This window comes from Clarias gariepinus, chromosome 2, assembly GCF_024256425.1.
Source record: "Clarias gariepinus isolate MV-2021 ecotype Netherlands chromosome 2, CGAR_prim_01v2, whole genome shotgun sequence".
NCBI classification, from domain to species: Eukaryota; Metazoa; Chordata; class Actinopteri; order Siluriformes; family Clariidae; genus Clarias; species Clarias gariepinus.
Window position 1 is genome coordinate 50,941,626 of NC_071101.1, and position 72,089 is coordinate 51,013,714.

The 72,089-nt window shown below is 40.8% G+C and overlaps 3 protein-coding genes across 3 annotated transcripts; all 3 read left to right on the forward strand.

Moving 5' to 3' along the window:
• The first annotated feature begins 13,415 nt into the window (after positions 1-13,415).
• Positions 13,416-14,417, forward strand: LOC128541599 (trace amine-associated receptor 13c-like). The gene has a single exon (XM_053512099.1). The coding sequence runs from the start codon at positions 13,416-13,418 to the stop codon at positions 14,415-14,417; it is 1,002 nt and encodes a 333-aa protein (XP_053368074.1).
• A 7,987-nt stretch (positions 14,418-22,404) lies between these two features.
• LOC128518016 (trace amine-associated receptor 13c-like) lies at positions 22,405-23,403 on the forward strand. Its single transcript, XM_053491136.1, has one exon. It carries the CDS (start codon positions 22,411-22,413, stop codon positions 23,401-23,403), a length of 993 nt encoding a protein of 330 aa, XP_053347111.1. The 5' UTR covers positions 22,405-22,410.
• Positions 23,404-41,250: 17,847 nt separating this feature from the next.
• Positions 41,251-42,255, forward strand: LOC128541609 (trace amine-associated receptor 13c-like). The gene has a single exon (XM_053512109.1). The coding sequence runs from the start codon at positions 41,251-41,253 to the stop codon at positions 42,253-42,255; it is 1,005 nt and encodes a 334-aa protein (XP_053368084.1).
• Positions 42,256-72,089: the final 29,834 nt, after the last annotated feature.

Below are 72,089 nucleotides of genomic sequence, written 5' to 3' on the forward strand. Positions count from 1 at the left end.
GGGTGCGCTATTCTGAATTGTTTTCGGTGAACTTGAGCGCGTCAGAAAATTACCCGAAACTCCGTGTATACTCACCTCACAGACGTGAAAAAATATAAACTTATAGAAAGCAAAATGTCAGCTTTTAAACTTATGAAAAACTAATTTTAGATTATGTAATTCGTATAAAAAGTGAATTATATGCACATTCACTGCTGCGGTGACGACGAGAATACAGGATTGCCTTCATCACTACAGCCGAAACCAAAGAAATCACTAATTTATCTATGAATTATTAAAATGGTCAGAGTCAGTCTCCTTGTTGTTTTTCCACTGGCACATTTTTTAACTTTAGGCGTGCGGCTGAGCACTGATTAGACTACGTAGGAAGTTAAAGAGGAGGATCACGATATGTCACAACGTGCCCCTGTGATGGGCATACGCCCAAATCTACTATTGCTCCTCGCTCACTCCGTAGGCTCCTTAGATAGGTGGCACCCCTTTCTGCAGGTTTGCAATGGGACGGAGCCACCTATGCGGGCCAGCTGGTGATAATTAACGATAATAGGATCTCGGGTTGCTCCGCATTATAAAAGCAAGGTGCAGAGTTTAGTCCGGGGTCCGGGGTCCGGACTAAATGATGCGATGATGCAGTGGAGCAGGAAAGAGTGGCATGCAAGTGGGGCGTTGTGACGTGCCCCAGGGACTTTAAACAAGGACACTGGAATTCCGCCCTTTGATCCCCACGCTCCTGCAGTGCCTTCACTCCGTGTTCTGTTCTGCTACTCCGCCCGCCGCCACCTTTCGCCAACCGTGTGCCAGCTAGCCAGCATGGCACTCCCCCCCGGACCTTCACGTGCACTTTATCCCTTCCCCTTTCTTTCTGCCTCCCTCCTTTAACTCTTTCCTTCCCTATTTTACCTAAAAAAAAATATCCTTTTTCCTGTAAGACCTCTCTTCGTGTTCGTGCTTTATGGTGCGGCCCATGCAAATAGGGTCAAACCCATTACAGATACCAAATTAAAATCCCAAGCCCAAACCTCATTTAAATTAAATTAACAAATATTATAAGTAAACAACAATAGCCTACGTTTAGAAAACACTTAAAAATTCTTTCCGAGGCTACAATGTGTGTTATGCGCTGAGCACTGGGAGATTTCCTGAAGCTTAAATTTCCGAAAACTACACTTGTGACAATAACAGTAATATTTCAAACATTTTGCAGGCTGTCGTTTTTGAAAAAAACAGAAAATAAACCAGTTATTGGGTCAAAATAACCCAACCAGGTGTTTATGTAAATGACTCACTACATCCCATTTGACCCAACATAAGCAACCCAACAATGTGTTTAAAGTACCCGAAATAACCCAGAATTTTGACCCAGCATAAATCACCCAACGAACAGAAACAACACAGCATTTTTAGTGCATCACTTATTTCTATATTTAAAGTTTGATGTATTTTTAAATGTATTTAAAAAATGATAAACAGATACAAACAAAGATTATATATCAGTTTATTCTTTGTACAAATAAAATTATCAGCTAGTGAACTTCATCGTCTGTCTACACAACATTTAAACAATGTTTGTTTTTTTGACTCATCATTATACAATAAATATCAATAGCTCTGGTTCAGATTTTTTGTTTTTGTTGTATAAAGTTCTCAGATGGGAAAATTACAATCTCTGTAGTATTTTTTTCAATACAATATATTGTTAAGACTTTATGACTTAATTCTATTTAAAACTGCTGCAAGTGAAAAATGTCACTTTGCGCCACCCGGCGGTTATTTTACAAATGACTTTAAAATGCAACTGATTTATTTTGGCTGCCGTCGTTTTCCCATGGCTGTGAGCGCGACAGTGATTCTGGTTGTCTACCTACTGTACACCAACACATAGCCCCTGTTAAAAATAATTAACTCTTCACTTAGCAGTGAGTTTGTTCCAAAATGTTTTAAGTTAGCAGTTATTAAACCACTAATTAAGAAACCCGAACGCAACCCTTGTCAAATTACAGGCCAATATCAAAACTCCCCTTTATCTCTAAGATTCTGGAAAAGAAAGTAGTGCAGCAGCTATGTTCATATCTACATAGAAATAGCATACATGAACTTGTATCAGTCAGGATTTAGGCCTCATCACAGCACAGACACAGCACTTGTTAACACTGCATGAAAAGAGCTGTATACGCTGATAAACGCGCGTGCAGATATGAGCAGATTTATCAATAAAACTACAGACATGAAATGAAACAAACAAATATATATGTTACTCACTGAATACAACAGTGTATTTGTATGTTCCGGTGTTTATCCAGTAAACCCATAGATGAACACGATGATTTAAGAATTTTATTTAACACGAATATATATGGCATTATATAGTGGCATTTTAATTCAAATCCAACATTTTAATGTTATTGATCGGTGCACATTCTGTAATATTCTATTGTCATTCATACCGCTTTTTTTTTCGAGCCTTTAAGCATTCGGTAGTTAGTAAGTAAGGAAGAAAGCAAATGAAATATAAATGTATAAACAGCTTTAAATGGTACTTCAGCGTAGTCAAAGTACCCTAGCATGAGTTTATATATATATATATATATATATATATATATATATATATAGGCATGGGTGACTAAAGGTCGGAGACTTGTAGTAGAGACTTATAGTAGACAGCTGCGTGATTTGCAGAAAAGCAAGGGCAAAGAGGTGCCAGCAAGTTATGGGTGATCTTCCTTCTGAAAGAACAAAACCAGCCGCTCCCTTTGAACCTTTGGGAATTGTCTTCTGCAGCATGGTGTCCAGAGCTATACACGCTGATGTCGTGAGTGATCAATCTGCTAAAGGCTTCCTACTAGCCTACCAGAGATTTACATCCAAGAAAACTGTGGTCTGACCCAGGCTTAATTTTCATTGGGGCCAAACCTGCTCTTGAAGAACGTCTCGGGTTACTTTGCTGTAACCCTGTTCCCTAAAAAGGCAGGAACGAGATGCTGCGTGAAAACGCTATGGGACAATCTTTTCATGTTGCCGGTTGTGAAGCATGTGTGTATCAAACACGCCAAATTTTAGCCCATATAACTTCGGTAGGGTGACATCATCTGATTAGACGCACCTGCAGGTTATAAATACAGGTGAACCACAAACATTCCTCAGATTGATTTATCTGAACGGACATCCGGTCACTAGGTAGTGCGGCATTGGGACGCAGCATCTCGTTCCCGCCTTTTCAGGGAACAGGGTTACAGCAAAGTAACCCAAGACATTCCCTTTCAAAGGCTACACTCGATGCTGCGTGAAAACGCTATGGGAACGAGAGTACCAACGTCACCGCACTGCAAGTGTCTGGACCCCTAAGTTGTGTAGCGTCTTCCCACAAGGCCGAGAGGTCTCAGAACTACGTCTGGGAAGCTGACTCGAGGAAACCCTCTGCGTCACACACTTGCTGCAGGGGAATACTTCTTGCTAGTGCAATAGATGAGGCGATCACTTTGGTTGAATGAGCCCTGATTCCTAGAGGTGAAGTGAGCCCACGTGCCTCATAGGAGAGAGCAATAGCATCTCTCACCCAGTGTAGTGGCGGCCGCCCCCCGGTTGCGGCCCCAAACATGTAAACTTGCTCTTGACTTACGCCACTGGCTAATGCGGTGGATGTAAATCTAAGGAGCACGTACTGGACCGTAAGTGAAGTCTCTTCTGCTCCAAAGCTGTAAAGGCGGAGGACAGAAGGCTTCAAAAAATAATAGGGTGCATGTTGTTAATGGAACTTTCGGGAGATAGCTCAGTGAGGATGCAAAATGACCCTGACTAGCCCAGGGGCAAGTCTAGGCCACAGTAACCCCATCAATCAGGACGTGACAGGCTGAAATAGCAGTTACCTACGTCCTGCGAGTACTAGGGCACAAGCCAACTTTTCCTGCAGAAACTCCAGCACTGAAACAATTCGGCAGTGGACTGGATTTACCTGCTTCATCGTGCACCAAGCTTCAAATACATTCCATTTAAGGGCATAAGCTCTTCTAAGGAGGGAGCCCTAGTACTTAGAATAGTCTTAATTACGCTGGCTGGGAGACCAGCTTGACTTGGTTGGTCCCGTTCAGGGACTGAACGTGAAGGTTCCAAAGCTCAGGCCGGGGATGAAATATCGTCCCCTGTGCCTGAGACAGAAGATCCCACCTCATTGGAATCACCCATGAGCTGTTGAAGAGGGATACTAGAGAACCACACTCTGGTCGGCCAACTGGGCGTTATCGAAAAAGAGGCACAAACGCTGTTGATGGACCTTTGTCAAGACTATCGGGAGCAGAGCTATAAAAAAAAAAATGCATAAAGGCGTAACCTGGGCCACGTACGGGCCAAGGCGTCCAAGCCTAGGGGAGCTGGAAGAGTCAGAGAGTAGTAAAGTGGACATTTGCTGATCTTGCGAGGCAAAGAGGTCCAACTCTGCTACATAAAATTTCTCCCAGATTGACTGACTACTTCAGGGTGGGGTTTTCATTCCCCGGAGATTGACTGGACAGTACACCTTCATATGCCCTGGAATGTAAATTGCCCTGAGGGACAGGAACCTGGTGCGCTAGCTATTAGCGGCGCGAGCACAGTCCGCCCTGGCAATTAATATATGAGACTTCCATAGTGCACTAGGACATGGCAGCCTGGAGGAAGTGTAACCCAGAGTAAAAACTGGGGTCTGAACCACATAGGAAGGGTATGAAGCACCTGGCGCGTAACCTTTATTTGGGGATTGGCCCTAGAGTGAAATCCCCTGGTTCTTAGCCACAACTGAGATGCTATCATGTGCAGAAGGCCATGAGAGCTAAGATCTCTGAAAGTGATGGTCACTTTCTAATCTAGCTTGATTTCCTTAAGGGTGTTGAGAATTAATTCGACACTAGCTGTAGACAGCAGTGCCCGCTTACGATCGAATCCCATGTGGCACCCAATATGTTGTCCTTTGAACAGGAAAGAGCACGCTTTTCATGGCGTTGGGTCTCCAATCCTAAGAAACAAAGATGAGCTAGGACGACATGCTGATGTCAAAGCGCTAGCTACTGAGACTGGGCCAGCCAGTCGTCTATGTAATTCAATATGGATGCCCTGGAGACACAAGAGCCAGAACTACATCCATGCATTTTGTATATGTGCGGGTGAGAGAGCTAGACCAAATGGAAGGACCAGATACTGGTAAGCTTCCCCCCGAAAGCGAACCCCAGGAACCTCCTGTGCGGTGGCAATATTTCTATATGAAAGTAGGCGTCCTTCAATCGATTGTCACAAATCAATCGCTTGGTAGGATTTGAGAGTAATCACTTTGACAGTCAACATTTTGAAGCTGTATTATTCATTTTAGATAGCGGGCAGCCTGACTCACTGTCTGGTTGGGGAACATGTTCCATGGCCCCATTTTCCAGCAACTTCTGTCAGCAGACAAACTGAATCCTGTAGTCTTTGTCTACAGTTTTTAGTACCCAGGGAGATAAGCCTGGCAGTAGCTTGCACGATGCCAGCTTCTCTGAAAGGGGTACAAGTTTTAGTACTTCGACTGCACGGGGGGGTGTTAGTGGATCGGCATCCTAGGATGTAGCAGGATAAAACCGAGGCACTACTATCTTTGGAGATCGGTGCCGTCCGAAACACCAGAGGCGGCGGAAACTGAACACTGACCCCCTGGAGGTGCCCTTGGGGGCATGATCTTAATGAAAAGAGTGCTAAATGCCGCTCCCCGGGGGTCCCCCTGCAGTCCTGAGCGCGTAGGCTATCAGGGATTATTTTTAGCAAAGAAGACAGTGCGGCGATCTAGTCTTTTGGAGACGGTCTGTAAAGGGGCAACGAGACGTACCCTAGTCCTTATTCTTTCTCTTCTTTCTGGGGCATCATGGTGTAGCCTTAAGTTTTTGCATCCACGATATTCGAATAAAACGAAGTCGATGGAACAAAAATATGGGAAGAAAAAGGCTTCCTCCAAGAACGAAATATTTCGTTGTGGAGGTCATCAAAGAATGGGAGAGAGCGGCGTTGTGGCTCCATCTCCTGGCCACCAGACAGGAATCTGTCATGTAATTTTGAGTGTTTTGAGTGAGCTTGCTCTTGTGGCCAATTAATATGCAGTCGTTCGACTGCACGCGTTATAACTTCAAGCAGCTCCTCATATTCTCTCTCCTTTTTAGAGGAGCGTTCTGAAGAAGCTACTTCCATTTCCACAGAAGCAGGAGTGTGAATCTCTTCAACAGACCCACGTGAAGCACCAGATTGCGCTCGTGAAGTGGAAGAAGAGACTTCGGGATCGGGGGAGAGGGCGAGAGAAAGGAGGAGGGGCTCCGGCATGGTACTGAATGGTCCTGGAAAATCCATCCCACAAGTTCTCCTCACAGGAATGGGGCAGCAGAGGCCACTGTTGCTATTGTAAAGCGAGCCCTTCGTAATTTGGGAGGCAATGGTGTTTTCACGTGAGGTGAGTTCCAAGCCTTTCTTTACATGGCAGCCAATCTAGCAAATGAAAGACCCATAGATGCAAGAACGCAGAGTAGAGAGGACTGCATAGAATACGTCACTCCCAACTCTCTTACTCGGAAGGTCAGGACCGAATGGAGACCCAGGAGATTTCAATTTTCATTCAACTTTTGAAGAAGTTGCCAAATTCTGGAAGAAATGGGGTCAGTTAGCAAGACCAAACTTGTTTGTAAGAAGTAAGTGGCACACAAAAGAACGGAACGTTGCTGTGTAGTCTGGCTTGCTGATCAAAATGCACTAAAAAGCCAGTACAAACTAGCCAGAGTGATCAAAGTCAACTCAGACCACAAGGGTGTTGTCAGAGACGCACTGGGTACACTACCCAGTTCCAAACATAAACCCCAACCAAGTGAGCATCACAGACAAGACAGAGAAGGTCATTGAGAAACTGAAAAACAAGATTGCTGCGACCATTCTTTACAAAGATGTTAGACGGCTAGTTGTCTTGGTTCCAGCAGAAGAACAGGCAAAAGAAAAGAAAGTGTGAACTACAGTACTTGGGTTCAAGAACCAGTAGTTCAAGTGGGAGGTGTAAAGTTAAGTAAGTGAAATGGTTGAGCTGGAGTCACTCGACAGGGAACAACTGTGACACAATCAAAGTATGACATCACAGTAGGCATAACCTCACAGTCACTAATGGAGCAAAGATACAGAATCAACATACAAGCACCATTTGTGACAAAGAATCGCCACCTCACAGTATCTACTATGATGTAACTATGATGTAACAGTATAGGGTCTGTGTATAAAAACTTGCGTGTAAGAGATTGCAGTCAGTAACATGTGAGACAGGGCAGCGCATCGGCTGCTGGTCATCTCATGGACACTAATGGTATGTTAATACCGCTCTTTACTTGTACGAAGGACTGATCACTTGAATCTTGAGTTACTTGATTAATTAATTAATTATAGTGCTCATTACAAGAAAAAGAGTAACTTATGTTATGCTGTGATTGTTGTTTAAGTTTTTAAATGTATTCACAAAAAAATGTAATATGATGTCCTTTAAAGGATTAATAGAATAGTATGTGTTAGTTAGTTGTGTTAGGAGTTAAATAATTTTGTTGGTGTATTTGTTAAAATTTTATTGAACTGTTGTGTTTTAGAAGTAGTGATTTAACTGTTATTTATCAGGAATAGTGATGTACCCTTTTTTCTGGTTTTCATTTAAGGTTATCGACCTTGCTCTCTCTTCCTCACTTATGTGAGTCCACTTTGAACAATTGTTGTGTAACCCGCAAAGCTGACAGACACAAGAATTAAAAGTGATTCCAGAGTTGATTCCTGTGTCCCCTGTAGTTGGCTATGGCTTTTTCGAGTTTGAAGCAGAGGCTGATGTGCAAATTCCCAGATAACTCGGCAGCCACTACCAGCTCCACCACCATCATTAAGTTTGTTGATGACACCGTTGTGGTGGGCTTGATCTCTGACTACAATGAGTCGGCCTATCTGAAGGAGATTGGGAATCTGGAGAACTAGTGCCAGAAGAACAACCTCCTTCTAAACATCAGTAAGACAAAGCAGTTGATAGTGGACTTAAGCCCTAAGCAGGAGAGGAAATACCAGACCCCCATCATCAACGGAAGCCCAGTGGAGCTTTAAATACCTCGGTGTTCACATCACACAGGATCTGTCATGGTCCTGTCACATCAACACCGTGGTGAAAAAGGCCTGACAGCGTCTCTACCACCTCAGATGCTTAAGAGACTACAGACTGCCCTCCAAGGTACTCAGGAACTTTTACTCCTGCACCATACATTTACATTTAGGCATTTGGCAAACACTCTTATCCAGAGCGACTTACATTTTTATTTCATTACACATCTAAGCAGTTGAGGGTTAAGGGCTCAAGGGCCCAACAGTGGCAACTTGGTGGTTGTGGGGTTTGAACCTGGGATCTTCCGTACCATAGTCCAATGCCATAGTCCTTAACCACTGAGCTACCCCTGGCCCATAGAGAGCATCCTGATGGGAAACATCTTAACCTGGTTTGGGAACAGCACCATGCAGGACAGATGAGCTCTACAGAGGGTGGTGCGATTAGCTGAGCGCATCTTCTGCACAGAGCTCCCTGACCTGCACTCAATCTACAGCAAGCGGTGCTGGACCAAGGATAGGAAGATTGTGAAGGACCTCAGCCACCCCAGCAGTGGACTGTTCTCTCTGTTGAGGTCAGAAAAGTGATTTCGCTCCCTGAAGACCAACACAGAGAGACTGAGGAGGAGCTTCTTCCCGCAGGCGATATGGTCTCTTAATTAGTACACTACACAGTACTGATCCATTTTGCATATCCACACACATAGTTTTTGCACTCACTGTGGACATTCTGGACATTCACTAACATTAGTGGCCACTGCACAACACATTCGTAGACATTAGTTAAATTACCCAATTACCTTATCACAAGACACTTTAAATATGTCACTTTCAAGCATATTTGCACACCCCTTGGACGTTCTGTTACCCGGATGCACAGGTCACTTTAAACACTTTAATTCCGTTTATATTCAATTTATATTCAACTTCATTCCCACCAACGTCCATAAACTCTATATCTCTGTATTGTACAACCGTTTCTTATTTTTGATATTTTTCATGCATTTTTCATATATGTTCCTTATATTGTATTTTATTTTATTATTTCCTAGTCAAATTTACCTTCTGTTTTCCTTTTCATATTTATTTTCTATACATTGTCCCTATTTTAAGGTCACGGGCAGTTGTCCAAGCATTTCACTGCATATCGTACTGTGTATGTGACAAATAAAATTTGCCGAAGCACTTCATAAAATAATATTTACTTAATATGATAATGTTCATTCATGTCGACACATTTTATCAGATAGCCTACTATCAGGAAATTAAATTAATTTCAAGACCATTTAAACCGAGGCATTGCCATGTCTTTCATTGTTTTGTCCATGTTAAGACATTACAAAAACATTACATTATATAAGAAACTTATTAGGAATTTTAAAACACGAATTTAGGCATCTCCTTTCATCATTATAAAAAATAATATGAAGCACATATACACACATTCATCATGAAAGATCTGTTGTGAAACAAAATAAAATTTATGTTTGCTTCAGCATAGGAAAAAAATATTGTTTTAGGCTAACTACTGTAATTATACACACTTCTTCGTTGTCCTTATCATCATAGCCGAGTGGGGGGATTAGCCATGGTGTGCTCAGCGTCTTGATGCACTTGAGTGCAAGTTTGATGAGCAAAGACTGCAGAAAGAGTTATGGCATGTGCATAAAAGAGCTAAGAGGGCTCAATAATGTGAGCATTGCGGTGGGTTGAACTTTATGTTAGCTAACAATATATCAGTAAATTATATATGGTCAAGTTAGCCTTGGCTACCCATTTTTTTTTACTTGCATTGTTGTAGGTGTTTAGCTTATTTAATAGTTTGTCACATCTGAATTATATGATGTTGTTTAAAAATGTATGTATTAATGCATTTTAAATTCAATGTTACAGAAAGCTCTAAGGAGTCTTCAGAATTCAGAAAACAACGCACATAAATATTATCCACAAACTATAAGAATTTTGATTCTTTACATGCTATTTATGGGGTTTTATGTAATCATTTTAAATGTAATTAATGACACAACTCTATTTCCACACTGAATAAGTTTACTTCATAATCAGGCAGTAATGACATATCTGCTGAAGTAATTAAAGATGACTTTTGCAGATGCAGACCCTAGAGTGTAAAGGGTAAAGAAAAATCAGAAATTGTTATTGTAATTGTTTTTATGTCCCTTTATTTTTGTTCCTCTAATTATTTAAAGTTTTAAATTTGGTACATCTCTTGGTGTTTTTAGGGGTTAACCTGTGATGTTTTGTGCAGTTGCTGCAGTCCAGTAATCTTGAGTGAATTAATTTCCATGGCAACAAATCGCTGTACCATAGAAGGATACCTTAGCAGGATGTATCTGAATTGGTATCTTTTCGGAAGTCTAGCTTGGTGGAATTTGATGTATACACTCCGTGGTACTTGTAGATACTTCCGAAAAAAAATAGTGGTACAGACCCCCAGGGCCATACTCTGAGTTTCTCTGTGAATTTGCAGATTTCCTCTCAAACCTTGTTGTTTCTGTAGACAAAGCGTTAATTGCTGGACACTTTAATATTCATTTTAAGAATCCAGAAGACCATCTGAGAATAGCATTTATGACCATACTGGAGTAGGAGTAAATCTGTGTGTAGTAGGACCCACACGTAAAGCAGGTCACACTTTGGATTTAATATTATTCTTCTGATTAAGTATAAGAAACATAATTACAATTCCACAGTCTGAGACAGCACTTGTTAAAATAGTAAATGACTTCCTATTGGCCTCTGATCAGGGTTGCGTCACTATACTTGGGTAACTCGACCTTAGTGCAGTTTTTGACACTATTGATCATAGTATTCTCCTTCACAGATTAGAAAATGTAGTAGGAATTAAGGGAACAGCCCTCTTGTGGCTCAGATCCTATTTGACTGATCGTTATCAGTTTGTAGATTTAGATGGTGACCATTCCTCATGTTCTCAATTGAAGTTTGGTGTTCCACAGAGTTCAGTTTTAGGCCCACTGCTTTTTTTCCCTTTACATGCTTCCTCTGGGCAACATAATTCATAAACATAGTATTAGTTTTCATTGGTATGCTGATAACACACTTAAACGTTTCAGCAAAACCAGACAAGAAAAAACAGTTTACTAAAGTCGAGCAATGTGTGCAGGACATAAGAAATCATATGTTAATTAATTTCCTTCTGCTTAATCCTGATAAGACAGAAGTTCTAGTCATAGGACCACAAGCAGCTAAAAGTAAGCTTTCTGATCACACTTTCTGTTCCATCTATAGATGTTCTATAGATTCCAGTCGTTCATTTGAAGTTCATGTAAATAATATTACCAAGATAGCATTCTTTCATATCAGAAATATTGCCAAGATAAGGAATATACAGTGGAGCCTTGGATTATATGCATAGTTCGTTCCGGAAGCGGGCTCATTTTCCAAAACACTCGTAAATCAAATTTAATTTTTCCATAAGAAATAATGGGAACTCAAATTATTCGTTCCACAGCAAGGAGCATCGCTAATGACACTCATATGAGCACATACTAACAGAATCACTGCTGTAAAGTAAAACAATCAAACAAACCTGCACTTTACCTTTAAAAAACATCAAAATCGAGCAGTGTTTCTGTGTATGGCAGAGTGTGTGTTTATGCATGTGTGAATCAGAGAGGGGATGTTCGCGCATGTGTGTGCGTGTGTGCAATTTGACACCGTGCCGATTCACACACTCGGTCTGTGTGTGTATGTGTGAAAACCAAAGGGGGGGTGCTTTGCACACACACACACACACTAAAGGCGAGAGAGAGAGAGAGAGAGGGAGAAAAATAGTGAAAAAGTGTGTGAACCGGCACAGTGTCAAATTACGCACACGCACACATAATGCACACACATAAATTAATTAAATAGGGAGAGTATGGATTTTTAACCTCTAACGAGACTTTCTTTTGCTTTACATGCGCGCACACATGTGTTATAAGAAACGGTACACGCGCACTGTACACACACAAAATAAAATATGTTTTACACACACACATGGTCACAGTGTTATAGTAAACAGTACACACATGCACGGATGTTGATTATACCAGTAGGAGACATGCACTAAGACCCAGCAGGGAAGACGATTACCCACAATTCCGCAGTGCAAGAGAGAAAAAAAACATTGGCTCAGTTGTGATCCTGTGACGTTCGGCATCAAAACAAGAAGCGCACACATAATACATGATACTCGGTACCCAGTAGCAGAGCAAGCATTTACATACATTTACATTTAGGCATTTGGCAGACGCTCTTATCCAGAGCGACTTACAAAAAGTGCTTTAATGTTTACAACATTGGATACATACTTACACTGGGTTAACTAGGTTAACTAGAGCAAGCAGTTCGAAAAGATGCGGTCGGCTGGCGTCATGCGGTCCGGAGGAAACATGTGATAGTCTTAGCATTCCTTCCGGCTGAATGGTAGTAGTAGCCTTAATGCCTTAATGGACCACGACTAAACTAGGGAGAAAATTTTTTGGAAAAAATCCGAATTAATAATAATTAAAAAAAAGAAGATACAAGCACATGTTCGTATTACAAACACATGTTCAGTATTGTCCTGGTTAGCTCCTTTATTTAAGGCTATTCTAGTGTCCAGTATAAATCAAATCAAAAGACAAAGTGCCAAAACGAGAGATTGAGAAAATTTGATAAATATATACACATTAAACATAAGCAAAAAAAACATAAACACCAACATTAAATTCACCTTTTATTTTATGAACACTTTATGTGTTTACCAAAGAAGCCAAACCTAATGATGACCTAAGGACTAACATGGTCACAAGAGAATATGTAAGCCCATCACATCCAACAGCTGTTCTTCTTATTTTCACTTTTCCATTGTGCATTAGTGAGCATATGCAGGTCAGGTGAGAAACTGCCATGTGGAAAATATTTGGGGGCTATAATCAACCTTTCTTAGACTAAAGAAGCTATGTGGATGAGCAGTGAAACATATTTAAAAGAAGTCCATCTGACTTGGCTTGACTCGAAACTTTATTTATAACTTTTATCACATTTTGTCTTTATCCACACCAACATCTGTCAGCACAAAGCACAATTTTTTATTCCTTGGTTTCTATTGTTATCTTATGACTTACATGTACAGTACACAATAGGTGTTTTTTTTTTTTATCTGGTAACTGTCTTCCTGTCCTCCCAGTGCATGACATCATATTCATTAAGCTGTCAATCTAAGTTGGGGGATGTGCTTACTTTTTAAACTATAAGAATATCTGAGCTGTCTGAACTACATTTTGTTTGACCATAATGTAGCAGACAGTTTTTCTATTAAAATGCATGTATTGATGAACCTGACAGAGTTTAATCAGTCTGATCGGTGTAAAAATTTCTCCTGTCCAGAGAGATCTGTATCTCCTGCAGTTTATATCTTACTGTACGTGTGTTCAGCTGCTGTGGTTCTGGTAACAGTGTGTGGAAATCTGTTTATCATCATCTCTGTTTTTCACTTCAAGCAGCTTCACACACCGACTAACATGCTCGTGCTCTCTCTGGCAATGACGGATTTCTTCATTGGGGCTTTGTTGATGCCGCCAGTGTTAATCTGGATCACTGAGTCATGTTGGATTTTTGATAAAAGTTACTGCATTATTTCTTTTATAATTGCTTCTGTTCTCACAACCCTGTCTATATATCATATTGCTCTGATTGCTGTGGATCGGTATTTGGCTCTTTCAAACCCATTTCTCTACCCAAACACAATCTCTACCAGGACTATGAGCATTGTGGTTTCCTCCAACTGGTGTGCTTGTCTGGCATATACCACAACAGTTTATTTCAATGGAAGCTTCAAAAGTTCTGTAATATGTCCTGGAGAGTGTCATCTTTTTCTGAATGAGGTTTGGTCTGTAATCGATCTTGTAATAACATTTATATTTCCACTTTCTGTTATAATCATATTCTATACTCTGGTTTTTGTGATTGCTAAGAAACATGCTACTGCTATTAGAGAGCTTAATAATCACACACGGCCTAAAACACAGAAAATCACCTCACACTCAATGAAATCTGAAAGAAAAGCAGCTAAAGTCCTCGGCATTTTAGTGTCTGTGTTTATAATGTGTTTACTTCCATATTATAGTTACAGTTTATTAGGTGATCTTATTGAACTGCAGCCAGTAACTTTTCAAAAAGTCTTGATTGGGCTTTATCTTAACTCCACCATTAATCCATTTATTTATGCTTTGTTTTACCCATGGTTTAGGAGGTGCATTAAATTAATTATAACTCTGCGAATTTTCCAAACAGACTCTGCATTGATAAATATTCTTATTTGACATTTACAGTCACCCAAAGGGCTTTCGAAAAAAAATTTGTTAAGACAAAACAATTAATCTTTTATGCATTTTAGTACAGTATTTGAGCTAAAACGCATAGTCAGGCTTTACAGTACCTATGAGTCTATGCCAGCTTTAGGACACACATTCTTTAAGCAAAAAGTGGACACCAAACATGTTGTCTAATTGTTTATGTAAATTATTTGAAGGTTATATTTTTTCAGTAGAAAATATATTGTTCTTAATTTTAATTTTTTTATGTATTACACAACAAAATAATGCAAAATAGAAGCATTTTATCTGGAACTCTCAAACATTTGGACCCTTCTATAATGAAAACTGATGTTGAATTGGTCACCAATTATCTAGTCCCTTCTATTAATACTGGTGCCATCAACATTCCTATTTTGTTAGATCTTAATGTTTCTTTTAACAAGTTTATCCATGGCATTCTGCTCTGCTGCCTTTCCTTAATCACTGTTTCTTGCTTAGCTCAGGATTGATTTGCATCATTTATTTCATATATAGACGTTAATTTATAACCACTAGTGAACATAAATTCTATACTGGCCTTGTTCAAACCTTTGTTTTCTTTGCATATCTGATTCCTTTTGACAAGTCTAGAAAAAATGCTCTTAGGAGCCACTTTTATGCTACAACTTAATTCACAAAATTAATCTTTCGTTTATGTTGCCCTCATTTTTCCAGTGGTGATCATGGTGAGATGTTTCAGAAAGTCAACTCAGAATACCTAAAAAATAAATAAATAAAATTAGTGACGTATACAACCATACAGTACACAGTATCATATGCAGTAAAATGCTTATACACCTGCTTGTGACTATAAAAATTTAATTATAAGATTAAATAAGTAGAAGGTAGAAAGATTTAAGAGAAAAGAAAATTTTTGTTTCACTACAAAAATTAGGATGAATGTACTACATTATCTACAAATTGACAGATTAATTCACAATAAATTACAATAAAAGTTACAATAAAATAAAATCAAGCCTCCGAGTGGCACAGTGGTAAAGTGCTTGCCCTATTATCTAAAGATCGCGAATTTGATCCCCGGGTGATGCTGTAACCTCTCCCACCGGAGGCCTAAAGAGAGCTGTTTGGCCAGCTCTTTCACAGGGGTGGGATGAGAGGTACTTCGGGCTCCCATATTGATGACGGCTCTACAGCAAATCACGGGCGTCTATGAGCTCACGCAAGGAAAAGGAGTGGATAGCTAGCAGTGGTAAAATGCGGTCGGTAACGTCACGTGGGTCGGAGGAAACACATGATAGTCTGCGTCTATAGTGGTAGTAGAAGTTTAATGTGGGAGCCCCCTAGTGACGGGGAGGAATTGGATACGACTAAAATCTAAAAATCCCCCCGCCCCCCCCCAAAAAAAACAAATAAAATTAATAAAATAAAAATAAGATAAAAATAGAAATGTATAAAATGTATAAATTTTACAGGATTTGAAAAAAGGCAATATATAAGTATAAAGATATAACAAGTAGGTATGACAGCAGCAGTATGAGTGAAACAAAGTATGAAATGAGATCATTTGTGGGGGAGCAGTAGTGTCCATGTTTCTAAGTACAAATTTGCCCTTCTTTTATGTGTAAACAAGAACAAGAAATGTGCAACATATTAGCCATATCCAAATGTGCGGTGTGTTTAATACTGTAGGGTGCTCCAACACAGAAGAAGAAAACAAAGTAAGGCTAATCAGAACAGTCTATTGAACAGTCTATATCTTCCTGCCCTTGTCCAGTAGATTGAGTGCAGGTCAGGAAGCTTGGTATGGACTTGGTTAATCACACCCCCAGGTTGTGATGTTTTCCCTCAGGATACTACATATAGTGTAGGAGTAAAAGTTGGCTCCTCTAATCCTTTGTCCACTCCTTACTCTTGCTGACATTTAGGAAGAAGTTGTTCCTCTGGCACCAGGTTTCTAATCTCCTCCACGTAGGCCTCTCGTTGTTTTCAGTATCAGGAAGACCACAACGGTGTTGTCAACCACCTTGAATATGGTTGTGGAGTAGGTAGTGGATATGCCACAGTGAGTACAGCTAGGACACAGCTTTAGGGGACTTTACTCCTGGAGGGGGAGAAGACTGCCCATCCCTTCTGTTTGTGGTCTACCTGTCAGGATATTGGAGATCTACTGACACTGAGGTGGGGTGAATTCCAGGTACTTGGTGGTGAGTGTGGAGGAAATTATAGTGTTAAAATCTGAACTGTAGGCAACAAACAGCATTAACAACATAATTTATCTTCCTAGTTTCCAGTTGAGTGGATTTTAAGTGTGAAAGATGTAAGATGGCATCATCAGTTTATTGGTCTGGACATGATGCAAATCGTAATGGGTCAAGTAATTGTATCATTGGATGATCTATCACAAGCACGTTTCTTGAAAATGCATCTGGTGAACAAAATATACAAACTGCAGATTTGGATAATATTCTATAAATGGAAATGTGGTTTAACAACATTCCTATGTAGGGATGCCAACAGGCCACCGATTAATCTATCACATTCCAGAACCCCTTTCTCAGTCAAATGGCGTCATCCTGCTAAACTTATCTCATCTGTGACACAAAGCAGCATCTATGACACAAAGAAGCAGAAAACCTAACACAATAAGGCAAAGAAAGCCCCTGCGCCTGAATCCAGTTAACCTCGACTACAACGGTATCTACTCATTGGCAATCCGATAAAAAAAGGAAACAGTTTTACATCTTTGAGTGGGGGGGGAACTCTCCCTAACTCATACCACTGGCACTCTCATTGACATCCAGAGCACATGGTTTTCCGATGGAATAAAGATATTAGTCATATTGCATGAACATTCTTTTAGACAATCCTTAAAGTATGCCAGTAGGGCAAAATTATATATTTTAATATATTTTTAAATTAATATTTTTTATATTATTTAGGATATACACTACCGTTCAAAAGTTTGGGGTGACTTTCTAACTCCATGATCGTTCCTGGTTTTTATTTCTTTCTTCTTCTTCTTTGTCTTTCGGCTGTTCCCTTTTAGGGGTCGCCACAGCAAATCATCTGCCTCCATCTAACCCTATCCTCTGCATCCTCTTCTCTCACACCATCTAACTTCATGTCCTCTCTCACTGCATCCATAAATCTCCTCTTTGGTCTTCCTCTAGACCTCCTGCCTGGCAGTTCAAGCCACAGCATCCTTCTATTGATATATTCACTATCTCTCCTCTGAACATGTCCAAACCACCTCAATCTGGCTTCTCTGACTTTATCTTCAAAACATTTAACATGGGTTGTCCCTCTGATGAACTTATTCTTGATCCTATCCATCATTGTCACTCCCAAGGAAAACCTCAACATCTTCAGCTCTGCTACCTCCAATCCTGCCTCCTGTGTTTTCTTCAGTGCCAGTGTCTCTAAGCCGCAGAGCATCGTTGGTCTCACCACTGTCCTGTACACCTTTCCTTTCATTCTTGCTGATACTCTTTTATCGCACCTAAAACTTTTCTCCACCCATTCCAACCTGCCTGTACCCGCCTCTTCACCTCCTTTCCACACTCTCCGTTGCTCTGGACTTTACCTCTGCTCCCTGTATCCTCACCGTTCCTCTTGGGTTCCTCTCATTCACACACATGTATTTCGTCTTACTGCGGCTAACCTTCATTCCTCTGCTTTCCAGAGCATACCTCCACCTCTCCAAATTTTCTTCCACCTGTTCCCTGCTCGCGCTATGAAGCACAATGTCATCTGCAAACATCATAGTCCATGGAGACTCCTGTCTAACCTCATCCATCACCCCTCCTGTCTAACTCCTGTCAATCACCAGAGCAAACAAAAACGGGCTTACGGCCGATCCTTAATGCAGACCCACCTCCACCTTGAACTCTTCTGTCACACCTACAGCATATCTGACCACTGTCTTACAGCTCTCATACATGTCCTGCACCACTCTAACATACTTCTCTGCCACTCCAGACTTCCTCATACAACTCCACAGCTCCTTTCTTGGCACCCTGTCATATGCCTTCTCTAAATCTACAAAGACACAATGCAACTCTTTATTACCTTCTCTGTACTTCCCTGCCAGCATCCTCAAAGCAAATACTGCATCTGGTGTACTCTTTCTAGGCATAAAACCATATCGCTGCTCACAAATGCTCACCTCTGCCCTTAACCTAGCTTCCACTACTCTTTCCCACAGCTTCATTGTATGGCTTATTAGCTTTATGCCTCTGTAATTACGCTGCATCTCCCTGTACTCCTGTCTACTCTCTTCAGTCCTCTCAGAGTCCCACTTTTTCTTAGCTAGCCTCTTTCCCTGTATACACTCCTGGACTTCCTTGTTCTACCACCAAGTCTCCTTGTCCACTTTTGCCTTACCTGATGATACACCAAGTACCCTCCTACCTGTCTCCCTGATCACATTGGCTGTAGTTGTCCAATCAAACGAAAGCACATTGTTCTTAAAAATCGGCACCAAAACACTTCTCCATTCTTCTGGAATCCTTTCACCCCCCAAGATCTTGTTAAACAAACTAGTTAGAAACTCTACTGCCACCTCTCCTAAGCACTTCCATACCTCCACAGGTATGTCATCAGGACCAGGATCATTCACTCTTCATCCTCTTCAACGCCCTTCTCACCTCACTTTTACTAATATTTGCTACTTCCTGCTCTACAACAGTCACCTCTTCTACTCTTTGTTCCCTTTCGTTTTCCTCATTTATCAACTCTTTAAAGTACTCCTTTCATCTTCCTATTACCCTCCTGGCATCTGTCAATACATTTCCATCTCTATCTTTAATCACTCTAACCTGCTCGCCAACCTGTACAGATCCACCTCACCCTCCTTACTATCCAATCTAGCATACAAGTCCTCATATGCTCTTTGTTTGGCCTCTACCTTTACCTTACTCTGCATCTCCCTGTACTCCTGTCTACTCTCTTCAGTCCTCTCAGAGTCCCAGTTTTTCTTAGCTAGCCTCTTTCCCTGTATACACTCCTGGACTTCCTTGTTCCACCACCAAGTCTCCTTGTCCACTTTTGCCTTACCTGATGATACACCAAGTACCCTCCTACCTGTCTCCCTGATCACATTGGCTGTAGTTGTCCAATCAACTGAAAGCACCTCCTGACCTAAAAAAAAAAGCACCTACTGTCTCAACTTTTTGTCCTCTGCTCTGCCGTTGGCCTCTTTACCTTTCTCACCACCAGGGTTAGTTTACACACCACCATTCTGTGTTGTCTGGCTACACTCTCCCCTACACTTTGCAGTCACTAATCTCCGTCAGATTACAACGTCGACACAAGATGTAGTCGACCTGAGTGCTACTGCCTCCACTCTTATGTGTCACCCTATGTTCCTGTCTTTTATTGGAAGAAAGTATTTTTCACTGCCATTTCCATCCTTTTTGCAAAGTCCACCACGATCTGTCCTTCTACATTCCTGTCCTGAAGACCAAACCTGCCCATCACATTTTCATCCCCTTTCCCAACCTGTCCATTGAAGTCTGCACCAATCACCACTCTCTCACCTCTGGGGATGCTCTGCATTACTTCATCTAACTCACTCCAAAATGTCTCCTTCTCTTCTAACTTACATCATACCTGTGGGGCATAGCCACTACCAACATTTTACATCACCCCTTCAATATCCAGCTTCATACTCATCAACCTGTCTGATACTCTTTTCACCTCTAGAACATTCCTAACAAACTCCTCCTTCAGGATAACTCCTACTCCATTTCTTTTTCTATCCACACCATGGTAAAACAATTTGAACCCTGATCCTAAGCTTCTAGCCAAGCTACCTTTCTACCTGGTCTCCTGGACACACAGTATATCCAACTTTCTTCTCTGCATCATATCAAACAACTCTCTTGCTTCCCTGTCATAGTCCCAACATTCAAAGTCCCTACTATCACTCCTAAACTCTTGCCTTTCCTTTTCTCTCTCTGCTTTCGAACACGCCTTCCTCCTCTCCTTTTTCAAACAACAGTAGCCCAATTTCCCCCGGCACCCTGTAGGTCAACAGCACCGGTGGCGGTCGTTGTTAACCCGGGCCGCGACCGATCCAGTATGGAAATTAGATTTGTGATTCGCATCATTGATTTTTTTGATCATCGAAGTTTTTACGTCAGATGCCCTTCCTGACACAACCCTCTGCATTTATCCAGACTTGGGACTGGCACCAGAAGACTGCTCCTCCATCTCAAGTCTTCTCAAGACTCCCTCTACACCACAGGTGCTTGACAGCATCACCCTCACCAGCAGAGTACAATGATGCTTGTCAAGTATTTACCAGGTCAAGTTAATTTCATTTGTAATTTTATTTGTAAACAATTGTCATTGTCCCAAGCAACTTTACACAATCAAAAAATATGGAAATTTGTTTAAAATATGAAAAATGTGTATGAATTAAACTGATTAGCAATTAATTAATGCGCCGTCTCTCTACCACCTCATCGCCCCTATGATTGTGGCATTGAGCATCTCCCTGGTGCCACCCCACCTAGGGGGTTGGTTTATCTTCTCATCCAGAAAGAGAACCCATTGATCAATATCTTACAGAGTCATTGGCCACAGGAATCATCTGCCCCACCTCTTCCCTAGCAGACCAATTATTTTTTTTTTTTAATGGATGTATATGACCAAATCGCTCCAGGCCTGTATTGGTTATAGAGGACTAAATCATATCACACTTAAGAACCGTTACCCACTTACCCTCATGAGTTCCACTACTGAACTCCTTTAGAACGCAAGTTATACTTGAGAAATGCTTATCACCTGATCAGGATTGATCAGGGAACTCAAAGAACTTACCTTACTCATCATAAGGGACTCAAGGGACTCACATATTTATCTCTTTACTTTGTGGTCAAAGTTGATGCCTTGAAGACTATAGTTGGAGCTGTGCCATCATGGCACATTTGCGTCAGCAAGACGACATCAAATTACCCACCCAAGGGCTTTCTGAGACCTTTAATATCCCTCACTGTGGTCACATATCTTCCTCAACTTCACTACCACTCTACAATAACAATACTTTCATCTTGACAGTAGTTAGTTTTTCCAAGTTTGCTCAATTCATGCCAAAAATCCCATTCGGTAAAGAACCGATCAAGTTTTTGATTTCCACCTTCATGGCCTTCCTGTATCATGTCAGACAGTGGCCCACAATTTTCCACCCAATTTTGTAAAGTCCCCTTTTAATGCTGCCTACGATACCAACTTATGAAAATTATGTTTCATAAGGCTTTCCCTGCCACTGTCCATGCACCATGGATTTGTTTTCCAAATCCAACAACTTTTAACCACCCCAGTCACCAGTCATAGCTCACCTGTTTTCCCCTTGTAATCATTTTCTACTACTTCAGATGCTTCGAAGCAACCACCTCTCGCCAGATTGTGTGCTATTTTTGCGTAAATATTTCACATTTTTGTCTTGCCATTGCTTGCCTCTTTGTGTTCATGCTACAGGTTATTTTGCATGAGTGGGTCAACTTTTTTAGACTAAAGAAGTTACTTGGAGTAGAGAAAAATTTCAAAGCAACAAAAAATCCATTTGACATTACTTGATTTCCAGGTAATTAATTAGATACCTTGCTTGCAGTGTGACATCAAAGATTCATAGCATATTACTATTTGCTGTACAACCTTATTTAAAACATTTTTCATCTTTTCCCCTTTTCTTCACTTTAACATTTTTAATTACAAGCACTATTTGTGGATGTTATTTGGGTTTACTTTCTTGGGTTTACTTTATCTTATTTTCCTACTTGTATATTAAAGAACTGTAAAACAATAGGATTTGTTTACAGAATGGCCTTTGTTGTCTTTTGTTTCCCAAGTGCATTACATCATGTTTATTAAGCAGTCAATAAAACTTAGAGGGTGTCTTTACTTTCTAAACTATAAAAATTCTCAGAGCTGCGTAAATTAGATTTTATTTAACAATAATGAAGCAGGCACCATTTATTTTAAAATTCATATATTGATGAACCTGACAGTGTTTAACCAGTCTGATCGCTGTGAGGATTTCTCTTGTCAAGAAAGATCTTTATCTTCTGCAGTTTATATCTTACTGTATGTGTGTTCAGCTGCTGTGGTTCTGCTAACAGTGTGTGGAAATCTGCTTATCATCATCTCTGTTTTTTACTTCAAGCAGCTTCACACACCAACTAACATGCTGGTGCTCTCTCTGGCGGTGTCAGATTTCCTCATTGGGGCGTTGGTGATGCCGCCAATGTTTATTTGGACCACTGAGTCATGTTGGATTTTTAATAAATATTACTGCATGAGTTATTTTATAATTGATTCGGTTCTTACATCCCTGTCTATATATCATATTGCTCTGATCGCTGTAGATCGTTATTTGGCTCTCTCAAACCCATTTCTTTACACAAAATCAATCTCTACCAGGACTATGACCATCGTGGTTTCTTCTAACTGGTGTGCATCTATGACATATATCATAGCACTTGGTTATTTCAATAGAATCTTTACAAGTTCTGTAATGTGTCCTGGAGAGTGTTATGTTTTTCTAAATGAAGTTTGGTCTGTAATTGATCTTGTAATAACATTTATTTTTCCACTTTCTGTCATAATTATACTCTATATTCGAGTTTTTATAATTGCTAAAAAACATGCCACTGCTATCAGAGAGCTTAATAATCACACACGCCCTAAAACACAGAAAATCACCTCACACTCAATGAAATCTGAGAGAAAAGCAGCTAAAGTTCTCTGCATTTTAGTGTGTGTGTTTCTGGTGTGTTTACTTCCATATTTTATCTATAGTTTGTTAGGTAATGTTATTGAACTACAGACAGAAACCTTTCAGAAAGTCTTAATTATGTTTTATTTCAATTCCACTATAAATCCATTTATTTATGCTCTGTTTTACCCGTGGTTTAGGAAGTGCATAAAATTAATCATAACTCTGCAAATACTCCAACCAGACTCCGCATTAATAAATATTCTTTCATGAATGTGTTTTGGATTATATGTATGTAACACTGACATTCAGTGTCATCCAAAAGGCATGAGGCCACACTAAAAATCTGTATGATCCTTGCTTAAACAAGAAATAAAATTAAATAATTTAAGTTTTAGAGCAAAAATATGTCTTGAATTTTTAGTATTAATGATTGTACACTCTGAGAAGATCATTATTTGAGTTTAAGTACGTTTGTGATCTTGATCATATTAACTATTATGCAAAAGTCAGATTTCCATTGACTTAAGTATAAAACTCCTTTTTATTCAAGAATGTGTTATTATATACATATAACATTTATTGTGTTATTATATACATATAACATTTAATGGATTTGAGCTAACTTGCATTGTAAGGCCTTATGGAAACTTTGTGTTCATGACAGCTTTGGTACACACGCTTGTTAAAGGAATAAGGGCACATAAACATCTAAAAATTCTAATGTTCATGTAAATAGTTACAAGATTTTTTTTCTTTCATGGGAAATTTTTTTGTTAGTAATTTGTAAAAACAATGTCTGTATTCAATTTTATTTATATAGCGCTTTTAACAATGGTCATTGTCTCAAAGCAGCTTTACAAAGATGAAAGAAATTCATTAAAATGTATATATATATATATATATAATGAAATAATAACACAATAATAATAATAATAATAATAAATTGTGTATGTGTAAGAAAAATGTATATGGGTCATTGACGGATAAGACTTTTTAATAGGCCAATTTTAAAATACCAAACATATGGATATGTTTGGCCATTTTCTAAACATTTGGAATGTAGTGTACACATGCCTTTATAAAGAAAAGTAAAAAAAAATACATTTTAATGTTTTTACACTTATTTTATAATACATAGCCTTAAAAAAGTCATCTGGGGCGACCGTAATATATCTCAAAATTCCCATTTTTATGTATCATTAAGACTAGTTGAACTCATATCAGTAAAAAGATAAACTGATGAAGAAAGATAAACTTTAGTGCCCTTTCATTTTCTGAAAACCATTATTTCACAAGTTTATTTTATAATATCAGAGTCTCCCTCATTATCCAGTTACAATACTGATTTTTACTTTAAAAGCAAAAAAAACTGAATTAGCATTTATACAGACATTACACATTCTACAATAGCATACCACTGATTAATATTTGAGGTTAAACTGATGGATTTTGGTTATGAATTTAGTGTAATTATTGCCATTTGTTCGTTATCCCACAAGACATATGGTCGCCCCAAATGATAAGAAAACCACAGGTATAAAAATTTCAGTTAAAATGTACACAAAGAGTTCAAGACGAAAGAAAATTTAACTCTTTTTATTCGAATAACATTTCAACATTTAAATATAACAAATCAGAAGGATATTAACATTTAAAATTATATAATTTTTATTGCAACACACATTAAATGCTTCAAGAACTTGAACTTGAACTTTTTTGGAACCTTTTTGATTTATTGGACAGGGATGAACACTACTTGCAACTCAATTAACCTTTCAACATTCAAATATCACAAATAATAAGTTTCTTTCTCTGGCCCTTTTCTTTTCTCATTGTAAGGGCCATATTTCATTCTTGTAATTTGTTGTTGTGTTTATTTCATTTCAATTTGTTATTTAAGCATTATACATTAAGTCCATTCAGTTTATTAGTTTAAGCACTTAGTATTATACTCATAAATTGTATTGTGACATCATTTCATAAGTTGTTTTGTGACATCATCCCACAGTTGTGTAGCTGCATGTATATCACGCACGTTAGTTGTAAGTTGTTGTTAAGACACGGAAGGATACAGAAAGGTGTGGAGAACACAAGCTTTTGACCGTGATACTGTGAGGTAACGGATACAGTAAAATAAGTTGTTGTGACCATAATCTACCGAAGCTACAGAACACAGCAAACAACTTGTCGTGACTACAGTGGATTTATGCAAGAAACTGTAACAACCGTTTTACTTTGATGTTGTGATACTCTGCTCTTGCTGCAGGGTCGGAGTTGACTTTCTGTCTATGACGAGCAGTCTTCTCTTTGCTTGTTAATCGTGCCATCTAGGAATTAGGTAAAATAGGTTAAAACTTGTTTTAAATGACTAATACATGTATAGTCAGATAAATAGAATGTCATTGTGTATTTTTTTTTTTTTTTTTTTACATTTTTCCTGTAGGATTGTACTACAACAAAAAAATTAATGTTTATTCCTATAAAAGGAATGGAAAATGGCTGAATAAAAAAAAAGATAAAATATACAAATAATTATACTTAAACAATTAACTCTATGTATATAATTGATGTATAGGATATGAAAACAAATATAGAACATATATCTATCATTTAAAACACTCAGCAGTGGTCGCCCCACATGATACTCGGTCGCCCCATATGATGTTTTCAAGTTTACTCAAGTATAACAGGCTAACGGTTAGCCTCAGAAACCAAACAAGCTTCTTCTAGTGACAAAGCACTATCAAATTTATCATCAAAATATAGATTTGTGGGAAAAAAATTATAATTCACAGTTTTGGGGTGGTCGCCCCACATGATGACCAAAAGTGACTACAATATTACAGCAGTTAAAAAACAGCTTTTTTTTACTATATGAGAGACTGATTTACTATACAGTTGTTTCCAGGGGGTCTTCACTTGTGTCTGGCTGATGCAGTATCCCATCCTTGAAATGTTTTTCAAAATAAAGGTCCCAAAATTGTGGTTTGTTGATGGTCGCCCCGGATGAAATGGATAGAATCAACATAACTCGGACAACATTCGTTTGTATATCATGATAAAAATATATGTGCAAACGATTTATAGTTTTGTCAATGGATGTAAAACATGTTTGAAATTATGCCAACTAGGAAAAGGGATATATTTAAGTTGATTTAAAGTGTTTTTAAACCAGTTTTCCTAACTAAAGTCAAGGCCGGACAGTCGCCCCATATGATGTTTTGGCACTTCGGATAGCAGAAGAATGATAAAAAACTTAAAAATTTGGAAAAGTTAGAGTGGTTTAGAAGGTAAAGAAGGTATAACAAGTAGATGAGAAATTATGTATTTTTTAGTTTTTTCTGCAAAATAAAATTAACCCGGACAGAAAAAGGGGGCGTCACGTCATTGACCCATATACAATATGTTATAACAATATAACAGAAATTCTTTAAATTAACATGAAGTCCAGTTCAACATAGGGATGTGTCACGAACGGGGTGTTGTGGCAGGTGTTGATCGCCGTGGGCAGTGTTAGCAGGCACAGAGGCATAGGGGTGTGTAATCAAAAAAAAATAGTCTTTAATGAACATTAAACACAAAATATAAATAAAGACACAAACAAAGGAACAAACAAACTCAAACAATACTTAACTCTGTGCTAACAGGGGCTCTCTGGCAAGAAACAGACTGGAGGACAAACACCCATCCTGTGGCGAGACACAGGCAAAGGACGGGCAAATGACACGTCCTGTGGCAAGACACAGGCAGGAGGAGGACAAACACATAACAGGACACACAAACTATGTGTGGAGCTGAAACTGGACACTAGAGGGAGACCCGTAGAGACTAGAGGGGAGACACGTAGAGACTAGAGGGGAGACGGGACTAGGGCTAAAGACATGGCAGTCAGCTAGGCATGGCTTTTAGCTAAACATGGTTAAGATTGCTCTTAACCATGGCAGTCAGCTACACATACACCTAGCTAAACATGTCTTTAGCCCCAACATGCACTAAGCTACACTTACCTAATAGCTCAACACACACTAGGAAATGGGGGCACAGAAACACAGACGGGGGATACCCAGTGGCTAGGCGGCCCTCTAAGGCTAAGCGAGGCGGGACTAACAAGCTAGTCGGTACTCCAAAGCTAGGAGGGGCGGCACTCTAAAGCTAGGCGCACTGGGACACTAGGGGGATAGGAAACACAGAACAGCTAGAGACACAGAGGGGCTATGGCTAGAAGCATGCTAGTTACTGTAACTCAACATAGATTTTAGCTAAACACGCTCCTAGCCAAACACACACCTAACTACTTACCTGACTCTAGCTAAACACACAAGAACACAGGAGGACAGGACTGAATCAGCTCCACTAACACAGACTCACAGAGCATAGACAGAAACATTGCCAATGAGAGAGCCCAAGTCAACACAACTAAAATCAAAATACAAACTAAACAAAGAACAAAAACAAACTAAAACAAAATGCCCACACAAATGACAGTGGTGATACCAAAAATGCTCGACCCAGTTTCCCAGTCTAAACAGCTATTTATAGATGGATTAATGGCTACCTCGGTTCAGGTGTGCACTCGCATCACCTGACCGAGGTGCCTGCTGGGAAACTGAGTCAGCCAACAAAAACTACAAAATGAAAAACAGTGACCTCTAGTGGTGGACCCTTACAGGATGAGTCAGTAGGGGCAGAGGGCAGATGGGATCTGGATCACTGGGAGCACAGGAGCAGGATGTGTAGCTCCAACCATAATAAGGCAGAATTTAGCTGGAGCTGGTTCTTCTCTGGAAGCCTCAGGATCCTCGCAGGGTTGGCCTTTGTCTACTGAAGCTGGTACAATCTCCAGATGCCTTGGGATGGGTAGAAAAGTACAGAACAGATGGAAAGAATTAGCGTAGTTGCCATTCAGGATAAATGTACTGAAGTATAAAGTTATGGGATGAGTTACGCGTATGCCAGATTAAAGAGATGCGTCTTGAGTCTACTTTCAAACTGGGAAACTGTGTCTGAGCCCCGAACACTGTCTGGAAGGCTATTCCAAAGATTTGGAGCTAGATATGAAAACGCCGTACCCCCTTTGTAGATTTTGAAATTCTGGGAATTACAAGAAGTCCAGAGTTTTGTGATCTTAAGGAGCGTGGTGGATTATAGCGTATCAGAAGACTGGTTAGGTTTGTGGGAGCTAAACCGATTAAAGCCTTGTATTTAAGTAATACTTTTTTGTAATTAATTCTAAACTGAACAGGTAGCCAGTGCAGGGATGATAATATTTGGGTTATATGATCATATTTTCTTGATCTGGTGAGAACCCTGGCGGCTGCATTTTGGACTAACTGAAGCTTGTTTATTGAGGATTCAGGACAACCACCTAGTAATGCATTACAATAGTCCAGTCTGGAGGTCATGAATGCACGAACTAGCTTTTCTGCATCAGATACAGATAAGATGCTCCTAAGTTTGGCGATATTTCTAAGATGGAAAAAGGCTGTTTTTGTGATATTGGAAATATTATTTTCAAAGGACAAGTTACTGTCTAATATTACGCCCAGGTCTTTTACTGTTGAGCTAGTAGTAACAGTACATCCTTCTAAACGCAGGCTGAATTGTGAAAGCTGTTGTGTGCTGGTTTTTGGGTCGATGAGTAATATCTCTGTCTTGTCTGAGTTTAGTAAGAGAAAGTTATTGGTCATCCAATCTTTTATGTCCTGGACACACTCGGTTACTCTAGACAACTTGGGTATTTCATCTGGTTTTGTTGAGATATATAATTGAGTATCATCAGCATAACAATGAAAACTAATCCCATGTCTTCTAATGATGTTACCTAGGGTTAGGGTTAGGACCACTCCTCTGCTCCCTGCACTGGCTTCCTGTAGCTGCCCGCATTAAATTCAAAAAGCTGATGGCCCAGCACCCACTTACCTCTCTGCTCTAATCACACCACGCACTGCACCACGTTCCCTCCGATCCTTCAGCACTGCTCGCCTCATTCCACCATCTGTCAGGGATTGAGGGCGGCATTCATCCAGGCTCTTTTCTGTTCTGGCACCTAGGTGGTGGAACGAACTTCCTGTAGATGTCCGTACAGCTGAGACTTTGACTATTTTTAAACGACGACTCAAGACGCATCTGTTTCTCCAGTACTTGAACTAACCAAATCCCCCATGGCAAAAAAAAAAAAAAACTCTTCCCAGTTGTGTTGGACTAATGGCACTTAGTTATTAACCTAGTTAACCCACTGTAAGTATGTATGCAATGATGTAAACTTTAAAGCACTTTTTGTAAGTCCTAATGGTGTTCCTAATAATCCTTCAGGTGAGTGTATATATACACTACTCACAGTAGGTTAGGGATATTGTGACAGACTTGTGTTTGTTTCACTTCAGACATTTTTGGGATAGGGAGGCAATTGTATTGGGGTGATAGACACATCTAAATTTGTGTTTTCCATGTAATGGTCTTATTCTGTACAGATGTCCCTTATATTGGGGCCAATCCCAAAAGACAACCTTTTTCAATGTGGCATCGATTTTAACATTCTGTGGGTATAAAAAGCTGGTATTGTCAGTAAGTCATTCCAAGTTCATTATTCAAACAGCCATGAACACACAACGTCACTTAATGGATGCGCAGCATCACCTGGCCATGGCGCGCCTTCAGTCAGATGTTGCTCGTAAACTTGGTGTGTCTCAAAGTGTCATCACCAGACTTGCATTAAGACACAGAACTACTGGCAGAAATCATGACAGGCCCAGGAGTGGAGTCCCATGAGTGACAGACCGCAACAATGACCAGAACCTACTGTAAGGACCTATGCACTCAGACATTGTTATGCAACTGTCACACAGCTGCAGGCCTGTTTAAGAGATGCAAGGAATACTAGGGTTTCCAGACAAACCATTCACAAGCAACTCCACCATGCTGGCTTTGTCAGACAACCGTTGAAGGTGACTTTATGACTCCAAGACACCGTGGGAACGTTTGCAGTGGGCACAAGACCATGTGACCTGGACAATTGAGCTGTGGTCTACCGTCCTGTTCATAAAAATGATTGTCATCAGCATTGCTGGAGAAGGCAAGGTAAGCAATATGCTGAAGTCAACATGGTCCCCAAGGTTTGCTTTGGTGAAGGAGGTGGAACAGTCTGGGCAGGCATGACCAGTCACCGCAAAACAGATTTGGTTATTGTACATTGCTCAGTCACTGCACATTCTTACCTCAGAGACATCATACAACCCATCATCATCCCCCAATTCCGCCAGCACACCCCCATCTTTTTTTGTTCATGGGTGATAATGCTTTACCACATCATGGCAGAATTGTAACAGCTCAACAGCCTTTCCCTCTCGGCTCTTGACGAAGGCGGTCGCATCTGCTCTCCCTCCCTTATCTCTCCCCGCTTGCTTCTCTTGTCTGTCTTGTGAATACTATTCAGAGACTCTCCTCGTCTTGCTCTTGAAAATTAAAAAGGAATATGGATTTGATCAACTGGTCTGTGAATGCAATTGACACGATCTTCTCGACGAGAAGTGTGGGTTCTGGGGAACCTACTTGTCCTGCTGGGACGTTTGCTGCTGGATACACGATGGACAGTTGGGAGAAGTGGCGCATTGTGTGCCTGGCCGCACTGTCTCTGGAGGATGTTGAAGATATCTACCTATTCGGAACTCTGATAACTGGGATTCTGCTAATTGGATTAGGTGGGATACTTGGATATCGAAAAATCTTAAAAGCAGTCAGTCTCAAACCCAAGAGACTGGCTGGCTGGGAATTAGTGGTGACGAGAGCTATCGGTAATCAGACTGTGGTTCTGGACCGCAAATTGGATAACATCTTGGAGAGACTAGCAGCTATGCAACGTGATTTGGACAGACCTGCAGACCAGTGATGGACATTAAATATCTGTGAAATTGGCAGATATTGTTCGAAACCTGGAAAATATGATTTTCTTTTTCGGCTGCCCCTTTTTTCTTTCCAGCTACTGCATTCAAGGCCGTGGCTGAAGTCATAACAAACTCCCCGAAGACCAAGATAACGAGACGCTCTGGAATCCTACTCCCTCCCCCTTCAAGGACACCTGGCGCAGACTATTACGGGATGTTACAGGCTTACAAACTGATACGCACGCACTCACGCACACACATAACAGCTACAGTTAGACACTCTACCTTCCCCATATCCAACGCCTTCGTGTGCTTATTCCCTTCAGTGTGGGCAGGCGGAATCGGGACCAGCGCTCTCTAGCTGCAGGGACTGGAGCTGTTTGCCTACATTGGACATTTCCTATCCCCTGTACCCTAATCGTTGCAATGTTTATGTCTTGTGTTTACATGTTTTTATGTGCTTGTTGCTGAGGTATTTTTGTACCCCTGATCGCACACTGCCCTTTTCGAAGGACAGTCTGGGAGGGGATTTTTTACCCTCGTTATCCTAATGTATCTATTTCTTATCTTCTATGATGGCGCCGGTTAGGTGGCTGCCGTCGCGACTCTGTGGTCGCACAAAATCATTTCACTGCATATTGTACTCTGTATGATGGTGTATGTGACAAATAAAATTTGAATTTGAATTTGAATTTGAACTTCAGGAAGTTGGACTGCCTCATATAGGTCGTAAGGTGAAGCAGCTTTTCGTTTCATTCCATTCCCATATATTGGGCACTACATTCTTTTTATTCCAATAAAAGGATCAATTGGTATAGAATGAAAAAATAAATGTTCTTCATGTATAATCCAGCTGTTTTTTTTTACAAGTGTATAAAGTTGGCAATAGTCCCATCCTCGCGTAATCATTTTTTAAAGGTGAGAGATGCGGCTTCGAGTCACGTGCTTGCCGCTAGACCAATGAGATGGCATAACGTCGGAACGACATGTAAACATGGTCCAAGATGGCAGCGCCCTTGTCGTCACTATCGAGTAGCAAAGAGGATGAAATTATTGTCAGACCTCCACCAAAAGTCAGTAAAAGGGTTTATAAACAGTGCTATATGCATCTCACGTCCATAAAAAAAGAAGAAACGAAGGATTTTACATGCACACTGTGAGATACATTTAGAAACTGCATCAAACAGTGGCTTGACCTGCAGGGTGAGAGTCAGAAAATAGCAGAAACCTGCAAACATTGTCTAGAAATCGAGTTTGACCGTGTGCCCGACGACGCAGGGTTTCACTCCACTTGCTACTGGCGTTTTATTGACAAAAAGTTCTTGGATGCGGCCAAGAAACGAGTTTCACGGCGCCCTAAAGTTATATGCCATATGCTGAGAACCATAACTAACTTTCAAATACATACAATATTTACATTACATGTACATTATAATGTTTATAGTGCAGTCAGTTTTTGCATACACATATGCATGAACAGTCAGAACTGTTATGTTTTTTAAATACATATTTATTAACAATTTCATTTAATTAAATGTTTGTTTTTTTACAGGCCAGTTGCTCAAAGCAGCTTAGATAAAGGAAGACACTAGCATTCTTGTGCATATTAAAGACAAAGACTGTGTGTCTCTGGAATTACGATATCACAAGTTCTGTTACAGACAGTACATTCCATGCTGAATCCTTTTGACTCACACCAAGATGGCATAGTTGCAGCTGAAGAAATTATGACGGATTTGCTCACAGCTTCAGAAAAGGGGGAAAGTGCTGTTCAGGAATTTATGGACCAAAGACTGCTATCACCATCAGTTAATGTATTTGCCCCATCAAAAAACTAAAACTAAATACATTCAGTGATCAAGCCAAGACAAAGATGAAATCCACAGTAGACAAGAAGCTTTTCTCCAGACTGCTCATCATACAGTGGTTACTCAAGGGGAATGTCTATGAATGCCACGCACTCTGTTGGGGCAAACGGCAACAGCCAAAATAAATCAGTCGCAATTCAAAGTAATTTGTGAAATGACCGCCAGGTGGCGTAAAGGGACATTTTGCAAACGGCTGCAATTAATTTTGTTTAGACAGACTCTATGTTTCTATCTGTCTATTGTTATTGTTATTATTAAAGAAAAAAGCACAAACAACAGCTCAAGGGCTTGTAAAAACATTTTTATTTTAAATGGTAAAAATGTCAATTTTTGAGTCAGTGGTCCGAGCACAACGTAATAATCTTCGTATGATAAAATGACTCTTTGTATGATGGCATGAATCTACACGAGGCGCTTCAGTTTCAAGTAATCATTTAACGGTGAACCCAAACAGCAAAAGAACATGATAATAACAATCTAAAAAATAACATTCATCTTCATTTAAGATTCATCTAACTCATCCTGGAGTCCTGCTTCTGGTTGGAGATCTCATCAGATGGATGCCCCGTGTGGTCCGCCTGGAATGCGTGTGGTAACTGGGGTAGTTCCCCTTTTCTAATGAAAGTGGTCCTGTTCTCGCCTGATGCAGACAGCTGTTCTCTGAGGACCTGTGACTTCAGTCGCTCAATAGAATTTCTTACAGTCTACCTAAGCCTCCAGGAACAAACTGGACTTTAATCTTACACATCTCCTCTTAAACTGAACTTCCAGTCTCGCATATTATTATGCACATCAATCCCTGCTATCTGTTTTCACCCAGATGAGGATAGGTTCCCTGTTGAGTCTGGTTCCTCTTAAGGTTTCTTCCTGTTACCATCTTAGGGAGTTTTTCCTTGCCATTGTTGCCGTCGTCCTAGGCTTGCTCACCAGGGACAATCATATCATTTTGATTCATACCCATTCACATTTCATACAAACCTAATTCTTTTGATTGTGTAAAGCTGCTTTGTGATGATGTAAATCGTTAAAGCGCTATACAACTAAAATTGAATTGAATTGAATTGAATTGATTTACAGACAGAATTTTTCTATTGTGCTTTATCTTAACTCCACCAATAATCCAGTTATTTATGCTCTGTTTTACCTATGTTTTATAAAGTGCATTAAATTAATTATAACTTTGCAAATATTCCAAACAGACTCTGTATTATTAAATATTCTTTCATGCATGTGTTGTGGACTATATGTCTGTAACATTGACATTACTTGTGCTCTAAAAGTCTACAATGACTTTAAGACTACAATGAAAATCTGTTAAGGGTCTTTTTATAACTGAGATTAATGAAATTATGACATTTTCTGAACAGGAATATGAAAAGTGTACTGTCTTGAATTTTCAGCATTCATGAGTCTGCCCTATTTGCAGTTCACTATTTGACTCAATGCCTAACTGGGGTAAACCATGCCATACTAGTATAAAAAGCAAATAATGGGAATACTAATCACTAGGAATTCTGATGTTAATGTAAATAGTTGCAAGATTATGTTTTTTTAATAGAAAAATGCTATTAACAAAAATGCTAATATTAAAAAATATAACATAGAACTATTTTCGCTGAACATTTGTGTAAATCAAAGATCACCAAGCGTAACATTGTAGGATCTTAGGTATAAAATGCCAATTCAGTTATTTATTTATTTCTGAAGATTGTGGAATGTTGTTCCAGACCACTTTAACTCCTAAGTCCCTTCTTCTGATGCTGTGAGCGTCAGTATTTTTATTCTGTTTTCCTGTAAACCATAAGGTATTAACCATGATTTGTTAAGTAACAAACAACATTTCCTTAAAGAGGATAGTGATCTCCCTGTGACATCTTACTGTTGCACATGACAGTTGCCCCACTGATCCTAGAATTCTATGAATGTGCGAGGAAAGAATTTCACTGTGTGGTAATGTACTGTATATGTCATAGTTAAAGGCTTACAAAAAGGCTAACTTCTATATTCTTGTAAAAGTTGTATGTAGCATGTATATATTATGAATAAAATACATGTTATTTGCTACTCTGTTGGAATCTCTTAGCTTTTGTAGTAAAAAAATAAGTACATTCCATCAATCGACTATTGCAGAAATATTTTCCAACACTAAACCATTTCACTTCAGGGGTAAATAGTCTGGTTATACTCACTTACTTACTTACTCACTCACTCAGTGTCTATACGGGAGCTCTGGAGCCTATCCCAGGAGATGTAGGGCACAAGGCAGCATACTCTCTGGATAATGTAACAAATCCAGAGACTAGTTATAACTTGTGATTTCAGCCAAAACATAGGAATGAAATATGCCTTTAAAATTCAGTCAGGTGATTCTTGCAAGAGTAATGTGTGAACAAGATAAGATAATGCAGAGTTATAAGATAAGATACTGTAACAAAGTTAGAGGTTAATCTTGTGAGAACTAATTGAGGAATCTAGTGCCCTGTAAACATTCCAAAATTACAGTCTAATCTCAACATCTGGAAAAAGACCTAAAGCTTGAAGCCCAAGAAAAAGACATGAAGCTTATGACGTAAAGCAAGAAATCTGTGACTGAGGCTCAAAGCCTGAAAGCTTCACTTTTATCTTCACTTCACTGCCAAAATTTGTTCATTCATGACAGGTGTGAAGTTATCAAACCGGTTTTAATGATGAGGGAATTGGCAGAATTGAGGGGTTTAAAATGAAATAACAAGACAGAGCGGATGTCTCTGCCTAAATTTTATTTCCCCAGCAAAACATAAAATAGATAAAAAAAAAAATTTAAATGATTAATGATAGCAATTAAATCAGACTTAATAGTTGAATTTGATACTTTTCTTTTTATTTACTGTATGGGGGAGTATGTCTGCAGTTTTATCAATGAATCTGCTCATACCTGCGCACGCGTTTATCAGCCTTTTGATCAAAAAGCGCGCACTCGCAACTCACTCACTTTGCAAAAGGCAGTGTTTATTGTTTAGTGTAAATTTAAAGCGCATATATATATATATATATATATATATATATATATATATATATATATATATACACAGGACCTTCTCATAAAATTAGCATACTGTGATTTTCTGTAATGTACTGATAAACATTAGACTTTCATATATTTTAGATTCATTACACACAACTGAAGTAGTTCAAGCTTTTTTTTTTGTTTTAATATTGATGATTTTGGCATACAGCTCATGAAAACCCAAAATTCCTATTTCAAAAAATTAGCATATCATGAAAAGGTCCTTTAAACAAGCTATTAACCTAATCATCTGAATCAACTAATTAACTCTAAACACCTGCAAAAGATTCCTGAGGCTTTTAAAAACTCCCAGCCTGGTTCATTACTCAAAACCGCAATCATGGGTAAGACTGCCGACCTGACTGCTGTCCAGAAGGCCATCATTGAGGCCCTCAAGCAAGAGGGTAAGACACCGAAAGAAATTTCTGAACGAATAGGCTGTTCCCAGAGTGCTGTATCAAGGCACCCCAGTGGGAAGTCTGTGGGAAGAAAAAAGTGTGGCAGAAAACGCTGTACAACGAGAAGAGGTGACCGGACCCTGAGAAAGATTGTGGAGAAGGACGGGTTTCAGACCTTGGGGGACCTGCGCAAGCAGTGGACTGAGTCTGGAGTAGAAACATCCAGAGCCACCGTGTACAGGAAATGGGCTACAGGTGCCGCATTCCCCAGGTCAAGCCACTTTTGAACCAGAAACAGCGGCAGAAGCGTCTGACCTGGGCTACAGAGAAGCAGCACTGAACTGTTGCTCAGTGGTCCAAAGTACTTTTTTCGGATGAAAGCAAATTTTGCATGTCATTTGGAAATCAAGGAGTCTGGGGGAAGACTGGGGAGAGGGAAATGCCAAAATGCCTGAAGTCCAGTGTAAAGTACCCACAGTCAGTGATGGTCTGGGGTGCCATGTCAGCTGCTGGTGTTGGTCTACTGTGTTTTATCAAGGGCAGGGTCAATGCAGCTAGCTATCAGGAGATTTTGAAGCACTTTATGCTTCCATCTGCTGAAAAGCTTTATGGAGATGTAGATTTCATTTTTCAGCACGACCTGGCACCTGCTCACAGTGCCAAAACCACTGATAAATGGTTTACTGACCATGGTATTACTGTGCTCAATTGGCCTGCCAACTCTCCTGACCTGAACCCCATAGAGAATCTGTGGAATATTGTGAAGAGAAAGTTAAGAGACGCAAGACCCAACACTCTGGATGAGCTTAAGGCCGCTATCGAAGCATCCTGGGCCTCCATAACACCTCAGCAGTGCCACAGGCTGATTGCCTCCATGCCACGCCGCATTGAAGCAGTCATTTCTGCAAAAGGATTACCGACCAAGTATTGAGTGCATAACTGAACATAATTATTTGAAGGTTGACTTTTTTTGTATTAAAAACACTTTTCTTTTATTGGTCGGATGAAATATGCAAATTTTTTGAGATAGGAATTTTGGGTTTTCATGAGCTGTATGCCAAAATCATCAATATTAAAACAATTAAAAGGCTTGAACTACTTCAATTGTGTGTAATGAATCTAAAATACATGAAAGTCTAATGTTTATCAGTACATTACAGAAAATAATGAACTTTATCACAATATGCTAATTTTTTGAGAAGGACCTATATATATATATATATATATATATATATATATATATATATATATTGTTTTAGGCTAACTTATCATACATTTTTTTATTCTTTGTTGTACTTTCTTTTTTTGCATATGCGCGGGTGCGTTACAATAATACTAAGACTAATATCAATAATAATAAATTCGGAGCACTACTTATCATAATGATACTGATACAGTTTGAGCTCGACACGTTTATGATCTCTGTTTCCTGCTGTGAATGGGCGTCTAAGAGAGATAACACATTTTCAGCTTCAGTAGACACACAGTACTTCAGATTAAAACACGACTGCCTCCTACAGGTAGAAAAGGGCATTTTCACAGCTTGCTGCGTGCTGCCACGGCAGCTCGCAAGATTCCTTTTCTCGAAACGTGCGTTCTCAATGGCCAGATCTGTACATCTACAGTATATCATGCCCTGTTAATTTGGTGAGCAGGTGTTGCGCATCTCAACATGAATTCAGGAGGGGCACCTCACATGCTGTTTTGGAGATGAGAGAGGTTTGTCATTGTCTCAAAGCAGCTTCACAAAAATGAAAGAATTTTTTAGAAAAGAAAATTTTTGGAAGTGTGTATGTGTGAAAAAATGTGTCTAGATAATAATAAGATGAATTAATGATGAATAAAATGTCTCTAATGAGCAAGCCAAGGGTGACGGCGACAGTGGCAAGAAAACACTCCCTGAGATGGCAATAGGAAGAAACCTTGAGAGGAACCAGACTCAATCAGGGAACCCATCCTCATCTGGGTGATAACAGATATAAATAACATCATGTGTGTTGTGCAAGTAAAAGTTCAATATAACAGAAGTTATTTAAATTAACATGAAGTCCAGTTTAGCACAGGGAGTCAGTAGGTGCAGAGGGCAGATGGGGTCTGGGTCACTGGAAGCACAGGAGCAGCATGAGTAGCTCCAACCATCATAAAGCAGAATCCAGCTGGAGCTGGTCCTTCTCTGGATGCCTCAGAAATCTCACAGGGTTGGCCTTTGTCTACTGAAGCTGGCACAATCTCCTGATGCCTCAGGATGGGTAGAAAAATACAGAACAGATGGAGAGAATTAGCCTAGTTGCCATTCAGGATAGGTGTACTGGAGTATGAGGTTATGAGATAAGTTACATGTATGCCAGATTAGAGATGCGTCTTAAGTCTACTTTTGAATTGGGAAACCGTGTCTGAGCCCTGAACACTGTCTGGAAGGCTATTCCAAAGCTTTGGAGCTAAATATGAAAATGCCCTACCCTCTTTTGTAGATTTAAAAATTCTGGGAACTACCAAAAGTCCGGAGTTTTGTGATCTTAAGGAGCGTGGTGGATTGTAGCGTATCAGAAGACTGGTTAGGTATGTGGGAGCTAAACCATTTAAGGCCTTGTATGTAAGTAATACTATTTTGTAATTAATTCTAAACTGAACAGGTAGTCAGTGCAGGGATGATATAATTGGGGTTATATGATCATATTTTCTGGATCTAGTGAGAACCCTGGCGGCTGCATTTTGGACTAACTGAATCTTCTTTATTGAGGATGCAGGACAACCACCTAGTAATTCATTACAAAAGTCCAGTCTGAAGGTCATGAATGCATGAACTAGCTTTTCTGCATCAGAAATGGATAGGATGCTCCTAAGATTGGCTATATTTCTAAGATGGAAAAGGCTGTTTTTGTGATTTTGGAAAAATGATTTTCAAAGGACAAGTTACTGTCTAATATTATGTCCAGGTCTTTTACTGTTGAGCTGGTAGTAACAGTACATCCTTCTAAACGCAGGCTGAATTGTGAAAGCAGTTTTGTGCTGGTTTTTGGGCCAATAAGTAATATCTCCGTCTAATCTGAATTTAGTAACAGAAAGTTATTAGTCATCCAATCTTTTATGTCCTGAACACACTCGGTTAATCTAGACAACTTGGGTATTTCGTCTGGTTTTGTTGTGATATATAATTGGGTATCATCAGCATAACAATGGAAACTAATCCCATGTCTTCTAATGATGTTACCCAAGGGAAGCATGTATATTGAGAACAGAAGAGGTCCTAAAACTGACCCTTGTGGGACCCCATATTTCACTGGCATTACATCAGAAGGTTCTCCATTTAGATCTACAAAATGGTATCGATCAGACAGGTATGATCTAAACCATTTTAATGCCTGCTCCTGAATACCTATATGATTTTGTAGGCGATCTTTGAGAATATTATGATCTATAGTGTCGAATGCAGCACTAAGATTAGGTAAGACTAGTATTGAGATGCAGCCTTGGTCTGAAGCCAAAAACAAGCCGTTTGCAATCTTAACTAGTGCAGTTTCTGTACTATGATGCGGCCTGAAACCTGACTGAAATTCTTTGAGGATGTTGTTCAACATGTTGTTGTCCTGCAAGAATGTGCATATTTGAGCTGATACTACTTTTCTAATATTTTTTATATAAAAGGAAGGTTTAAAATCGGTCTGTAATTTGTAATTTCATTTGCGTCCAAATTAGATGTTTTATGAAGCTGCTTGTTGTAGCCTTTAAACCTTGTATTAAGTCTGCACAAGGAGCTTTTGATGTTTGCTCCAGGTGTCCCACATATTCTTAGGAAGACCAGAGTGGCCCCAGTTCTGTTCCGTGTACCCACAATCTCAACCAGTGTAATAAATCTGACGGAAGGAACACACAGGAACTAGAAGTCACAATCACAAAGAGTCTTTATTTAGCACAATTTAATGCAGCTTTAAAAGTATTCGGTCTTATTGTAGTTATGCTTGTTAAAAGCAATGTGGTTCTGAAGGCGAGAGGAATCCAATAATCCAACATGGTCATCTGATCCTGTTAAAAAGCAAACGCAGGGAGAAAAAAAGTAGGGGAGATTATGGTGATTCAGCGCACTGATTATGTTTTTTTTTATTACAGACTTTAAAAAAAGAGACTTTCAGAGACTGTATCTTGCAGATTTTCCCAATGACTGGATTATCTCCAACTGGACTGCTGATATAAATATAAACTCTGTAAGTAACACACTCTTGCTCCAACATTGATCTCCCAGACTATTTCTGTTACTTTCCAGCAGTGCTTTAATCACAGGTCTTCTCGCTGCAGATGTGCAAAGCTGCGATCTTTTTTTCTCCTGCTGAAACAGGGACATAAAAGGATTAGAGGGGTCACTAGCCTCATCTCCATTGTCATTGTCTTCTCTCAGAGTTTTCACCAGCCACTCCAGGTGCGCAGACGCTACTCTTTTCCACAGGAATTTGTATGGAGTGTGCTTTGTCCATCTGCAGCAGTCTTTTCTTGTCACTGCCGGGGTGTGCATGCAGCAGCTTTCTCCATATACAGCACTTTTTTGCCAGTAATAAACCAACCATTCTGTGCATTTGTGTCTTGCATAGAAAACCTCGAAGCTTACTTAAATTTATCCACACTGTAACTTGTTTAATCACAAGCAGTTTTTGTGGATTTCGTTTGCTTTTAATTATTTTCTTTTTGTTGGGTTTCTTATTTTTGAGTAATTTTTGTGAAATACAATTGTGAACTTGCTTGTACAAACAATAGGTATTTTTGTGAACTTAAAGCCTTCTCTGGTCTTTAGTTATTCCCGGTGATTGACACATGTTCATTAAGCTGTCAATCAAACTTGGGGGATGTGCCTACTTTCTAAACTATAAAAATATCTGAGCTGCCTGACCTTCAATTCATTTGTTTATGATGTAACAGGGACTATTTGTTTTAAAATGCATCTATTGATGAACCTGTCAGAGTTTAACCAGTCTGATCGCTGTGAGCATTTCTCCTGTCCAGAGAGATCTGTATCTCCTGCAGTTTATATCTTATTATATGTGTGTTCAGCTGCTGTGGTTCTGCTAACAGTTTGTGGAAATCTGCTCGTCATCATCTCTGTTTTTCACTTCAAGCAGCTTCACACACCGACTAACATGCTCGTGCTCTCTCTGGCGGTGTCGGATTTCCTCATTGGGGCGTTGGTGATGCCACCGATGTTAATCTGGACCACTGAGTCATGCTGGATTTTTAAAAAGTGTTACTGCATAATTTTTTTTGTAACTGCTTATATTCTCACAAGCCTGTCTATATATCATATTGCTCTGATCGCTGTGGATCGGTATTTGGCTCTCTCAAACCCATTTCTCTACACAAACACAATCTCTACCAGGACTATGAGCATTGTGGTTTCCTCCAACTGGTGTGCTTCTTTGGTTTATAACGCAGCACTCTGTTATTTTAATGGAAGCGGCACAAGTTCTGTAATGTGTCCTGGAGAGTGTTATCTTTTTCTAAATGTGGTTTGGTCTGTAGTTGATCTTGTAATAACCTTTATTTTCCCATGTTCTGTCATAATCATATTTTACACTCTGGTGTTTGTAATTGCTAAGAAACATGCCACTGCGATCAGAGAGCTTAATAATCACACACGGCCCAAAACACAGAAAATCAGCTCACACTCAATGAAGTCTGAGAGAAAAGCAGCTAAAGTCCTCGGCATTTTGGTTTCTGTGTTTCTGGTGTGTTTACTTCCATATTTTATTTATAGTTTATTAGGTGATCTTATTGAGCTACAGACAGAAACATTTCTTAAAGTCTTTATTGTGTTATATCTTAATTCCACCATTAATCCAGTTATTTATGCTCTGTTTTATCCATGGTTTAGAAAGTGCATTAAATTAATTATAACTCTGCAAATATTCCAAACGGACTCTGCATTAATCAGTGTACTTTTATGAATGTGTTTTGGATTTTATATACTGTATATATTACACTGACATTCTGAAATTACACAAAAAATGTGTGCAGTTTATTTAACCCTGAAATTAATGAAACAATAAAAGTTTCACAACAAAGATATGAAAAGTGTAATGTTTTGACTCTTTAGTATTCGTGATTCTGCACAATTTGCAATTCAGTATTTAAAATTAAACACATTTTTTGTTGAGCACATGTTAACTTTATTTAAAAGATCAGCATAGATGTATTGCTGATAATATAATACGCAAATGCAAAATAGAACCATTGTCCATAAAGATTTCAGACTTTTGGACCATTCTACAATAAAAATGTATAATAAAATACATAATGAAGTGGTATTTGGCAGTCAGGAGAACTCTAAAACCCAATGTAGCATTGCAGCAGAGAAAAATTACTCTCCTTAAAATAACTCTGACACGTACACCTTTTTCCACCAAAAGTTAAGAGACACACATGCACTCTTGGAGTTTTTGGATAAAGGCATGTGTGATGCACTTTTTTACTAATGCAACTTTTAATAGTAATGTAACCACAAAAATTCTGTTTTGATTTGTTCTGCAATTGTCTTAATTGTATGAGCCTGAAGTTAAGCAAGCATACTGCAACATAATAAATGGTAATTCAGGAGTTTGCTAAACATTATTGTAAACCAAAGGTCACAGCGCATAACACTCTAAGATCTTTGGTATAAAATGCCAATCTCTTCTACTGATGCTGTTGGCATCAGTATTCCTATTCTCTTAGCTCTTAGTGCTTCTTTTTGCATCCTTATCCATGGCATAAAATGCCAATCTCTTCTACTGATGCTGTTGGCATCAGTATTCCTATTCTCTTAGCTCTTAGTGCTTCTTTTTGCATCCTTATCCATGGCATTCTTCTTTTCTGCTTTTTCTTTTCACTATTTATGACTTGCCTCTGGTTTGGGTTGCATCTTGTATTTCAGATAGTCATTCATTTATAACCACCATCATAGAGTAGAGTTTAAACATTTATTTAAACATAAATGCCTTAGTTCATAGTTCAGTTTCCCCATCATTTTCTACCTGATTCTTATTGACCACTAATGAAAAATGCCCATTACCATCCACAAAATGTATCCATTTTGCTTCCAGTGGTAGTCACAGTGAGTAGTCTGAGCTGACCTTCTAAAACTTCTATTAGCTAGGGTTGGTAACTCCTTAAAGTGGAAATAAAAGACAGGGAAGGGTGGGGTGAAAATCTTATGTTACATTGAGGATTGCTGGATCTCAGAAGTATTTAAGGAAAAGCATCAACATGACCATCGACATCTCATTTAAATTACATGATTGGTCAAATTAAAAGTGGGAACTGTAGTTTAAATAAAATATTTTAGGTTGATCACCAATCATATTTACTTCTTAACTATAATTAACTAATCAATTAACTAATTAACTTCAGAATTTGTTAGTTGACTTCGTATCCCATTTTAAATTAAATTTCACTTTTATTTGTCTGGCCGGTTCATAAATAAACTTGATTTTTTGTGACATTAGGTTTCTAATCAGATATGGCCTCAACCCCTTCAAGAAAATAAAATAAAATAGGCAGTGACTTTGTAGGTTGGGAAATATAGATCATCAGCAAAGAGAGCTATTTTATGCTCTTGAAACCCCTTGTCATTACCTTTAATTAAATAGTTTTGTCTTATCCATTGGCTCAAAGGTTTAAGAAACAAGACAAAAAGTAATAGTGAGATGGGGCATCCTTGTCTTGTATCTCGTTCTAAATTAAAAGGATCTCTTAAATTGCTCTATTAATTTTATTGCTTGCATATGGTTTATCATATAGTGTCTCAATTTTCCAGCACCTAAACTCAATAAAGCTGCTTTCAACTTATGGTTTGAAATGTAACTATAGTAGTACTTAAAATCCTTAAAGACACGGTAACACCTGTAATTTATCCATACCGATAGTTGTAGGTACAGAATAAATGCAGGCTATGTATTTTACATTACGTTGTATTTTATCTAGTTTCATTCAATACACTGGTAGATAATATTTTGCTGCAAAGTAAAGCTCAAAATGTAACATCTGCTTGGGTTTGTTTTCATGACATTTTTGATGATGTTTTCGCTGATGTTTTTTTTTGCTGACAGTCAAATTTGGCATAACAAATCGATTAATGGCGCATAATATCTGGAACAAATATCTGCCCATACGGATTAGTATTTCTCTAGTCATTTAACCAGCATAAGGGTTTTCAATCAAAGATCTGATGGGGCATTAATCACTTATCACAACTGTGAATAGATGCGGCGGCAGAGACAGATTAAATACCCATAAACATTCACACTTGAAAACAAGACTAAAAGAACTAAACAGTTCCAGAGGGTTAGCGCCTGTTATCGCGGGACAGGAATCACACAGGATACTACTGTATTTTTGCTGCTTATATATTTTGCTCTAGTTTCATTTGGTTTTACGCAATTTCATGTGTTATTTGTGTGTGTGTGTGTATATGTGTGTGTGCAAGAGAGAGAAAAAGAGAGTGCTTGCGTGAGAAAGGGCTTATATTGTGATTTAAGCCAACGCTTTAAACAGATGAGACAACAAATTATATACTCTGAAAATCACGTTTTATTTGAACATTTAAAAATATATGCAAAAAACATAAATATAAAAACAGTTACCAATTTTAAAGCCAGCCCGTGGCTGTTCAGGATCAAGTTTACGGGGCTTATCAGTCTTTCGTTAATTTTACCTCTGACTCGAAACCAATATGGCTTATTAAAGATGCACTGTTTTATTGGACATGGCTGTTTTGTAATGTTCAGCATAATAAACACTGTCTACGGTAAATTTACTGTGGACGTCTCAAAGTCATGATGTAATAGAGACAAGTCTCTTCAGATCCTTCTGCACTAATGTTATTATGGTGTAAATTATTAACGTATTGATGTATTTTACTTGCGGTCAAAATAGAGCATGTGTCTGTTTGGTATTTCTTTTGAACAGCTGTGTTCATAGGGTTAATCAGCTATTTACAAGACAACGTTGATGCACTAACGGTTAAAGTGCCACAGGTGTGTGTGTGTGTGTGCGTGTGCTCCTGCATTCTGAGCTGGCTTTAACACAAACACATTTGCGTGCCGGCAGGTCGAAAGAACCCATCTTAGCACCATTTAACAGTCAGTAGTGGGCGGAGTCAGTACATTCTCCACTAAGGGCCTGTCCACACGGAGACGTGTTTCGCTGTATACGTATACATTTTTTATCGTATTGGCGTTTCGTCCACACAGATCCGGCGTTTTAGGAGACTGAAACCGCTATTTTTTGAAACCGTGTCCCAAAGTGGATAAATCTGAAAACAACACCCTTGCGTCTTCGTGTGTACGGCCAATCCGTATATTTTGTGAAACGATGATGTCATCACATCACGTGTCGGCTGCGTCACACGTAACAGCAACAACAATAATGGCGGACTACATGATTGTGTTCGTGTTGCTACAAAGCCTACTAGCTTTATTACAGCAAAATCTATTGCTTCTATGCAACTGTTATGAGCAACAAGCGATAATGGACAACACCATCTTGGTTCGTATACAGCGCGCAAGGTTATGCACATGCTCAAAGTCTTCTTCTCCGTGTATAGTGTATCTCTATGGCAGAATTACAGTGCCCCATACTGGTCTGGCATATATACTACATCGTTTTCAGTGGTTTTGTGTGTACGCAGATATTTCTTAAGACGACGCCGTGTTCACGAAAAAAAATGATCGGATAGGGAACGCACTGGCTTCGTGTGGACGGAGTCTAAGATTTGAGGAATTTATTTCTAATTTTCCTTAATATTTTATATGAATATGGCACTAATCATTAATAATGGATTTATGTTAGCGTGATCTTTATAAGTGTCCTTGTTTACTTAATAACTGTCCTTGTTTACTTAATAAGTGTCCTTGTTTACTTAGTTCTCACATTATGTTTTTAACCTTAATTGTATTTTTCTTCCATTGTTTTTCCTTTCTTGGCCTTGGGTCGATGTTTACATCGTAGTATAAAATGGGTGTTTTGCCATTTATGTTCGGATTTCATTGCCCAGGCTGACTGATTGACGCATGCATGCAAATTAAAACTATCTTCTCCAGCTGAACCCTGGCTCTGAGTCTCCTGATTCCTTGATCATCTAATGCTCTGGTCAGATCCAGAAGATTTTTTTTTTATTTACAACAATCCTGGCGACTCCGGTGGGACAGTAATGGTCTCTGTCTGACGACTGCAACGTGACGACTGATCCAGGTGACAGCAACATCATCTGCCTGAGTTCTGACTCTAGTCCCTGGAGGTCCTGTGCATGACAGCACGGGTGAGTTCCATCCTGTAAAAAAAAATCCTTGCTGCTGGATGATTGTGTAGGAATCAGTAAAAGTCTAACGTGCTAACGTGTAGTTTTCTCAGTACTGAATGAGTTAGCCCTAATATTGTTTGACAATATGGCGACGTGTTTTCAGGATCCTAAGTGTGACGGACGGCAGACCTCACTAGTTTGTGAATCCCTGCCCTATGCTGATGATTCCTGTTTTGAGAAGGAATTGGGGCAGATGTTAGATAAATTGTGCAGCATAAAAAGGGTGAAGTTGTGCAAATTTCTTGGTGTTAAAGATGAGGATAAATGGACTAGAGAGCAATGTTTTTCTGCTTTGGAAAGGTGTGTGCAGCGTAAAGACCTTGAAGCTGCAGTTCAAGTATTTAGGCAGTGGCATGCTCTTCTAATACAATCACACACTGCAGAGCGGGATTGTGAGAAGCGTGAGAGTGACGAAAAGATCAGTAAACTTGCACAGGAATGCGCTAATCATAAGCGTGCCACTCAATCTGCTCGAAAAACATGTGAGCAGTCTCAGCGTTCAATTAACTCTCTCCAAACCAAACTCGAGGTTTTGGAAAAACAAGCAGGGAATCTATCTCTGTCTAAATCAAAGCCATTGTTTCCATCTCTTCCTAATCTTGGCTATGATATACAATTAAGAGAGCAGTCAGAGGTTGAGGATTCAGACACTGACTTAGATCCAGCACACATCGGCGTGGCTCCGATGGCTGTGAGAGAGTCTTGTTCTGTGAGAGTCTTGTTCTCCTACAACCTCAACCCCGCATGCTTTTCTGCCCAGGTCCAATGCACCGAGGACGCAGCCCGACCAGCTTTCCTTCACCCCGGCGCCGGGATACCACGAGGCCTGGATACTGCAGCAGCGGAAGACGCGCGCCAAGCCCCGGGGAGGACCTCTCCTCCTCCGCCACCACCAGTCTTCGAAGTCTCGATGCGAAACCGCTTCGCTCCTCTCCGCGAGACGGCACACGACGCGCTGGTCATCGGAGACTCCATCGTCCGGCACGTGCGTGCTACCATGGCTAAAGGTAAGGCGTACACTCGCTGTTTACCTGGTGCACGTGTTCTTGATGTTGCTGCACAGGTGCCTGCGGCCCTGAGGAAGAACATTCGAGCTGTGGTTCTTCATGCTGGCACGAACGACATCAGGCTGAGGCAGACGGAGATCCTAAAAAAAGACTTCAGAAGCCTGGTTGAGAAGGTCCGCAGCACATCACCCACGACAAAGATCGTCGTATCTGGACCACTTCCGACATTTCAGAGAGGAATCAAGAGGTTCAGTGGACTATTTGCCTTTAATGAATGGTTACAATCTTGGTGTCAACAACAGAGATTACCCTTTGTTGATAACTGGAATGTTTTCTGGGAGCGTCCTAGGCTCTACCACACAGATGGCCTGCACCCTAGCAGAGCTGGAGCGGCGGTCCTTTTAGACAACATCTCCAGGACATTAAGAACCATCTGACTGGCTGTAAGTCATACCTTAGATTCTTTAGATATCAGCCACAATACAACCCACCATACTAATAGATGCACACACATAGCTTGTACTATAGAAACTGTGTCTGTTCCCCGAATAGTGAGAAAAAAGAATAAATTTGTTAAATCCAGCCGAAACAATCTGGTAACCATTAAACCAGAAAAAGGCCAAATAAGCAATCGAAATCTACCTCTAAAGTTTGGACTTCTCAACATTAGATCCCTTGCGCCTAAAGCACTTATTGTTAATGAAATGATAACAGATTATTGCCTTGACGCACTCTGCCTCACTGAAACCTGGCTTAAACCAAATGAATATATTGGTCTGAATGAGTCTACTCCGTCAGAATATTTCTATAAGCACGAGCCCCGTCTAACTGGTCGTGGTGGTGGTGTCGCCACTATCTACAATGATGTACTCACTGTTGCTCAGAAAATAAGGCCCAGGTTTAACTCATTTGAAGTGCTCATCATTAATGTTGCACTCAGTAAAATACATAATAAACCCGCGCTATATTTTACACTTGCACCGTGGTACAACAGTCATACTCGCGCCCTAAAGAGAGCAACCCGTAACCTCGAGCGAAAATGGAGGAAAACTAAATTAGAAGTTTTTCGAATTGCATATAAAGACAGTATGTGCAGCTATAGACAGGCCCTAAAAACTGCTAGGACCGAGCATCTTAGCCAACTGACAGCAAGAAACCAAAACAATCCCCAGGTTCTTATTTAGTACAGTGGCTCGCCTAACAAAACCTAAGATGCCCGCAGAGAGTATCCCATCACAGTTTAGAAGTGAAGACTTTATGGACTTCCTTAATGAAAAAAAATAGGATAGTCTCTGGAAGAAAATAATGGAGGTTCAACCTCTAATAGTATCTCACGATCAAGTTCAGCCTATAGCTTCACATTTAGATTTTCAGTGCTTTACAGCTATAGGACAGGAAGAGCTGTATAAACTTATCCCCTCAGCTAAATCAACAACGTGCCTGTTAGACCCAATACCAACCAGATTTTTAAAAGAAGTGATGCTTACGGTTGGAGAGCCACTTCTAAACATTATTAATTCTTCATTATGTCTAGGTCACGTCCCTAAACCTTTCAAGTTGGCAGTTATTAAGCCGCTTCTTAAAAAATCTAATTTGGACGCGAATGAAATAACAAATTACAGACCGATTTCAAACCTTCCGTTCATATCAAAAATATTAGAAAAAGTTGTATCCGCTCAAATATGCACATTCTTGCAGGAAAACAACATCCTAGAAGAATTTCAGTCAGGTTTCAGGCCCCATCATAGTACAGAAACTGCACTAGTTAAGATTGCGAACGACTTGTTTTTAGCTTCAGACCAAGGCTGCATCTCAATACTAGTCTTACTTGATCTTAGTGCTGCATTCGACACCATAGATCATAATATTCTCATAGATCGCCTACAAAATCATATAGGTATTCAGGGGCAGGCATTAAAATGGTTTAGATCATACCTGTCTGATCGATGCCATTTTGTAGATCTAAATAGAGTACCGTCTGATGTAATGCCAGTGAAATATGGGGTCCCACAAGGGTCAGTTTTAGGACCTCTGCTGTTCTCAATATACATGCTTCCCTTGGGAAACATCATTAGAAGGCATGGGATTAGTTTCCATTGTTATGCTGATGATACCCAATTATATATCTCAACAAAACCAGATGAAATACCCAAGTTGTCTAGATTAACCGAGTCTGTCCAGGACATAAAAGATTGGATGACCAATAACTTTCTTTTACTAAATTCAGATAAGACAGAGATATTACTCATCGGCCCAAAAACCAGTACACAACAGCTTTCACAATTTAGCATGCGTTTAGAAGGATGTACTGTTACCACCAGCTCAACAGTAAAAGACCTGGGCGTAATATTAGACAGTAACTTGTCTTTTGAAAATCATATTTCCAATATCACAAAAACAGCCTTTTTCCATCTTAGAAATATTGCCAAACTTAGGAGTATCCTATCCGTAGAAAAGCTAGTTCATGCATTCATGACCTCCAGACTGGACTATTGTAATGCATTACTAGGTGGTTGTCCTGCATCCGTAATAAACAAGCAACAGTTAATCCAAAATGCAGCCACCAGGGTTCTCACTAGATCCAGAAAATATGATCATATAACACCTTTATTATCATCCCTGCACTGGCTACCTGTTCAGTTTAGAATTAATTACAAAATAGTACTAATTACATACAAGGCTTTAAATGGTTTAGCTCCCACATACCTAACCAGTCTTCTGATACGCTATAACCCACCACGTTCCTTAAGATCACAAACCTCCGGACTTCTGGTAATTTACCAGAATTTCAAAATCTACAAAAGGTGGTAGGGCTTTTTCATATTTAGCTCCAAAGCTTTGGAATAGCCTTCCAGACAGTGTTCGGGGAGCAGACACGGTTTCCCAATTCAAAAGTAAACTCAAGACGCATCTCTTTAATCTGGCATACGCGTAACTCATCCCATAACCTCATACTCCAGTACATCTATCCTGAATGGCAACTACGCTAATTCTCTCCATCTTTTCTGTATTTTTCTACCCATCCCGAGGCATCTGGAGATTGTACCAGCTTCAGTAGATAAAGGCCAACCCTGTGAGGATCCTGAGGCATCCAGAGAAGGACCAGCTTCAGCTGGATTCTGCTTTATGATGGCTGGAGCTACACATCCTGCTCCTGTGCTTCCAGTGACCCAGACCCCATCTGCCCTCTGCACCTACTGACTCCCTGTGCTGAACTGGACTTCATGTTTATCTACACAACTTCTGTTATATTGAACTTTCACCTGCACAACACACATGATGTTATTTCTATCTGTTATCACCCAGATGAGGATGGGTTCCCTGATTGAGTCTGGTTCCTCTCAAGGTTTCTTTCTATTGCCATCTCAGGGAGTTTTTCCTTGCCACCGTCACCATTACCCTTGGCTTGCTCATCAGAGACATTTCATTCATCATTCATTCATCTAATTATTATTAAGACACATTTTTCTCACACATACACACTTCCAAATATTTTCTTTTCTTTTCTAAAAAAAAAAATTAATAATAATAATAATAATAATAATTCTTTAATTTTTGTGAAGCTGCTTTGAGACTATGACCATTGTTAAAAGCGCTATATAAATAAAATTGAATTGAATTGAATTGAATTAAGTCTGGTTCCTCTCAAGGTTTCTTCCTACTACCACCTCAGGGAGTTTTTCTTTGCCACTGTCGCCCTCGGCTTGCTCACCAGGGACAATCTGACCATTTTGATTCATACACATTCAAATTCCATACAAACTTAAATAATTATTTTGATTGTGTAAAGCTGCTTTGGGACAATGCCAATTGTTAAAAGCGCTATACAAATAAAAGTGAATTAAATTGAATTATACCTAATGAATTCAAAGCCAGAGATGAGGTAAAATCTGGATTTGAGTCTATTTTTATATGGATAACACCTAATAAAAATGCTGAATGGATTAACTATATTTACTATAATCAACAGAGATTTATTAATTATACTTAAGATGCATTGGCTGCATTAGGAGAACAATTAGTAGCTACTAGTACAATGACCTGGCAAAATAGACAAGCACTAAATTGGTTATTGGCTAAAAAAGGAGGTGTTTGGTGATCAATGTTGTACATATATTCCTAATAACACAGAACCCGAGGGAACTTTTACTAAAGCCATGAATCAACTAAAAATCTGAGACGTGAAGTAACCGAAAATGCTGGAAGGGATAATAAAATATGGGACTGGTTAGATCCAAAACTGGGAGCTTGGGGAGCATGGTTTGCTAAATTTGTTATGTTCTGGGGATTTGCTATATTAATCAGAGGATTGTTGTTCTGTTGTGTGCTTCCTGTATTAAAATCTTTGGTCATAAAAGCTACATGTAAATACCCCTAAAAAAAAAAAATACCCCTAACCAATGGCAAAGACATTTATGGCTCCGACTGTGATTCACAAGAATCAGAAGAGGATTCAGGCACCTCGGACGAAGACGAAGAAGAAGATTAACGATGAGCCATGCCTTGGGTGAAAGCACTGGCCTGGCCTCTCCCCAAAAGGCGACCCTGTATGATGCGCAAAGTATCTGGGTTGAAGATTCATGTATTAGGACAAGGCTATTTAAGATTTTATTTACTTTCAAAATTGTACTGTATTATGCATGCTTTATTTTAGACTGTATATTTCCAGGTAATTTAGGTTAGTGTAATCTTAGAATATCGCTGTATTAATTACATATTTATGTCATGTTATTGTATTATGGAAAGTATAATGTCATGGAGGTCGAGTCTTTTACTCCTAGTTTCTGGTCAGGAATGGAAGGAGAGGTTTGGCCGATGCTCCACTAGAGGGCGAATCCATGGGTCAGTCATTGATAAAAGTCCAGTGACTTAATTTAATCACCAGTTAGTGTAAGAAAGGCTAGCACATGATTTTATGTAACTTTACTTGCTTTTAATAAATAAATGATACCCCATATGGAAATAATCAGAGATGTGCGTGCGAAGCTGAACATATAGGCCTGAGATTATGCTTGCACAAGCAATTTGATATATACTTTGAGGCCCCTAGACATCATTGATTGTAGAAGGAACTCTATTGTCCAGGATGGCTATATAATGGGGGAGCAGTCGAGACATTGGGTGCGATTCTGCAGTTTCCCTCTGCCGTTATTGTACGATAAATAAAGGTCGTTATCTTCTGAAACCAAAGCCTGAGACTTTAATTAATTTCCTCGACAAGATGCACATTCACACCTCTAACTGTCTTTTGTCTTGTAAATGACGTATTCACATTATTCTTCCAAACCCCCTCAGCGCACATACTTTTTGTTTGTACTGTACACTGTAGCTATGTTTGTAAGGGCACTTGATTATACACAGTACTGTAATGTATGGAACACTTACTTCCCGGTTAGTTTTGTTTTAAATATTGCTTAATACCTTATGCAGCAAAATAAACAATGTTATCATTGTGTAAATTATTAACATAGTAATGTTTTTTAGTTAAGGACAAAAACAGACCATGCGCTTGTGTTTAGGACTGCTAAACAGCTGTGTTCATAGATTTAATGAATGATTTAAAAGACAACAGTTAAAGTGCCACATGTAAGCATTTGTAGATAGACAGGTGTGTCCTGCATTGCGCTCCTGCATTTCTCAGTTGGCTTTAACACAAAAGACATTTTCGCACAGATTAGTCTAAAGAACCACTCCCACCGCCAAGAAAAAAAAAACCACAGAGCAATTAGCGCCATGTCATCGTCAATTCAATTCAATTTTATTTATATACCACTTTTAACATTTGTCATTGTCGCAAAGCAGCTTTACACAAGCAAAAGAATTATATAAGTTTGTATGGAATGTGAATGTGTATGAATCAAAATGGTCAGATAGTCCCTGGTGAACAAGCCGAGGGCGACAATGGCAAGGAAAAACTCCCTAAGATGGTAATAGGAAGAAACCTTGAGAGGAACTAGACTTAACAGGGAACCCATCCTCATTTGGGTGAAACCGAGAGCAGGAATTGTTCTGCATTCATACTGTGTGTTAGGTGGCAGGCAGTTCAGCATAACAGTTGATGTTAATTGATGGTATTATGGAGTCCAGTTAGTTATTGAAAACTCAGGTGGACTTGTAGGAAGTTCCAGTTCTGATCTATCGAACTGTCAAGTCTGCAGAGAAACAGCTGACAACACCTAACACTGCAAATAGGTTTATCCTAAGGCAAATCTATTTATAAAAATGCTTGATTAAATAAATAGTTTTTTAGTCTCATGTCTGTGTTTTCTTCTGGCTCTCCCCTTTTAGTTATGCTGTTTTAGTTAGTCCTGCCGGAGTCTCTTCTTGCACTCCACACTAAATATACATTCACCTTATACATTATGTGACTGCGACCATACCTAACTGTTATCTCTTCTCTTCTGCTCTCCCCTCTCCTGTTTTCTCTCTTCCCTATCTCCCCCTCTCTCTCTTCCCTCTCTCTGTCGAGCTACACATGTCGTTCCTGTGTTGCCAGTGATCCAGACTCCCTCTGCCCTCCGGACCTGTCTGACCCATCCTTGTGCCCCGCTTCTGGTTGGAGATCTTGTCGCATGGATGCTCCGTGTGTCTCTTTGGAATGCGTCTGGTGTCTGAGGATGGTTTCACTTACCATAAAGACGGTTCTGGCCTCGACTAGTGTTGACAGCTGTTTCTCTGAGGACTTGACTTGACTGCAGTTGCTCGATAGTTCAAGATTGCAATTGTCTCCAATAACTACCTGGACTCCATATTGACATCAATTAACATCATGTGTTATAGCTGAACTGCCTGCCACCTAACACACTGTATAAATGCAGATCAATTCCTGAGGATGGGTTTCCTGTTGGGTCTGTTTCCTCTCAAGGTTTCTTCCTATTATTATCTCGGAGTTTTTCCTTGTCTCTGTCGCCCGCGGCTTGCTCACAAGGGACAATCTGCTCATCTTGATTCATGCACACTTACATTCCATACAGACTTAAATAATTCTTTTGATTGTGTAAAGCTGCTTTGCGACAATGACAACAGTTAAAAGCGCTATACAAATAAAATTGAATTGAATTGAATAGCCTGGACTTAAACACTGAGACTGTGTCTGAGTCCCGAACACTATTTGGAAGACTATTCCACAACTTTAGGGCTTTGTAAGAAAAAGATCTGCCCCCAGCTGTAGTTTTCATAATATGCGGTACTGACAAGCAGCCTGTATCCTTTGATCGAAGTAGGCGTGGCAGATCGTAAGACACTAGCAGTTTGCTCAGATACTGTGGCACGAGGCCATTTAATGCTTTATATATCAAGAGTAGTACAGTGGAACCTCGGATTACAAGCATAATTCGTTCCGGAAGTGGGCTCGTATTCCAAAACACTCGTAAACCAAATTTAATTTTCCCATAGGAAATAATGGAAACTTAAATTATTAGTTCTACAGCCCAAAAAAATATATACATAAAAATAATTAACACAAAAAATACAGTAAAAATCAAACAAATTAACCTGCACTTTACATTTAAAAAAACGTAAAAATAAATCCTGACAAATAAGTGTTTCCGTTTGTGCACGCAGGCACAAAGTGTGTGTGTGTGTGTGTGTGTGTGAGTTTCCTCTGTGTTTGTGTTTGTAGTCGAGAGGAGTGGGGCGGTAAAGCCGAGACTTATTGTCTCCCCTGCTGGGTCTTAGTGCCTGCAGAGTTTTTGAGTGTGCGCGTGTGTGTGCGTAAGGCAGAGAGTGTGTGTGTTTGGGAACCTGAGTGGGGGGCTGTAAAAGCGTGTGTGTGTGTGTGTAAGTGCGCTCATTCACTTAAACCAACACACACACACACTCTCTCTCGGCTTTACAGCCCCACTCCTCTCGGCTAGAAACACAAACACAGAGGAAACTCTTCTCTGTCGCGATTGTTTTCAAAGGTGAGGAGCTGATTAATTTGTTTTTTGTTGTTGTTGTTTTACTTTACAGCAGTGATTCCGTTAGAATGCACTCATGCGAGTGTGACTAGCGATGTTCCTTGCTAATTTTTAAACGGTTTTAAAAACGGTCTCTCCGTTAATCTGTGTGTGTGTGTGTTTGTGTGTGTGTGCACGCACATTACACACACACACACACACAGCGCGTGTGTGTGTATTCACCCAGCAGGGGAGACGGTTACCTACAATTCCGCAGTGCAAGAGAGAGAAAAACCGTTGGCTCAGTTGTGATGACGCGACGCTCGGTGGCAAAACAAGAAGCGCATGCGTTATACATGATAATCAGTGCTCGTAAACCACGACAACACTTATCTTCACTGCATTGGCTCACTGTGAAATTTCGCAAGCAAAGCGATTTTTAAGTCAAAATTTATTAAAAATCTTTGGTCGTCTTGCGGAACACTTGTAAACCGCGTTACTCGTAATCCGAGGTTCCACTATATTTCAATGCGAAATTTCACAGTGAGCCAATGCAGTGAAGATAAGATAGGGGTGATGTGCTCATATATTCTGGTTCTAGTGAGGACTCTCGCTGCTGCATTCTGAACTAGCTGAAGCTTGTTTATGCATCTAGTTGAACAACCAGACAGTAAGGCATTACAATAGTCCAACCTAGAGATGATAAAAGCATGAACTAGTTTCTCTGTATCGTTTAGCGACAATATATTTCTTATCTTGGCAATATTTCTGAGGTGAAAAAATGCTATCCTGGTGATATTATCTACATGAGCTTCAAATGAAAGGCTGGAATGTATAATCACACCAAGGTCTTTTACTGTTGCACTTGATGGAACAGAAAGGCCATCTAAAGTTACAGAGTGATCTAGAATCTTACTTCTAGCTGTATGCGGTAACTTTTTGCTGAGACATACAGTGGTTACCCAATCGGAATGGTTATTACCGTCGCGTTCACCGCCGTGTAATCAGTTGCATTTCAAAGTCATTCGTAAAATGGCCGCCAGGTGGCGCAAAGTGACATTTTTACTCGTCACAGTAAATACAATAGTGATGGTAATTTCCACATGAGTACTTTACACAACAAACATAAAAAATCTGAACCAGAGCTATTAATATGTACTGTACAATAATGAGTAAAAAAAACATTGGTTAAATGTTTTTTAGATCAAGTTCACTAGCTGACAATTTGATTTGTACAAAGTATAAACTGTTATATAGCATATCTCCGTATCTGTTTTATTGTTATTTAAGTTCTGGGTTATTTCAGGTACTTTAAACACATTGTTGTGTCGCTCATGTTGGCTCATATGAGATGTAGTTTACAAATGAACACCTGGTTGGGTTATTTTGACCCAACAACTGGTTTATTCATTATTCTTTCCTTTCTCCAAATGGCAGCCTGCAAAATGTTCAAAATATTACTGTTATTGTGTCACAGGTGTAGTTTTAAGAGTTGTTTAGGCAGGAATGCGTGTGTATACAGCTCAAAACCTCCATCAGTTATTAAAGATAGCGTCTATTTAGAAAAAATGCCCCAGTGATTTCGGAGCTTCAGGAAATCTCCCGGCGCTCTGCGCATAACACCAACTCATGTCGGAAAGAATTTATAAACGTTTTCTCAACGTGGGCTATTGTTTTTTACTTATAATATTTGTTAATTTTATTTAAATGAGGTTTGGGCTCAGGACTTCGATTCGGCATTGTGATCCCCCTCTTTAATTTACTACGTAGTCTAAATCAGAGCAAAACCGCATGCATTAAGTTTTCCAGAGCGCACCGGCAGAAGTAGACTAATGATTATAAATACGTCGGGAAAACATTTGCGTTCATTTTCTGACGCGCTCAAGTTCACCAAAAACAATACAAAACAGCGCACCTTATTTGCTTTCAAACATTTACAAAATCATAACGTTTTTTCGTTATTGTGAGTGCGCTTAAATAAAAGTTGAGTCTTAAAAAGGCTATGTAGTCTTATATAGTTGTGTATATAATACGTTTTTGCACATTAATTTGAGTCCTCATCTGTTACATTTTTGAGGACAATCGTTTTTTCAGCCTGTCACGGCGTGTTCCCAATCAATATCGCTCCTCACTCACTAGTTAGGCGTCCTCCCCTTCAAATATGCAAAGCAGTGGGGCCGCGGAATTAGGCACATGAGCTGGTGAGCTATCATTGCTAATGATCCCGGGCGTGCACCCCGCGCTATAAAATACTCGGGGTTTGTTGGGTTACAGTGTCACAGGCGGGGATGAATAGGAGTGAACCCAATAGCAGACAGTTCCTTCTTATGAGATTTTATTAGAATCCACAGAAGTTTAGGATATCAGAGCAGTAAGAGTGGAGAAGGTGTATGTGTGTGTGTGTGTGTGTGTGGGTGTGTGTGCTTAGTGACTGAGGACCTGGGGAAGCCCCTAGTGACGAGAGAGAAGGCGGGGCTATGACGCGGGGAATCTCCACAATCCCGGAAGTAGATCGCTGAATTGCCTCGGGTTTTCCTCTTCTTTTTGCGAGCGTATCTCGCTTTTAAAAACGATAAACAAGCAGAGGATGCAAGGCGAAAAGCAGCAGTGTGATTTCTTGATGAGCGCGGAGGTCCGGCGCGCAGCGCGAGCGCTCTCCTGAGATCCGCGAACACGGAAGTGCTCGTGTCGCCAGATGAAAGCCGAGTTCGCGGAGAGAGTGAAGCGAGGGACGAGAAGAGTCGTCTTTGCCAGGCAGGGTTCGGTATCCAGAGATCCAGCAGCGAGGGGGAGAAGAAATCCAAGACGTGAGTACTTTATCCGAGGTCCAGTAGGCTTGCGAGGTCATACACGTAGGCGAAAAAACACTGAAGGCTATTCCAAAGGGCTAGACACAAGACAGAATCCAGAAAACGGGCAAGGTCGAAACACAGAATTGAAGCACTAAAAAAGATCACTAGGGAAACGGGACAATAGGCACGTGAGTAAGATACATCGGCAATGAGTGGAGCTTTCGGCGTCCTTTTAAAGCCGAGGGTGGAATGCCGGATTAGTAGCAGGTGCGCTCAGGTAATTAACTAAGGGATTGTGGAAGACCTTTGGTGGAGTTATGACCTGGACGTGCTGGGTTGGTTGTGCAGGTTCGTGACATACACAGGATTTTACTACGCGGTGTGAGTGCGGCGCGCGCAACAACGCGGAAGTGCGGCATGCAAGCGGGGTGAATGGAACGCGCCCCAGGGACCAAAGAAGCGATAGGTGGGAGGGGCCGGTCCGGTCATAGCGAACAGCAGAGTCAGACTATTTTTTATAGTCTAAATAAAAATCCTCCTCTTTAATTTCCTATAGCCTAATTAGCGCTCAACCATACACAAAGTTTTCCCGAGCGCTGAGGAATTTTGTTCTGCTAAATAATATTTATGCAGTATAATCATTGCCTCTTATTCCTATTAATCCTGGGTTGTTGTTCTTTTAGTGTCACTGTGCTTTACAATGCGAGACAACATTCAAATGCAAATTATTCACCCTCCCAAGGTGTGAATCAGCTGTTCTCACCTATACGTTCAGAGAAACTGAAATGCACCTTTCCCCACTTTAAAAACCTCTTGAATCTGAGGCTCTTTCTGGAGACTTTCAGTGATTTAAATTTGTGTAATTTTAATCTTCTGGATTCTAGATTCTAAAGTTGACATTGTTACCTTTTTTTAATTCTTGGAATGGAAGAACTTGAGATTTTCCTTATGATAGCATAAATTGCATTGTTTTAATCAGTCCATACACAATAATATTCTTTGGTATTTTTATTTAAAAAAAACGGGTATGGGGCTATCTTGGTTTATTAATCCTCGTGCCTGGTTTAGGTTTAGTATCCAGTGTGCACCGTTTGTACATCTGTTATTTTACAACTATATCATAACTATATCATAACACATAACAGTTGAGCCTCTGTTTCACTGTTAATCCACGACCTTTCATGAGTATGTAAGACCGCGACACCTCTTTCACACACACACACACACACACACAGCAGACCAAATCATTAGCACGTCTCTCCCCCAAACAGCGCAGCCATTTACTTTCTTTTTATTTACTTACATCTGTACTGAGTCGTTTACATAAGTCTCTGATCAATAGCTCATCATATCAATTTATTCATACAGATGTACCTGTTTTACAGGGAAATGTACTGTTACTGAATGATTTACTCTGACAGAGCCATAAGAACAGTGGCAGCTGGAACACCTAAAACAGATGCAGGATTATTTTTTATAATCTAAATAAAAATGCTTTTCTAAACGTGGGCTATTGTTATTTACTTACAATATTTGTTAATTTAATTTAAATGGGGTTTGGGCTCCGGGATGTTGAGCATCGTGATCCTCCTCTTTACTTTAATACGTAGAATCAGCCCTTAACCGCACGCATAAAGTTTTGTAAATTCGTTTAATGTTTAACTTGTATTTCATAAGGTTTTGCCAGCGGTGGTACAGCGCAACGGGGGTCATTATTTACTATTAAAGAAAATTATGATGATCTGTCACGGCGTGCGCCTGTGATGGGTGTGCGCCCAAATCTACTATCGCTACTCGCTCACTCCGTAGGCTCCCTGAATAGGCGGCAAAGGGACGAAGCCGCCTATTCGTCCCGGGTGACATAATAAAAAAAAAAAGTTAATATGATCTCAGGCTTGCTCCACATTATAAAAGCAAGGCGGGGAGTTTAGTCCGAGGTCTGGGACTATGTGGTGTGGTGGAGAATAGGAGAATGGCATGCGAGTGGGGCGATGTGACGTGCCTCAGGGACTTTAAACAAGGACACTGGAATTCCGCCCTTTGATCCCCGTGCTGAGGACAGCGTGAGAAAGAGCTGCGCGAGCTCCCACGGCACCTTCACTCCCGCACCGTGCCCGCGTTCGCAGCCCCGCTGCCGAAGAGGAAAAGGCTGCGAGGACGTTTGTGTTAAGTTTTTACGTCAGCGAGGACTCGCGCCGGCCATCGACAGCGGGAAAAGCGCCGTCAGGAGGGAGCGTGCAGAAGTGCTGCCTCCGCGTGCTCCGTTCTGCCACTCCGCCCACCGCCACTTATCGTCAGCTGTGTGCCCACATGCCAAAGTGGCACAGCCCCCGGAACTGCACATGCACAACCTTTACCCCATTCTTTCCATTTTCCCTCATTTAACCCTTTCCTTTGGCATTTTACCTAAATAAATTACCCTTTTCCCCGTAAGACCTCGCCTCATGTCCGTGCTTTATGGTGCTGTCCGTGCAACATGGGTCGAACCCGTTACAGATCATAACAGCCCACTGCATTTTATTTTAATAATAAACACAAGCGGGGCTGAATGACCGACATCAGCTGACGCAGTAGAACGTCCTGACAATGTTTTAATTTTATGGTCATTTATTTCGGTTAATAAATCTACTATAAATTTAAAGAACACAAGAAATAAGATGACACAAAACCCTACACGCTTCTTTTCTAATTACACGTGATAAAATCTAAAGGCTCACTGTGTTAACATTTATTTTGCTTAAATTTGATCCTAATAAGATTTGATTTAATTTGAATTCTACATTTGTACTGTAATTTTAGTACTGTGATTATGAATTCGTTTAACTACAGTGTTTCACTTTATTTTATCCACTACTACATGCTAAAGGAGCACGTCCCATTAATCCGGCAGAGAATAAACTAAGGCATGAGGCGTCAGTCTGTGGTTATATATCGCCACTTAGTGGTAAAAGCCAGCAAACGCACAAAGCCAAATGCTACCACCGAGTGCCGCAACGGTGGAACCAACATTCCGATTAGGTAACCACTGTATAACTGTGTGTCGTCAGCATAACAATGAAAACTAATACCATGCTTACGGATTATGTTGCCCAGAGGAAGCATGTAAAGGGAAAAAAGCAGTGGGCCTAAAACTGAACCCTGTGGCACACTAAACTCCACTAGAGAACATGCAGAATAATCACCATTTAAGTCCACATACTGATAACAATCGGTCAAATAGGATCTGAGCCAGGAGAGGGCTGTAACCTTAATTCCTACTAAATTTTCTAATCTGTGAAGAAGAAAACTATGATCAATGGTGTCAAAAGGTGCACTGAGGTTGAGTAATACAAGCATAGTTACACAACCCTGATCAGAGGCCAATAGCAGGTCATTTACTACTTTAACGAGTGCTGTCTCTGTGCTGTGATGAGGCCTAAATCCTGACTGATACAGTTCATGTATGCCATTTCTATGTTGATATGAGCATAGCTGCTCCGCTACTATCTTTTCCAGAATCTTAGAGATAAAGGGGAGGTTTGATATTGGCCTGTAATTGGACAGCTGACAGGGGTCGAGGTCAGGTTTCTTAATTATTGGTTTAATAACTGCTACTTTAAAAGATTTGGTAACATAACCAATGCTAACTAAATAAGGAATTAATTATTCTTAACAGGGGTTCTGTTATTGCTGGTATTGTCTGTTTAAGAAATGTGTCGCTATAGGATCTAATATACAGGTTGATGAATTTGCAGAAGAGATGAGTGAAATTTGTTTATTCTCTTCAAGGGGAGTAAAGTATTCTAGGTTCCGATCTGACATGGCTAGTTTAACATCTGCATACCTTACATTGGTTGGTTTCAAAGCCTCAATTTTATGCCTAAAATTTACAATTTTATTATTAAAAAAGTTCATGAAGTCCTCACTATTGCATGATGTTAAGGAGATTTCTGCAGTGGTGTTAATTCTGGTTAATTTGGCTATGGTATTAAATAAAAATCGTGGAGAGATACGTTGATCTAGCTACACTAAGAGCTTTTCTATAGTTCAGGATGCTCTCCTTTCATGCTATTTAAAATACTAACAATTTAGTTTGACGCCATTTACTTTCTAATTTCCGAGCGGTATGTTTTAAAGTACGTGTGTGATCATTATACCAGGAAGCAAGTTTCTTATCTCTAATAATTTTTCTTTTAACTGGAGCTACATTATCTAGGGTATAACGAAATGTCGACTCTAAATATTCAGTCGCCTGATCGAGTTCTGTGGGGTTAGACGGTGATCTAATCAAAGTTGGTAACTCTGGGAGATTTCTGATGAAACTGGGTGATCTGAGATAACTTCAGACAGTGGAATTGTGAGTAAATTTCTTATGCTTAATCCGAAGAATATTAAAAAATCTAAAGTGTGACCTGCTTTATGAGTGGGTCCTACTGCACACTGATTTACTCCTACTGAGTCTAGTATGGACATAAATGCTGTTCTCAGAGAGTCTTCTGGATTCTTAAAATAAATATTAAAATCTCCAGCAATTAACACCTTGTCTACAGAAACGACTAGGTTAGTGAGAAAATCTGCAAATTCACTAAGAAATTCAGAGTACTAAGCTGACTTAATATTTGTGGCTGCACTTGTTATGTTACTATAGAGAACTTCAAAGAAATTAAATTTGTTTCCTTGTTTTTGTACAGTAGTCAAATTATCATTGTAAATAACGTCTCGGGTTACTTTGCTGTAACCCTGTTCCCTGAAAAAGCGGGAACGAGATGCTGCGCGAAAGCGCTATGGGAAACGTGACCGGTTGTGAAGCACGTGTGTGTCAAACACGCCAAATATTTTGGCATGTATAACCTCAGGCAGGTGACGTCAACCGATGAGGTGCACCTGGAGGTTATAAATAGGCATGAACCGGAAACACCCTCAGGTCAATTTTGTCTGAAGGATGTCCAGTCACGCATGCAGTGCGGCATTGGAGCGCAGCATCTCGTTCCCGCTTTTTCAGGGAACAGGGTTACAGCAAAGTAACCCGAGACGTTCCCTTTCAAAAGCTACACTCGATGCTGCGCGAAAGCGCTATGGGAACGAGAATACCCACTCCCCCGCACTGCAAGTGTCTGGACCCCCAGGGTTGTGTCGTGTGCGCACAGTACCCCCAAGGAGTCCTAGACCCCGCGAGCCTGGCATTCAACCAAGACACCTGACCGATGTCTTGCGGAAAGGCAGCCTGCCGAATGCCATGTTTGGAAGCCCCTCTTGCCAGAGCAATAGATGAGGCAAGCTTCCTGGTCAAACGGCCCTAATCACTAGAGGCGAAGTATGCCACGCGCCTCATAGGCTAGCGCACTAGCATCTCCAACCCAACTCGTCTAATGGCGGCTGCCCTTCGGCCGCGGCCCCAAGACGTATGGACCCTGCTCTAATTTACAGCCCTGGCTTAATGCAGAGGTGCGCTGTAAATTGAAGAGCATGAGCTGGACACAGCGAATGAAGTCTTTACTGCTCCAGAGCTAACGGCGGAGGACAGAAGGCTTCGACTGTGAAAGATAGTTGGGCTGGAATGTAAAAGATTCCGAGGGACAGAATTTCTCCTGTCCCCCTAGGTTAGGGCACTAGCATCTCTAACCCGACTCGTCTAATGGCGGCTGCCCTTCGGCTGCGGCCCCAAGACATATGAAATCTGCTCTGATTTACGCCACTGGCTAGTGCGGTGGTGTACTGTAAATCCTAAGGAGCATGAACTAGACACAGTTAATGAAGTCTTACTGCCCCGTAGCTGTAAGAAGCTTCGAAGACAACTGCGGAAGATAGTTGGGTGAGGATGCAGAATAGCTCTAGCTAGCCAATGGCAAAGCCTAAGCACAATAGAAAGGCTGATGAGGCCCGTGAATAAGCCTGCAACTAAGGGGTGCTTTCCACCAGCCCCATCAGTCAGGATGTAGGCGAGGAGCAGCTACCTATATTCTGAGTGTACTAGGGCAAAAGCCTGAGGTCAACTTTCTTGCAGAAGCTTCAGCACTGGAGTGGTTCGGCAGTGGACTGGGTCTGCATGTTTCGCCATGTCCTAGTGTAGTTTTCCACGCTAGGACATGTTAACCTCCCGACTGCTGGAGGGAGTATTTCAGGGCCAGAAATAGAGTCATCGTTTCGGGGCAATTGATGTGCCACACGAGCAGATGACCTCTCCAGATCCCTTGGGCTGGGCGGCCATCTAAGGCCGCACTCCGGCCCCTAAGGGAAAAACGTCTGCCGTTAGCAACTTGCGACGACAGGACGGACCTAGAGTGGGACCCAGGGTCAAGGACGAGGGTCTGAACCACATAAAAAGGGTACGAAGCTCCCAGCGCGTAACCCTTATTACCTCTGGGGATTGGCCCTTGGATGAAATCCCCAGGCAGTTAGCCACCACAGAAGCGGTGAAAGTTACTTCCTGCTTAGCTTGAACTCCTTTAGAGTGTTCAAAATGGACTTGACGCGCGCAGGAGACAGCTGTCGGATCTCACATGACACTAAATGTATGCTTTGTGTAGGAAAGAGAACGCTTTCCGTGGCGTTGAGACTCGATCCTAAAGAAAACGAGGTGAGCTACGACGACATGTCGATGCCGAGGCGCTAGCTCCATGAAGAGGGTACGAAGCTCTCGGCGCGTAACCCTTGTTGCCTCTCAGTTGCTGGAGGGAGTATTTCAGGGCCAGAAATAGAGTCATCGTTTCGGGGCAATTGATGTGCCACACGAGAAGATGACCGCTCCAGCTCCCTTGGGCTGGGCGGCCATCTAAAGTCGCGCTCCGGCCCCTAAGGGAAAAACGTCTGCCGTTAGCAACTCGCGATGACAGCACGGACCTAGAGTGGGACCCAGAGTCAAGGACGAGGGTCTGAACCACATAGAAAGGGTACGAAGCTCCCGGCGCGTAACCCTTGTTGCCTCTGGGGATTGGCCCTTGGATGAAATCCCCCGGCACTAAGCCACCACTGAAACCACTCTGGGAGCGGTGACGTTACCACCTCGCCTAGCTTATACTCCTTTAGAGTATGCTATAATGAATTCGGCGCGCGCAGGAGACAGCTGTGCCCGCATTGCGCTCGGATTCCGCATGACACTCAACTTCATACCTTGTGTAGGAAGGAGAACGCTTTGTGGCGTTAGGGCTCCACCCTAAGAAGTGAGGTGAGCTAGGGCGACGTGTTGACGCCGACGGAGGGGTGGTGATGGTGGTGGCTGTTAGGTGTTCGGTGTCCTGAAACACGGCAGGAGGAACATGAGCACCTAACACTTTGTCCTGAGGATACTGGTTTTCCACAGTGCTTTGTGCTTAAGGAGACATAGCTGGCAGTAGGTTCCCCGCTGCCAGCCTCTCTAAAGGTGCACCTAACGATTCACTGGAGACCGCTGCTCTCCGAAACAGGTGGCGAAGATTGAACCACGGCCTCCTAAGGATGCTGGTCCTCTTCATTGCTTTGTACCTAAAGAGACATAGCTGGCAGTAGGTTCCCCGCTGCCGGCTTCTCTAAAAGGTGCAGCTCTCAGTAGGTCAGTCTGGTATGCCTGCAAAGCCATTGTGTGCAGGGCTGCAAAAGGCTGACCCGCTGCCTGAAAAATCTTCTCCCACCAACGAAGATGTTAGTCTACACGCTTGGTGGGGAGTGTGGATTTTTCCCAAGAGGATGAGCTCCCAGGAGAGAGATAGCCCGTGAGCGTCTCTCTGATTTGGGACATAATCATAAAGGACCGTGCTTTCATCCATGACATTGGAACAAATTAAATGTCAGTAGCACAAAGACACAGGATAAATACGGCTTATTCCATGAAAGAGTTAACTCATGGAGGTCGCCAGGAGGGGAGGGGCCATCATTGAGGCCCCTCCTCCTCTGGCCACCCGACAAACACCTGTCGGCTGACCTTGAGCGTTTAGGGGATTTATTTAATTTATTTATTTTTACCGCGAATCAAGGTGTACGCGTTAGACCGCGCGTTACCACCTCTAACACCAACTAACACACAGGCTCATCACTAGAGGAGCGCTCTGGAGTGATAGTTTCCATCTCCGCGGAAGCGAGAGAGAAAGTTCCCCCCCCCCCTTCACAAGAAGCGCCGAAGCGCGCTGGAGAAGTGGAAGGTAAAAGACTCATGATCCGGCGAGAGAGCGAAAGAAAAGGAAAATCCTGTCTCGTGCGCCTCTGCCAGATTTGCACGCAAGAAATGCACTTGGGGTCGCGGTTTCGCTTTAAGACGGCGAACCCGAGCGTGCGAGACTTTAATAGGGAGAAAATCGCAATACTTACCTGCTCCCTGAAGCCCAAGGATAGCGTGCTCCTCCCCCAAACACTCAGACAGAAACGCGAAGATCGCCGTCAGCGAGATATTCTTCTACACGAAGGGACGGACTCGTGTCTAACTCTGCCATCTTTCTGGTGAGTAGTAAGACACTTTCTATTTTCGCTTTCTGTTAAAAAAATGCTTGCACACACGCACACACACACAACATGGATCCTGAAGAGAAAATGATCTGAGGGTGTTTCCGGTTCATGCCTATTTATAACCGCCAGGTGAACCTCATCGGTTGACGTCACCTGCCTGAGGTTCTACATGCCAAAATATTTGGCTTGTTTGACACACACGCGCTTCACAACCGGTCACGAGGAATCGTTTTCCATAGCGCTTTCGCGCAGCATCGAGTGTAGCTTTTGAAAGGGAACTGCGACGCCTCCTCCTCTACCTGTTAGCCGAGGCTGGTGTATGTATCTATATCCAGGAGGACAAGCTTCATTTAAAGCTACATGCTCGTCCTGTTCAATCCAAGTTTCTGTTAAACAGAATATATTAAACTCCTGATCTGTAATAAATTCATTAACAATAACTGCTTTTGATGCAAGAGATCTAATATTTAACATTCCTAGCTTCAGATCTGAGGTGCCGGCTGTGCATTCACAGTATGATCCGAGTTTGTGGTCTTTATGTTAATTAAATTATTAAAACAGACTTTGAGTCTTTTTAAAATTTTGCTTAGCTCAGGGAACAGACACAGTCTCAATATGATGAACCCTGAGTGACGACTCTATGCAGCTAGCAGACGGTTGGTTTAGCCTGTCTGTCTGCTCCCTGACCTGGGCTCTGGATTGTCACCGATTAACTAGGCCTCTTCTGAGACTATGAGCTATACAACAGAAAATAAGAGCAGCACCTTCCCAAGTGGGATGGACACCGTCCCGCCCTAACAGGCCAGCTTTGCCCTCAAAGATCTTCCAATTATCTATGAAGCCCACATTATTTTCTGAGCACCACCTGGACATCCAGCGGTTCAGCGACCATAACCCAGCTGTAAGCTATGTTGCCACGTCTCATTGGGATGGGACCAGAGCATATTACTTCATCGGACATCGCCTTCGCTAATTTAAACACCTTTGTAAAATTACCCTTACTAACCTTTGACTGACGAAGGCGTATATCATTAGCCCCAGCATGTACCACTATCTTAGAGAACCTATGCTGTCCTAGAGCCTAAAAATTACCTGCTATGTCCGGTGCTCTGGCTCCCGGGATACACCTAACCACTGCCGCTGGCGCCCCTAAAGGTCTAGCTAATTTCACATGTCTCATTATAGAGTCTCCTATAACCAGAGCTCTTTCAGGTTACTTAGCAGGTGCATCACTGAGGAGAGCAAACCTGTTGGACACATGAAGCGCAGAGGAGGTGTGCTCTGGTGGGCTTAGCCTTAGCGTTAGTTTAGGCTGAGTCGTCACCGACTCGCCCCGCTGTGAGGGCTCTAATGCCAGAGTTGGGGGCTGGTAATCTCTGCCTGCGGCACCCAGACTGTCTGCTACAGGAATAACGCTGCTCTCACGCTCTCTAATCCTCTCTAAAGTCTGGATGGGCTCCTTTAATGCTGATATCTTCTCCGCCAGAGTGCTTATTAACACACACCTATCACAAATAAAATTATCACCAAGGACGGAGGAAGAATGTCTAAACATCCTGCACTCCACACACTGAACGGGAGAATTTAGTGAAGACAAATGTGGCAAACGGTAGGGGGGCTGGCTCGAACTCCACTGATCCCCTGATTTTAACAACTGTAGCCAATTATGCCACCTTGGGAATTGCACCCAAGGAAATAAACAACCCTAATTATTAAATTAACTAAGGCACCCAGGTACATTTACTGAAGATGCAAGAGGTGTGGATTTCATACCTAAACGTTTATTTTCTTACAACAATCATACACAATGTCGCAGTTCAACAGTTAGGTATACCAATACTAAAAGTAGTTTTAATTTGACATCAAGGATATGCTATGCTAAGAATTAGAAACATTAAAAAGCACCATCAGATTAGAGCTGGAGCTTACCAGTGGATAGGAGACTATGAAAGACAGGGAGGGGATGAATATCCAAGCAAGAGTCACCCCAAACACATGTGAATCACATCCACACACAATTCACTGTGACAATCTACGTAGGAGTGACCGACACGCACATGGAAAAGGGAAACCAACCCCAACACGTCACACTGCCACCACTGGTAGCTCACAGCTCTACAAGACATAATCATTAAAATAAAACACACAGCCAACAAAATAGAATGAAGAGAGAGAGAGAGAGAGTGAGAGAGAGAGAGAGAGAGAGAGAGACACACACAAGAAACTGGTAATAAAAATAAATTCAAACGGAGAATGCATGCACAGCAGCAAAATGGCAAAGCACCCTGCCAACAAAAGCAGCAGTCATGCAACACAGCAGTGAGGCATATATTTGTCCAATGACAGTCAAGCAAAACAAAAATAAAGCAAAAATGAAATCAGCATTCAGGCAAAGCAGCATTCAGGCAAAGTAGCAGCGTTCATGCATTTGTCCACAGCACCCACTTCGACCCATAGTTCCTAATGATCAAAATGAAACAAATTGAACATGTACATCCCATAAAGGACAATGTAATGTACTAATAAAACATACATACCTGTTCCCAGATGCTGAATGAACAACCCCTAGCAATCCCTGTACAACCAGGAAGTACAGGGACGAGCCACTTACCGACAACAGTAAGGCAATGTTGTTAACAAGGGAACACAACCGTCTAGGTGAAAACAAACAAAAACCGGAAAGTTCAGCATGCAGCAAAAGGCATGCGCTCTACACGACGGAGAGTCAACAGAAAGAGATTTCACTACTGAAGAATCAGGAGAAACCTAAAAGGCTCTCCCAATGCCCTTATAACAGCCCAAAGGCAAAGCGGATTGTCTAGCGTCTGGAGTAATCTCAGACACGAACCAGGTGACTCGGAAGTCCTCCAACCAAGAGTGTGGGAGTATATAACAGTACAGCCTGTCGTGAATAAGGCACCCACATAAATATAACCAACATGATAAGACCACAGCTCATCCTGCTACACAAAGATAAATAAACTTCACAGGATATCTAGTTGTAATAAAAAATTAAAGATATTAATAAATCTATTAACCACAGATGTGTAAAATACTGTTTTGGGAATTCTGCAATGTAAATAAAAAGCCTGTGCTAATGTTAACCATTAAACTTTGTTAGCGTTAGCCACTGTCTTTCTGTATTAATATCTGCATTAAATTAACCGAGAATTTACATTTACTTTTCATAGAAATAAGTTAAGCGATATAACACTCGTATATGAGCATTAGTTCATCTCTGGAGCCAAACTATAACTTACTAAGTACTGGTGCCCCCCCTGTCCCTCCCCCCACCCCTTAACTAATTAACACTTCAGGGTTTTTATATAGCTTTTTTTAACTAAGTGCTCGTGCTACCATGCAAAGTCACGGCCAAAATGGGAAAAATATAAACCTGGTTATGAATGTTTAGCTCGCTAGCTCCTATACAGCTAGCCTCAGCTTGTGTCTCTCATTGACTGCGTCACATTAATTCCAGTCACAGAAATAACCTGCAGATTAACTCTTACCCAAAGAATAAATAAATGCTGAATTTATCTAAATCCAGACAACACTTATTCGCATTTTCAGAGAACACAAACACTCTTCTTATAAGTTTTTCGAGTAGTGCAGCTTTTGTAATAGCAACATTAATTGTATTTTTGAAACTTTAGCATCTTTTTGAGGAAAGAGGATTGACATTGTGAGTTTGTGACACTGACAGTAAGCTGTAATGTTAACATCTCGGGTTACTTTGCTGTAATCCTGTTCCCCGGAAAAAGCGGGAAAGAGAGGCTGCGTGAAAATGGTACGGGAATATCTACTTGTTCTACCGGTTGTAAAGCATGTATGTATCAAACACGCCAAATTTTGGCTTATATAACCATGGTCAGGTGACGTCATCTGATGAGCTGCACCTGCAGGTTATAAATAGGAGTGAACCGGAAACATCCCCGGGTCAATTTTGTCTGAAAGGACGTCCAGTCACGCAAGCAGTGCAGCATTGGACCGCAGCATCTCGTTCCCACTTTTTCAGGGAACAGGGTTAGAGCAAAGTAACCCAAGACGTTCGCTTTCCAAAGCTACACTCGATGCTGTGCGAAAATGCTATGGGAATAAGAATACCAACGCCGCCGCACTGCAAGTCTCTGGGCCCCCAGGGTTGTGTTGCATGTGCACACAATAGCCAAGGAGGTCTCAGACCTAGCTCTGGGAGGCTGACTCGAGGAAACGTGAGCCCGGTGTAGCATGAACATTCAGACTATAGAATTTGACAAATGTGTGTGGAGAGGACTAACCTGCCGCATCACACACATGCTGCAAGGGGACACCTCTTGCCAGAGCAATAGATGAGGCAATCCCCCTGGTCGAATGAGCCCTGATTCCTAGAGGCGAAGTGTGACCACACGCCTCGTAGGCTAGGGCAATAGCATCTCTCACCCAATATGACAGCGTTCGTCTAGTGGCGGCCGTCCCCCGGTTGCGGCCCGCATAGCATATGAAATGCTGCTCTGACTTACACCGCTGGCTAGTGCAGTGGACGTAAATCTGAAGAGCCTGTACTGGAGACAGTAAGTGAAGTCTCTCCTGCTCCGGGGCTGTAAAAGGCAGAGGACAGATTGAGAATGGAACTTTTGGAAGATAGTTTGAGTGAGGATGCACAATAGCTTTGACTAGCCCAGGGGCAAAGTCTAGGCAGGATGGGGAGACTGACAAAGCCTGCAGATCTCCAGTTCTCTTCAAAGAAATAATGGCCATAAGAAAAAACATCTTGAGAGTCAGAAGCCTGACAGGCGCTGACTCTAGTGGTTCGAAAGGGGTGTCAATCAGACCTTCGAGCACAATAGCTAAGTCCTACGAAGGGACCATCGCTCTAGTGGGCGGCCTCAACCGTTTAGCTTCTTCAATAAAACGGGCAACTAAAAGGTGCATGACATGACAAGCCGAATTAGCGGCTACGTACGTTCTGAGAGAACTAGGGCATAAGCCAGAGGGCAACTTTTTCTTGCAGAAACTCCAGCACTGAAACAATTCGGCAATGGACTGGGTCTACATGTTTTGCCATGCACCAATTTTCAAATACACTCCATTTCAAGTTCTTCTAGTGGAAGGAGCCCTAGCACTTAAAAAAAATTGTCCCCTGCGCCTGAGACAGAAGATCTCTCCTCACTGGAATCACCCACGGTGAGCCGTCGAGGAGATATATTAGATCCGAGAACCACACACTGGTCGGTCAACGGGGCGCTATCAATAAGAGGCGCAAACCCTGTTGACGGACCCTCGCCAGGACTCCCGGGAGCAGAGCTATCGGAGGAAATGCATAAAGGCGTAATCTGGGCCACGTATGGGCCATCGCGTCCAGACCCAGGGGAGCTGGGGGAGTCAGAGAGT

What these genes read in the sequence shown, in the direction of transcription:
- LOC128518016 (XM_053491136.1), top strand. Translation starts at nt 22,411, where the DNA reads ATGAACCTGACAGTGTTTAACCAGTCTGATCGCTGTGAGGATTTCTCT.
- LOC128541609 (XM_053512109.1), top strand. Translation starts at nt 41,251, where the DNA reads ATGCATCTATTGATGAACCTGTCAGAGTTTAACCAGTCTGATCGCTGT.
- LOC128541599 (XM_053512099.1), top strand. Translation starts at nt 13,416, where the DNA reads ATGCATGTATTGATGAACCTGACAGAGTTTAATCAGTCTGATCGGTGT.